This window comes from Onychostruthus taczanowskii, unplaced genomic scaffold (assembly GCF_017590055.1).
Source record: "Onychostruthus taczanowskii isolate IOZ18803 unplaced genomic scaffold, ASM1759005v1 scaffold1, whole genome shotgun sequence".
Taxonomy (NCBI): domain Eukaryota; kingdom Metazoa; phylum Chordata; class Aves; order Passeriformes; family Passeridae; genus Onychostruthus; species Onychostruthus taczanowskii.
Genome location: NW_024496525.1, coordinates 35,972,674 through 36,041,944, shown reverse-complemented (window position 1 = coordinate 36,041,944; position 69,271 = coordinate 35,972,674). Strand labels below are relative to the sequence as shown.

General features: G+C 47.2%; 4 protein-coding genes across 8 annotated transcripts in view; 2 read left to right on the top strand and 2 right to left on the bottom strand.

Annotated features, from left to right (window-relative positions):
- DAAM1 (dishevelled associated activator of morphogenesis 1) overlaps nt 1-17,316 on the top strand; it is a 91,240-nt gene extending 73,924 nt beyond the window's left edge. For all 3 annotated transcript variants that reach the window (XM_041398441.1, XM_041398462.1, XM_041398452.1), the window contains exons 18-26: nt 4,688-4,772; nt 5,563-5,669; nt 7,464-7,552; nt 7,787-7,955; nt 8,675-8,782; nt 11,378-11,438; nt 12,060-12,191; nt 13,699-13,869; nt 14,460-17,316. In XM_041398441.1, the coding sequence (XP_041254375.1) occupies nt 4,688-4,772; nt 5,563-5,669; nt 7,464-7,552; nt 7,787-7,955; nt 8,675-8,782; nt 11,378-11,438; nt 12,060-12,191; nt 13,699-13,869; nt 14,460-14,669 (1,132 nt within the window). In that variant the 3' untranslated portion in view covers nt 14,670-17,316. The remainder of the gene's footprint in view (nt 1-4,687; nt 4,773-5,562; nt 5,670-7,463; nt 7,553-7,786; nt 7,956-8,674; nt 8,783-11,377; nt 11,439-12,059; nt 12,192-13,698; nt 13,870-14,459) is intronic.
- A 10,923-nt stretch (nt 17,317-28,239) lies between these two features.
- On the bottom strand, nt 28,240-29,663 carry GPR135 (G protein-coupled receptor 135). The gene is made up of 2 exons (XM_041419854.1): nt 29,656-29,663; nt 28,240-29,489 (listed from the first exon to the last, which is right to left on the bottom strand). The coding sequence occupies exons 1-2, from the start codon at nt 29,661-29,663 to the stop codon at nt 28,289-28,291; spliced, it is 1,209 nt and encodes a 402-aa protein (XP_041275788.1). The 3' UTR covers nt 28,240-28,288.
- Nucleotides 29,664-30,987: 1,324 nt separating this feature from the next.
- On the bottom strand, nt 30,988-34,308 carry L3HYPDH (trans-L-3-hydroxyproline dehydratase). The gene is made up of 5 exons (XM_041398876.1): nt 33,754-34,308; nt 33,328-33,497; nt 32,915-33,037; nt 31,764-31,901; nt 30,988-31,465 (listed from the first exon to the last, which is right to left on the bottom strand). The coding sequence occupies exons 1-5, from the start codon at nt 34,304-34,306 to the stop codon at nt 31,340-31,342; spliced, it is 1,110 nt and encodes a 369-aa protein (XP_041254810.1). The 5' UTR covers nt 34,307-34,308; the 3' UTR covers nt 30,988-31,339.
- Nucleotides 34,309-34,485: 177 nt separating this feature from the next.
- Nucleotides 34,486-40,480, top strand: LOC121334652 (JNK1/MAPK8 associated membrane protein). Of its 3 annotated transcripts, XM_041401987.1 has the most exons (7): nt 34,486-34,600; nt 34,749-34,840; nt 35,387-35,541; nt 36,552-36,758; nt 38,663-38,844; nt 39,518-39,594; nt 39,899-40,480. In XM_041401987.1, exons 1-7 carry the CDS (start codon nt 34,588-34,590, stop codon nt 40,115-40,117), a joined length of 945 nt encoding a protein of 314 aa, XP_041257921.1. In that variant the 5' UTR covers nt 34,486-34,587; the 3' UTR covers nt 40,118-40,480. The 3 variants fall into 3 exon arrangements, with proteins under 3 accessions (XP_041257921.1, XP_041257930.1, XP_041257912.1); XM_041401996.1 differs by lacking the exon at nt 34,749-34,840 and having other exon boundaries at nt 34,509-34,600; XM_041401978.1 differs by lacking the exon at nt 34,486-34,600 and having other exon boundaries at nt 34,610-34,840.
- The last annotated feature ends 28,791 nt before the right edge of the window (nt 40,481-69,271 follow it).

The window sequence follows — 69,271 nt, the reverse complement described above, 5'->3', positions numbered from 1 at the left end:
GGGATGCTGCCCTCTTACAGCTGCCCTGCTGGTCTGACAGCCTCCCTCATACTCCTCGCCAGGCAGGCTCAGCACTGCTACCAGCAATTTAATCTGATCTCCAAACGGCTGCCAAAATTACAAAAAATTGTTTTGGCAAGATAAACGACACCAATAAGACTGAATTCACTGAGAAAAGGGAAACCAGGTTGTGGTGGTCAAGGAAAGGATGAGCCATCAGTGTAGCTACTTGTAAAAAACCAGCCAAAAACCAGCAGAAAATGCCACTTGTTTCTGACTCACCCAGCAAAAAATAAACCCACCATCAGTAAAATTTAAAAATATTCATTCTGCTGTCTGGAGGCACAGAAGCTTCTGTGCCACCCAGGACTGGCCAGGATGTAGCAGCATGGCTGGCAGGTTGGGTTTGCAGCAGAGTTTGGTATTTTCCCAGACTGTGGGTTCTGTCTGGTCCTTCCAAGTAGGAATGGGCAGCCCAGCTGATTTCCTTCCCTAGAAAGCTTGGAGAGGCTGATGTCTGCAAAAAAAAAACCCATCTGGGTGGGTAACTCAGCCCCTGGTGCTTTTCTCAGAGGTGGCTGACAGCCTGTGGGCAGTGAGACTGATGAGTGCCACAGCATTTGGGGGTAAAACTGCCCTGGTTTTGGCTGGCTACTCTGGGCTGCTTCTGGGGATTTTTGTGCTTCCTAGCAGTCCAAATAAAAAAGGGTGATGATGAAAGCAGAGTTTAAAGCAGCAGGCAAATGAGTATGTCTGTGGCAGGCAGCTATTAGCAAGTAAAACGATGGGATTTGGGGCACTGGCTGAGCTGCTCCTGGCATACGTAGGCTGAGTGTGGAGTGGGTTTAGGTGTGATTCAGCCAGAGGTTTAAGTGTATATTTGGAAATTAAGCACACAAGTAAGTCCTTCAGTGGGAAGGGGAGAGGCCCAAACACTCAACTTCAAAGGCATCTTGCACATCCTACTGAGTGAAGGTCTCAATTTCATCTCACCAGCAAACCTTTCTCTTCCAAGAAAGCAATGGCTAGAAATGAATTGCCAGGAACTAATCCCACAAAAAAGGCAGGATGGAGGTTGCTGCCTGCCTGCCTTTCCCTGTGGGCCAGTTCCTAAGGGAGAAGCAGGATCAGACTTGCCCTGCAAGGTGGTCCTCAGGCCTCTGTATGGCTTTTCCCAGGCCCATCCTCATGCAGGGATGAGTGGCTTTGAAGCTGCAGCGACTTGTCCCAGATGCTGCTTTGGAAGTGCTTTGGAGTTCATCCCATGGTACTCCCCAGACCACAATTGAGCTTCTCTCCCAAAAATCCCTTTGGGTGATTTGATGTCAAGTGTATCAGAGGTGGGTAGGGATAAAGCCCAAGCATCCTTTCAGTATTCTCAGGTCCAGCTCCTGCGTCTCCAGCAGACTCCGTGTGTCACTGGGCAAACCCTTTTGCAGCTGCCCATCTCAGAGCTGGCCAGAGCAGTGGGTCCCTGGTCCCAAGTGTTCCAAAGGGACAGTCTGGCAGCTGGGCTGCTGCTGTCCCACCTGGCTTGCATGGCCACCACGGGGCTGAGCAGACTTTCACATGCAAAAGGACCTGCAGGCTTGGCCCCTGGTTTAGCCCAGACATTTGTGAGCTCACCAGGCATTGTCTGGCTCGCAGCGTGGAAAGATTACGGCCAGTGAGATACTTTATCTCTCTCTGTAGATTTATTTTTCTGCCTGTTTCCCTTGCTTTGGGAGAAATTACTACGCAGTGAGATCACTGGATTTTCCTCCAGCTTGTAATGCAGCACAAGAATATTTTTAACACTTGCTTTTTCCTTCTGTATTTTGGAGAACGCTTTGCTGATGTCAGTGCCTCACCGTGTCTCCCTCTGTGAACCCACCACGTCCTTGCTTTTGCTCCCTGTGTATGGGTGTGTATTTTTAGTCCTGTTTTCTGCCAGATGCAAATCCACCCCTCTCTCCATCGTTTTCCGGCTGTGCTGGCAGTGAATGGCTCGTTTGATTCCTCTCTCCCAGCAAGGCGACATGAGGCATTTTTTTTCCCCTCAAATGAATGTGTCTTTTCAGGGAGGGCGCGTCCCTTTCCCGGCGGAATTTGTTTTTCCCCTTCACACTTATTCCGTCCTCCGCGGGGTGTGACAAAAGCCACGCCGAGCAGCCCGGGCTGGCGAGCTGTCACCTCGCATCGCCGGGCTGCTGCCTCTAAATCCCTGTGACAGCAAGTCCTGTGACCTCGTTCCTCTCAGACGGCTCGCGTTCGACAGCTGCTGCCAACAATGATAATTATTGTGGTTATAGATAAGCTTCTAGCTTTCACTGGCCCCTTTCCCATCAAATTGTCTGAGAAGCTGTTTTCTTCTGGCGCCCCGCGCTTGCTCTCTGCTGATGCAGGGGCAGGCTCTTGTTCTTGGCGCTGGCTTGTGATGATTCCTGAGAAAAGTTTTAGTTTTTTTTTTTCCCAACCTCTTTCTTTTTAAATGCATTTTTATTGTTGACTGTGCTTTCAATGAGTAAGGGCTTAAAAAAGTCACCTTCATCTTCCCCCATCCTCCTGGAGATGATCATGGTACTTTTCTGTGCTTTGGGTGTTTGCTGTGGATGAGGAGTAGCTGCCTGCCCCACCCTCTTCTCCCAGGAACAATTTTTGCCTCCCAGGAATCCCCAAATGCCCATATCTAGCCAATGTCTGCTTTATATCAGGCTGGAGACCGGTGTTGGTGGTCTGAGCATTCCTGTTCCTGCTTGGGTGTAAAAGGAGTTCTCATATCCCACCTCGGATCATGTCCCATCCTGGCCACTGCCATTGTAAGGGACAGGTAGGGTGACCCCAGGATGTGACTGCTTGTTACTGGAAGCAGCAGAGGGGATATTTTCTAAGGATTCTGGATTTCTTCCTTGTATGATGACCCCAGCAATTGTCTTGGCCTTTTGCTCAGTGCAATCTTGGAGCTTCCTCCCCTGGCTGAGGTAGATTTTAATTCGTTCCTTAATTAACAGACTCTCTCTAGGGTTCTCCCTTGAGGAGGAGGTCAGAGAGTGCAGGATGAGAAACATGGGCTCATAAGGAATGAAGATTTACTTACCAGGTCTGTGAGATGCACCTGTCTCAATAAAGCTAATCCTTCACTTCCAGTCTTGAGCAAAATATTCCAAGCTAAACCAAGCCCTCGCTACCCTGGCCTTAGAGACCAGAACCCTTCCTGTATCAGCTTTATCTTCCAAAAGCCAACTCCACAGTCTCAGTCTGCTCCCTGAAGAGATGTGGGGGTGAAAAACACCCTCCTTGTTTAATTACTCAAGAGTGATCAAGTCAGCTCCCAATCTTCTTCTTGATCTGCTGATCAGGTTGACTTCCAAGGTCTCACATCCTGCTGTAGGGTGTGTTTCTGGTTTCAGCTCATTCCTTTGAGCCACATCCAGTGTTTCAGCATCACTTGGCAGCACTGATCACTGATACTGGGGCCATGGGGTTCCTCAAACAGGTCTTTTCAACTCTGTGGTTTTTCCCTGCATGCAAGTACAGGGAATTACATTTTTTAAGCTGGATCTGTTGCAATGGCTTTAACCATGACTGCACGCCAGGAGAGAGAGAGGATGTGAATGGAGTTTCAGGAGTTTCTGGGCTTTCCCTTTATGTAATTTAGATTGTTTTATAGACCACAATGCAAAGAATAAGAAAAATACGTGTGGTTTTGCAATCAAAGTCCTTGCAGGGAGCGGTTCCTTGCAGTCAAATTAAAGTGTAATTAATGGCTGCTGTAGCCCAGGAGGAGCCAAGGGCGTCTTTCCATCTCTCTGTTGCCTCAGCTCAGTGTGGGCTGCTGGCAGAAAGATCCCTGCCAGGAAAGCCCAGCCTGGTGGTGCTCACTGTGACACAGTGGTCTGTGGTTTTGCAAATCTCCAATTTGAGGCTGCATCTTCAATTCCTGTTAAGTGAAGTAGAGGAAGAAGAAGGTGGAGAAGAGGCTGGTTTCCAGCATCTTACACTTCCAAGAGCATTGAATCCCCACCCTTCCAAAGAAAACCAAACTGATGCGTTTCCTGGGATGCTGAACATCCACTTATCCAAATTTGGATTTCTTTCTAATTTTTTCCTAGAGGAAGACTCCAGCCAAAGGTGATCAGGAAAAGTGGGAGAGACAGTGTTTGAATCCAAGAACAGCAGTGGAAATTTGCCAGATCTTCCTTAAGGGTTGTGGCAGTGGGTTCAGGGGCAGTGCTGAGCTGCACTCCTGAGGCTGGGCTGGGCTCTGTTGCCAGTGGGAATGTAACCTCACTGGCCCTGTAGCCTTTGGGGCTGCTGGAACTGCAGGAGCAGCATTGCTATGGGCAAGAGTTACATCTGAAAGTTGGATATCTAATGTACTGCTTCCAATCCTTACATAAAGTACTGTTAAACAGGGAAATAGGGAATGGCAGCTGCAGTGTGGGGAGAGGGAATTGGTTTGGGGTGATTTGACCCCCTATTTGCAGCAGGGCCAGGGCTGCTCTGTGCTGTGCTGAGCCTTGGCAGAGCACAGTCCTACCTCATTTCTCACACATCCTCCTTCATAACATGCTGGATAGCACTGTTTGTGATGCTGCTGCTGCCTGGGGGTTCAGCTGTTCGTGTTGCACAGGTGTGTAAGGAAACTCTGCTGAGCCTTCCCTGACTGCTGGGTTGGGAATAACTCTCCTTTCCCTCCACCTCCCAGGCTGAAACTCTCAAATGACGAGATCAAACGAGCGATTTTGACGATGGACGAGCAGGAGGACCTCCCAAAAGACATGCTGGAACAGGTGGGCAACGTGTCTCGTGCTCCTTTGTGGCTGCCTCATGCTGAGACAATGCTGTGCAAAGTGCTGGGGACCAAAAGTGCAGCTTTGAGTGTGCTGGGCCCCAAATTACTTACCAGCCCCATGTGGAAAAACCACCCAGGTGGGCTGGAGCAGCAGGAAAGCAGCTTGGTTGTGGCATCAGTGCTGGGAGCAGCATGGCCCCCATGTGCCATTCCTGTACCTGGGTCTGCCCTAAACCCCGAGGTGGGGTCATTTTTTCTTTTTGTGGCTGCAGCTTGAAGTTTATGCTCAGAAGTGGTTTATTTTTGAAAGGTTTGACAGTGTTTTTGCAGTCCTCGAAAGGGGAATCCCATTTTCACCCCCTATGAATCCCTTTGGAGGCATATTATTCACCTGTCCTTAAAGCTGAGCTGGTAATTGCACTTTGAGCAGAGATGTGGGAGGATTCATTTCACAAAATTTCCATCTGCTAATAAGTAGAGTTGCAGCAAATGGGAGTCCCTGACAGACATCTCCTCTGGCAGAGCTGATGTTGAAACCTCCTTGGAGCAGACTTAATTCATTTGTTGTAAAAGCTGAGTGATGGCAGGGCAGAGGCAGGAGACACTGACGTGATGGAGTAATGTGAGGAAGGTCACAGGGACAGCAATAACACTTATTTCACAGGTGCCTTGGGGTCACTGTCTGTACATGGTGAAAACGTGTTAGACTCCAGGAAATAAATCACTCTTTAGCTCCTGAAAAACTGTGCATGGATCTCATGCCCACTGCTGTGCTTTTTCCTGTTCAGCTCCTGAAGTTTGTTCCTGAAAAGGGAGACATTGACCTACTGGAAGAGCATAAGCACGAGCTGGACCGCATGGCCAAGGCTGACCGCTTCCTCTTCGAAATGAGCAGGTTGGTGCCTCAGGGGACACATTTTGGCCAGTGGCTGCATGGGCTGGTCAGGAGGTGGCTGTTCTATGGAGCCTGCTTGGGAAATAAGCCCTTCTTACTGTTTTTCACATCAAGAAATGAGTGGGCCAAGCAGACAGGAGGGCAAGCAAGGTGCTCCAAATAACAAAGATAATTTGTGATGTTCTGGTCCTAAAATCAGGGTTGTGCTCCCATACAAGCAGCAACTGGACAGAGCAGGGGAGAGGGATGGGGAGATGGATTTTGTAGTGGTTCTGGGTTGATGGTTAGACTAGATGATCCTGAAGGTCTCTTCTGACCTTGATGATTCTGAGATTCTGTCATCTAACCTGGTCAGGTGGAAAATGTCCCAACAGGGCAGAGATGTTGCAACTAAATGATCTTTCAACCCAAACCATCCTATGATTCACTGTGGCTGGTGGGATTCATTCATGGCCCAGGTGGGAAGTGCTGTTAGAATGATAACACAAAGCTCCTTTTCCTTTCATCCTAATGAATATTCAAGCCTGATGTATGTACATTTTGCCCTGCTGTGTAGATAAGTCCCACTTCTCACCTCAGGACTGACTCATCTCCAGGGCTCCGGAGACTATGTGAGACTAAAAGGAAATGTAATTTCTTCCTGCTCCTGGTAGCAATCATTTAAGACTTAGGAGTCTTCAGGGATGAATAACCTTATCTATTGTATGCACATCCTCTTGAGGTGCCGGGTTAAAATCTTATTTGAAGCTCCTTATTTGAATTGCACTGAGCATTGAGCTCTTAGAATTTCTTAGCTGAACTTCAAGCCAGTCACTTGTTGGCAAGGTCAGCGAGTTTTACAATTGGAGATTGCACTGGGAGATCAAAAATAGAAATGCTGCTGTCCTCCCTGAGCAATGCACTGATGAGCATCACAGTGATGGGCTGTGTGCTCACTGAGTGTCAGAGGCAGGCAGGATGGAGCTGTGGAGCTCAGACCTGAGCCCTCGGGGCTCAGTGATGCTCAGAATTAGCTTTTCTATCACAGGTCACCTTTCTTCTTCACATGCTCTCACCCAAGTGTTGCTCCCATGCCTTCATCCTTTGGAAAGGACAATGTGCTGATGCAAATGTTTTCCTTGATTTCCAGCACGGCTTTTTAATTTTGCCTTGTGGTCTGTAACTGAGTGTGATGTCTTTGTCACCTCTGATTAGTTCAACAGTGTAGCTCATGGCTCTGTGTGTGAGCATGTCTCCCGTGGGTCCTTGGTCCTAGTGACTCAAATCAGACTGCCATGTGCATACAAGTGAGATCTTGGTTAGCATAAACACAACTGACATGAGCAGAGCCATCACTGACTTGCCCAGGAAAGGGGCTTTCCAGCCCAGGCCATCAATCTGATGATCAGAAGGTCCAGTTTCATTAGTTCTGGTGATAGGTGAGCCTCTCTCCAGCTGCAGCTCATCACAAAGCCATAGGGAGCCCAGACCTCATCAGCACCTTTGGTTAGGAGTGGTTGTGAAAGAACTGTTTGTTCATATTAATGGGGTGTAAAGATCTACTTGTTGAACCTGCTGAGTTAAGGGGATAGGCTTAAGCATGTGTTTAAGAACCCACGGGGATCCACCCCAGGACAGCTGTAGCTTCAGTTGTCATTTTCTCCCATCCCAGCACAGTTTCGGGGAGAAAAGGGATCATTATTTTTTAATCACCTGGCTCAAGTGTGCTTTGTGAGCACAGCTGTGAGCAGTGGAGCAACAGAGCTCTGCCTGGAGCAAGCAAAGCTCAGCCTGCTCCTCCTCTTTGTTTTCCAGGATAAACCATTATCAGCAAAGGCTGCAGTCCCTCTACTTCAAGAAGAAGTTTGCAGAGAGAGTTGCAGAGGTCAAACCCAAAGTGGAAGGCAAGTGACAAGACCTGCTAAGGGACTTTGTGCCAGCACAGGGATCACTCCCAGGAAGAGCATCCTTTGTGTCAGGATGAGCCTGGAGAGGGAAGGGAAGGGAAGGGAAGGGAAGGGAAGGGAAGGGAAGGGAAGGGAAGGGAAGGGGTTAGTGGTCACTCTTTGGGGGTACTGAAGAGGTTGCTGGTGGGCTGTTGTGGCAGGGGGTAATGTCCTACCCGCCTCTGCTTTCAGCCATCCGTGCTGGCTCCAAGGCAGTGCTGCAGAGCAGCAGTCTCCAGCAGCTCCTGGAGGTGGTCCTGGCCTTTGGGAACTACATGAACAAGGGCCAGAGAGGCAACGCCTTTGGGTTTAAGATCTCCAGTCTCAACAAGATTGCAGACACCAAATCCAGCATTGACAAGTGAGCAGCCCCTGCCCTTATCCTTGGTAGCATCCACAGGCCCCAGGGGTGTTGGGGGGATGTAGGGGTCATTAGCATTACCTCTGGGACATGGGTAGGTGGGAGCAGTCCCCTCCTCCTGCTGCCCAATTTGGCACACCCAGTGATGTGAGTGTGCATTTTTTTGAGCAGGACAGCTTTCAAGGGAAGCCAAGCTGCAGATCAGCACAGTGATTGATGGGGCTTTTCCTTCCTGGGCTGGCTAAACTGCAGCCAAGGCTGATTAGGATGATCATCTTCCAAATGCTTTTTAACCCCTTTGGAGAACCCAAGAGCCACAGAAAAGATTTCCAGGGACTTTTCTCCACAAGAACTCCCTCTGCCACTTTCCCATGCTGATGCAGCCATTGCCTGGTTTGCTCTGCCCTGCTGAGCTCTGTTCACAGAGCAAGAGGATCTGGGTCAGGTCTCAAACCTGCCTGGTCTCATCCATCAGTAAAGACAGTGGAGGACAGGAGCAGTGATGCTCAAGTCACCTCCCCTGGGTTCCTCCTGTGGAGAACCCTTCCTTGCCCTGTAGCAGTGCATGGGACAGACCCCATGTCCCCAGAGAGGCATCAAGCAGCATCCTTGCAGAAATCCTCAAATAGGTCATTACTGTGGTTTTACCAAGGGTTTTGACTGAACAATGAGCCCCACCAAGATGCTGCCACACTGACCTCTCTGCTCCTCTCTCCTAGGAACATCACCCTGCTGCACTATCTCATCACTGTCGTGGAAAAGAAATATCCCAAAGTCCTCAGCCTGCACGAGGAGCTGCGAGACATCCCACAGGCAGCCAAAGTCAAGTAAGCAGAGGTTGAGGTGGCACTTAGGCAGCCCTGGGAGCGCCTCTCCCCTCATTTCAGCCTGCTTGTCCATGTCACTCACCCCAGCTCACCCTCCTGGCCAGATCCTGGCTGCTGGGCTGTATCCCATGCCATGGCCACGCTGGCCCAGAGCAGCCCAGGACTCAGAAGCAAACATCACCTGGCAGCTTTAAATCACAGCCCTCGCAGTGAAGGCTCTAAACTTCTGAGCTTGGGGGAGGAGAGCTGCTTGGAGCAGCCGCTTCCTGTTGTTATCTCACCGCAAAAGCATTTAATTAATTTCTAATGGTACATTAAGTAATCCGGGAGGAAGCGGTTGCGGTGTGGCTGCAGATAAAGGGCAGCTGTTTATCTTCATGTGCCAGGGAGGCTCTGCCTGCAGCACAGGCAGGACCAGGCAGCTGTGGGAGGGACTCACCTGCATCCAGGTCCTTGCTGCCTCTTGTTCTACCAACATGGAGTTTTTGGGGTTTGCAGCCAGCTTTTTAACCCTGCCCAGTGACCTGTTGGGAACAGGCTGCCCCAGTTCAGCAAAGCCCTTAAACAAACCTGAACCTTTAAGTTCAGGAGGAATCTGCTGTTGCCCTGCAAAGCTCTCAAGTATGTGCTGAAGTACCTCTGAAATCAGTGAGGCTCTGTTTTGGTTTTAAACTCCAGCTGGAGCTTATGGGCTTTGATGCTTCAGGGATGTGAGCAGCAAAGATCACAAATTTCTGCAGCCATTTGTGTTAGCTGTGGACATGAAAAGAGGCAGAAACTGCACCCCTTTAGAGAGGATGCAGCTAGAACAGGTTACCCAGAGAAGCTGTGGATGCCCCCTCCCTGGAAGTGTTCCAGGCCAGCTTGGATGGGGCTTGGAGCAACCTGGGATAGTGGAATGTGTCTCCTGACAGCAGGGTTGGAACTGGGTGGGCTTTGAGGTCCCTTCCAACCTAAACCATTCCATGATGCTGTGAAGTATACGTGGAGTTTACAGTGCCTTAAGGGTCTTCCAAGCTTCAAAGCTGTCTTGTAGCAGTGGTGGGGGGAAGATGTGTACTGGACAAAACAAGGATCCTCACGTATAAAATGTAAAATAATCACTAGCCATTGGGGTTGAGCACAGTGACAGGACAAATCTTGGGGTGCAGGGAAGAGTATTCTTCTGCCAGAGGGTGGTTGGGCACTGGAACAGGCTCCCCCAGGGCAGTGGACACAGCACCAAACCTGACAGAGCTCCAGAAACATTTGGACAATGCTCTCAGGCACAGGGTGGGATTCTTGGGGCTGTCCTGTGCAGGACCAGGAGCTGGACTTGGAGATCCTTGTCAGTCCCTTCCTACTCAGGATATTCCATGGTTCTGTGGGTGTGTGGTGCTCAGTTTGTAGACATCAGCTGAGGGCAGGGCTGAGCAGGACATGCTCCATGCTGGTGCAGACTCTGGCTTTCCCATGCTCCTGACCTGCAGCTGTTGCACAGACACGCGTATGCGAAAGAAAACGCCTACACAGAGGGCTTCTTTACCCGCCTAAACTTTTATCATTTCGCTCTAAACTGGACACCATATGTAACATTTGGGTTTGGTCCAATCTATGGCGAAACCAAAAAGTTTCTAAGCTCTGGAAAACCCTGAATTCCCCCCAGTCCTGCAGCTGTGAAGCAGAAATTGCTGCCTCTGTCAATCCCACCACTAGTAATGAACTGCCGGAGCACAGGGCTCCCAAAACTGCATTTTCCCAGACTAAACCTGCCAGGAATGCTTGCCCCATGACCCAGCATCAGCATTTCCAGGGACCCCAGCCCTCGCACAGACACCCCTGGAAAGGCATCAAGCCTGTGGTCACCGAGGCTTTGTGAGAAAGCTTCCCCTGACATAGTAGTGGTAGAAACCCATAAGCACTTGAATTTGAAGCTCATCAGGGGCTTGAGCCTTGTGTAAACAAAGGCAGCGCCAGATGTGGTGATTTATTTTTATTTCTCTATATTTGGGCTGTCTCCCTTTGTGAAAGCCTCACTGCTCCTCAGAAGGATGCTTTGCCTGGTGTTCACCCTGCCGTGGTACCCTGAATAACTCTCCTCTGTGCACTGGGACAATGATCCCATCTACTCCTGGACCTGAAGAGAAATCTATGCCCAGCAAGGCTCTCTCCTGAGCCATCCTTTCACTTGGAGAGGGCTGGAGGCTGCTGAGCTTGCTAAACCTGCACAGTCCCCTTGATGAAAAATACAGAAAAGCACTTTGCTTTGAAACAAGCAGCTGCAGCCACTTTGAGATAGTCCTAGCAAAGAGGCTGTCAGCCTGATTTGCTGCTCGAGACACGCTGATCTGCAAAAAGGAGGCAATGTGGGCAGGGTTGGGGTCTTTTCAAATGAAAAATACAGAAAAGCACTTTGCTTTGAAACAAGCAGCTGCAGCCACTTTGAGATAGTCCTAGCAAAGAGGCTGTCAGCCTGATTTGCTGCTCGTGACACGCTGATCTGCAAAAAGGGCAGGGTTGGGGTCTTTTCAGTGGGAAAACCATGGTCAAGTTGGTCAGAGAATTGGAGATTTTGCTGGGAAAAGCTGAAAATTAACATCCTGCTATTTCCAACAGCATGACTGAGCTGGAGAAAGAAATCAACACTCTGAGAAGCGGCCTGAGAGCAGTGGAGACTGTAAGTATTATTTAAATCAAAAATGGTCCAGCCTGGCTCTGAGCAGCACTGCATCCCTCCTTGGGGAGGCAGGCCAGGGAGCTCTCAGTGAAGCTGCTTTTATCTCACATCCTGGAGATCTGTTTGTCTTTCCTTCCTGTCCTGCACATGTGCCTGTCCTCTCAGGGCTGTTTTGGCTCTGAAGTTACCATGTGTGATTAGGCACACTCATGGTTTATGTCTAACACATCAAAGGAGGCTGAGTAAGCCTAGTGATGATGCCCAAGGAGGACCTGTGACGTGCAGAGGAGTCTCCCTTTGGCTGTAAAAACACTGAGGGTTGGGGAGCACTTCTGCAGCATAGCTGGAGTGGTGATGAAATGGTGGAGGTATCCCAAAGGACTCACTGTCTTGCTGAATTATCCTGCTTCCATAAACTTTCCTGCAGGATTTGGCTTAAAAGCTTACTCCAGGCAGTGTAGTCCAGGATGTCATGCATGGCAGGGGGAGCAGCAGTGGTGGTGCCAGCAGAACCCCTGGCACTGATTCAGGCACACTCCCAATGACACTACCAGAGGCCAATGGTATTTGTGTCCCTCATCAGCCAGGGCCTGACTAGATTTACCTTTTCTCCCTGCAAAGGAATTGGACTTCCAGAAGTCTCAGGTTCAGCAGGCTGGTGACAAGTTTGTGTCTGTGGTCAGCCAGTTCATCACATTGGCCAGCTTCAGCTTCTCGGATGTCGAAGATCTCCTGACAGAAGCAAAAGAGCTGGTAAGGCCACCAATGTCCCTGAGATCTGAGCAGCTTTTCAGCCTCACCTCCTTCTCCCTGGCTGTACCCATTGTCCAGCTGGCACTGTCCTTCTGACCCATGCTTGGGCATTATCATGGACCTCCCTGAGGCCATGGCTAGCCAGGCCACCCCTGTGGCCTGCTGATGGTAACCTGGCAGAGATATTGTCTGCAGTGAGTTAGCACTGGTGACAAATGCTCTGCAAACTGCATCATCTTCTGCTGACTTGGCTGGATCTGGAGGAGAAGGTCTGGTTGTGGTCCCCAGCATCTGTGGAAGTCCACTCTGAAGCAATTTTCCATGGTTGTTGGAAGGGCTATGTGGAGTGCTCCAGCTCTTTGCTTTTTAAACGCATGTCCAGATTGAAGTTGTTGTTCTTGTTTTCTCTTCGGAAAGCAGAAACATCCCTGGTTTATAAACTTTATATCACATGAGGAGAGCATTTTCAGCCTTCCCTCCCCCACCAGAATCTCATGTAACATGGCAGAGAATTGTAATATCTTGATTAAAATCACCAAGATTAACCTCAATTATATTGACTTATATAGTGGCACTTCTCAGATTCCTCCCTGCATCTTGAAGTGTTAAGTCTCTTAAGTAAACAAAGAAATAAAAATGCACTAAATGTCTTTTGAAGAGCCAGGGGCACCCCTGCAAATAAAACTAAATCATACAGGCAGGCTTTAAAAATGTTCCTCTTGGTCTACCCTGCAATATCAAAGCAACTAATAAATCTGTTGATGCTTTGATTTTGTTTTTCTTTTCTTGTAAGCATGCTTATCTCCAGAATGTGCCTTCGCAGTTTTAACAAACTTGCTCTGCACAAAGAGTCTCCTTCAGACTGGAAGTGAGAACAAAGAGTGTCAGTCCCAAGGACAGCTCGGGGGCTGCTTGGGGACTGGGACATGTTGGCAGATTGTGGATGTCCTGTCCTGACCTCTGCTACGGCCTCATTCGACTCCCTCACATTAATGGTGTGCAAACAGCACAAGAGGCAGGAAAACTCCCTGTTTCCCTGCCCAGGGCTGTGCCTGAGCCTGGGCAGAAATCTCTTTTAGAAGTTTCACCAACACATTTGGTTTCAATAGCAGAGCATGTGGCAATGATAAATAATACCCCAAAAATACTTCAAAGAAAAACTTAAAAGTGCAAGTTTCCCTTCCCCTGCCGTGTTTACTATTAGTTTTATGTCTTCAGTCCCACAATATTTTGCTTCCTTGTTTTTATTGCTGCTTAGTTAATAAAGTGGAGCTGAGGCAGGGGAGGCTCAGCAGAGCCAGAGGCAAGATGGGGAGAGGGGGCTTGATAGTGATCCTGGTCTTGCAGGGCAACAGGTAACTCAGCTTTAGATCAAGGCTTGATGATGCAAAGCCCTGCTGTGTGCTATGGTTCCTGGAAGTGTTTCACTCTGCTCCATCAGGTTGAAAGTTTCACCAGTCCAGTGGATTTATCCAACACTGGTGCCCCTCTGTCTTCTCTCTTCCAGTTTTCCAAGGCCGTGAAGCACTTTGGAGAAGACACAGACAAAATGCAGCCTGACGAATTCTTTGGCATCTTTGACCAATTCCTTCAAGCTGTGACCGAGGCCAAGCAGGAGAACGAGAACATGAGGAAGAGGAAGGAGGAGGAGGAGCGCCGGGCACGCATGGAAGCACAGGTGAGCACACACCAGCAAGTCTGGCAGCACCTCCAGAGCATCTGGGAGTGGCAGCCATGTCGTGGTGTCCCTGTGGTGGTCAGGGTGGCATGGGCAGCACTGAAGACTGGAAAGGGAACTTCTGTGGTCTTAGACCCAATTGCTTTTCACTTTTGATTACTTGGTTAATGACCTTGGTTTGGGGAGATCTTGCAGCTGAAACGTGCAGCAGAGCTGGTGCTGTCTGTTGGCTGCTGTGACCCACGAGCAGCAGCCACAGGACTGTGACCCTCAGCCTATGGGTTTTATCCCAGAATCTCAGAATCATAGAATGGTTTGGACTGGAAGTGACCTAGTTCTACTTCCAACCCCCTCACTGTGGGCTTGGACACCTTCCCCTAGACAAGGTTGCTCCAAGCCCTGTCCATCCTGGCCTTGGAGCACTTCCAGGGTTGTGGTCTTTCAGTAACCCTTACCAGCTCTCACGTGCTAAGCACTGTGGTGGGTAACAACCCCTATTCCATGAGTTTGGGGATCACCATGCATGTGTTGGGCACAACCACCTGTGTGAGACTGAGATGCCTTCTCTCCCCCGGCACCGCGACGTGCAGCTGAAGGAGCAGCGGGAGCGGGAGCGCAAGGCGAGGAAGGCGAAGGAGACCGGGGAGGAGAGCGGCGAGTTCGACGACCTGGTGTCGGCCCTGCGCTCGGGCGAGGTGTTCGACAAGGACCTCACCAAGCTGAAGCGCAACCGCAAGCGCATCACCAACCAGCTGGCGGAGAGCGGCCGCGAGAGGCCCGTCACCAAGCTCAACTTCTGAGAAACAAACTGACAGCAAAGCCCAGCAAAAGACACGTGGGTCAGTCTTTCTGAAGTGGCTATGGTTTTTTGTTTGGTTTTTTATTTTTATTTGTTTCCATGACACTGCCTTGCGATTCCAAGCGGAACAGTGGCACGCTCTCTGTCCCCGCGGGCGAGTGTGTGTTTGTAGATACTGTGTATATAGTCGGGTCGGGGGGTGTGGAGGGAGGTGCGTGGGCAGCTCAGTGCCAGCAATGCCTCCTCCCCACTCCAAAAAGTAGTTCTCCCCATGCACAAGCACAATGCCGCGTCCGTGGAGCAAGAGAGGACTCAACCCCAAGCCGCCGGTTGTCCCCATGGTCCCAAAGCCAACGGGGAAGCTGCCTCCTGCTGCTCTCCTGCTCAGAACCCTCCCCGGGGCCATTTGCAGGGGACCCCTTGCACACAAGCCGAGCGGTTTAAAGAAGAAAAGGAAAAAAAAAAAAAGCAAAGTTGACTGAACTTTAATCCATTGTTTGTTTGTTTGTTTTTTCTCATTGTTGTGATTATTCTGAGAAACTCGCAGATCTGTGCGTTCGCGCTGGTTCCCGAGCTCGGCGCCGCGGGTGCTCCCGGCGATGCTCTTCCCGTCATCCTTGGGAAATGCTCTTTTTCCTCCTGCTGCCACCTTGCTAAAGGACAAACTTTACCCCAAAGTGCTTCTCGCTGTAACGCCACACTGATGTATTTATACTTTTGCAACGTTTTCTGGCCCAAGACGGTGGGAAAGGTTCGGTTCTCGGAGGAGACGAAGAGCATAAACTTTTGCGTTGTAACTTTTGTTCTTGCTTTCTGTTCAATGGGACAAACTGTATCCTCTGTCAAGGTGGGTCAGGACCAAAGGTCTCTGAAATACAAAGGGGTTGGGGTAAAACCCAGCAGCTTTCACCTGCCTTCTTTTCCTTTTTCTTTCTCGGACACACAGAAGCAGCAATGCCAAGAAACACTCGTCTCTTAGCCAGGTCCTTTTTTGACTGGTTTGCTGTTCATTGTCATTGCAAATTTGTAAGCAGAACTACCTGTCAAATGTCAGTCCAAAAAAAAAGAAAAGACAAAAAAAACCAATAATAAAAGTAATTCAGAGCTCTCAGGGAGTAATAATTTAAGGGTTTAGAAAATTAAGAATTGGAGAATAAAAAATAACCACCATTAACATATTAACATTTCTATTCTTAAATTATGCTGAGTATATAGAGGACTGTTACTTTTTACTTTTATTTATTTGTGGTATGTTTTATAAGAAAGCAAAACAAAACCTTTTTATACCACCAATACTTTTGTGATCTTTTTTTTTGTTTGTTTGTTCTTTTTCCTGTGGAGAGATGAGTTTGTCCCTGTTGCACTAGATATTAACACTATTTGAAATAAGGTTGGTCGTTCTTTTTTTTTTTTTTGTCAGATAATCGGTATTACTGGTGGGTATGGGATGTCAGTTAACTATATGTACTGTATAGCAAAAGTGCTGTTTAAACTAATTTGTATAAAAAAAATATGGTTCTAAGCACCTGAAGGCCACAGGGTCTGTGTGCTGAGTGAAAGCTGTGAAATCTCTCTCGAAGCAGAGTTGTCAAGAGCTGTGGTTTTACCATTTTGTTCTTTTCTTCATTGCGATGTTTAACGCACTGTAGATTTAAAAAAAAAAAAAAAAGAAAAAAAGAAAAAAATACTTTCTGAGTAGCATTTAAAGCAGTAATAAATAAAGCAGGTAAGCGCAAAAACAAGGTCCAGCACCTCATAGCCAAGCAGCTGCAAAACCTGCAGATTATGTTCAAAGGTGGAGTTAAGCACTTTGCTTTAAGAAGGAGGGGGAAATAAAGACAAAAGGTAATGATAATACTATTCCTTAACTAAAGTGCCTCTATTTATATTTTTTATTTATGGCTGATAAAAATGGGGCTGATACAATTGAGGGAATGGACTATGGGGGGAATTGAAAATATATAAAATAAGAAGGAAAAAAAAAAAAGGTTAAAAAGTTTGGCTTCTGATGGTTTAAGGAATGGTTGGTCACACGTGTTTAATTGGGCAGGTGGTGGGGTCAGAAAGGGCAGTCTCCTCCTGGGGTCCCTGGGTGCCAGCACCCACCCCAGCTCCTGCCTCTGCAACCCCAGTGCCACATCAGGACCTTTCCTGACAGATTTCCTCTTGCCCTTCCAAACCTCTTGGGTTGTTTGTTTTTTTTTTTTTTTTAATTGTTTTACAACAGCCTGATTATCAGGCTGACTTTGCTATGTCTTTGTTTTCTTTCAAAAAAAAAATAGAAAAAGGAAAAAAATATTATATCTCTATAAATAAATACAAAGGCTGTGTGCAGGTAATTCCATGTGCCATTGTTGAAAACTACTTTTAGATTGGTGCTGGTGTAAGTAGCCACTCTTTTCTCTTGGGTGTGTATTTTAAAGATGATTTTTTTTTTTAATAATGCCAAAAACAAAACAACAAAAAAAATCCATAATAATTTGTAAAAGAAAGTTTATGTCTTGGACCTTATTAGCTTCGTAGTGACTAAGGTAGTCTGTTAGGTGCAAGGATGTTAGTAGTTCTAGCTAGTGGGAAATGCTGTGTAATGTTATGAGACTGTACATTTTCTAAGATGGCAATATGCAATAAAGCAAAACGATTTCAGTGAGTGTACACGGCAGAGGCGTGAGTTATTTTTAGGGGGAAAAAATCGGATAATTAGGAATTGAGGCAGGTGTTGAAAAAGAGGCTCTCTGAGGGTTGCTGGTTTTTGGGTGTGTTTGCAGGCATTTCTGGGGTCAGGTGATAACCCCTTCACCCTTTCCCTGAGTGCTGGGTTTTAGGAGGCTGGGGTTTTTCCACCCTGCTGGGTTTAAGGCCGTTGGGTTTTTCCACCCTCCAGGATTGCAGCATCCTCATTGTCACCCACATGTGGGTTCTGAAATGCCTCCCAGCTGGTGAACCGGTTCGGTTCTCCTTGTTTTGTTGTTGCTGATAACTGTTCCCACCTTGGTGGGAATTTTTGCAAAAGCCCACTGGGGCTTTTCCAGCATCCTGCGTTGAGGCAGCAGCTAGTTTTGTATCATGGGATTGGATTCTGTCTCTTTTTCCAGGAGATGTGCTGGCTGGGCTGGCCACTGTGCCTCTAGCTAGCCTATCTAGTAATGTTTCCTTGGCAGTAGCCCAAACCCCTCCTGGCTTATTCCTGCTCACCTTTTCCTTTCCCACACACCTTTCCATCCAGGCTGTGTTACTTTCTTTTTCCAACACTCTTGAGTGATTTTTGCAGCACTAAGAGACACCCCCAGACCCCACTGCCCATTCCAGTGGGAGCATCTGCATTGTGCTCTGACCCGTGGGCTTCCCATTTTGGGTTGGGGCTGGCAGGGAGCACAGATTCCATCACCACCCCTGGCAGCCGTGGGCTGGTGATGCCATGGGAAAGCAGCCCAGTGCTGGGTGATGATAGGACCCAAGGAAAACAGGAATAGCTTCAACTTCTCTTCCCATCATAAATCTCTGTGTCCCCAGCGTAGGGCTGGTTGGGGTTTGTCCATAAATAGATGTGAACAAGCTGGCCAAACCCCACAAACCGATGAGGACCTGAAATTCTAGTTTGTGATTGCAGATTGCAGGTTTCCTGGGTCATGCCATTGTGTGACACAGGATGGTCTCCAGGATGGGAGCAGGGGGGCTGTGGGAGATGTGAGCAAGGTCAGGACACAGCTTTTTATTCAACCAAGATACTTGATGGGAAAAGATATCCTAGTAACGTTCAAGCTTCCCCGCCTTCAAACCCTTCCACGTGGCTGGATTAGCAGCATCTATTGTTTAAGAATACAAATTTCAGGTACAATGTTTGTCATCCCAGGGGAAAGAGGGCCAGGGTAGGCACTGTGCTGGACTGGCACACCTGTGCTGTGTGAGTCCATGCCCACTGATGTCCTGCCTGGCTGGGCTTTCACCTGAAAAAAGGCTCCTGTTCCCCAAATCCTGGCTGTTCCTCCTCTTACAGCCATGAGCCAGCACACCCTTGTGTGCTGGATGGTCCAAACCTGCCCAGACCCACTGGTGCCAGGGAAGCTGCCGGGTGCGGCGCTCCTGGAGGAATTGTCCCATGGGGCCACCCGGCTTGGTGGCACCGAACCTGCTGAGCCAGCCCTGGCTGTGCTCCGCTCCAGCCCGGCAGCTTTCCCTGCTGCCCAAGGCTGGGGCGACAGGAGTGTCAGGTGTCACCTCCCGCACCCAGCCTGTTATCCCTGGCATCGCCCCCAGCTGGGAAAAGATGAGTCAAGGGCTTGTGGCAATGCCTGGTGCAGGCACGGCAGCACTGCAGCATTGCATGCAAAGCTCAGCTCAGCAAGTAGGGCAGGCACGGCCACATGGGGAGACACACCCGGCTCCATCCCGCTGGCAGGAGCTGCTGGACTTCTGGACTATTTATTAAATCCCAAAAAAAGGGGACTGTGGACCCAATGGAGCTGTCAGACTTTGATAACCCTGCTGGAGGCCCTCGGGAAAGGGTAAGCAAAGCAGGGATGTTGCCAGTTCTGCTCCCAGCTGTGCTGTGGGACCCATCCCCACTGTCACTGCCCCTGTGTCACACCTCAAGCAGATGCTCTGGGGTAAAATTACACTTTGCCATCTTCACTATCACACAGCCTGATCAAACCTGCAGTCCTTGTGCAGGGCTGGCACTGCTGGATTGCCACAGGAACAGGCACAAGTCTGATGAGGAGCAACTGGGAGAGCTGGGGGGTGCTCAGCCTGGAGAAAAGGAGGCTCAGGGGGGACTTTCTTACTCTCTATAACTCCCTCACAGGAGGGTGGAGGCAGTGGGGGTGGATCTCTTCTCCCAGGTAACAAAGAACAGGACAAAAGAAAGCCTCAAGTTATGCCAGGGCAGGTTTAGATTGGCTATTAGAGAATAGTTCTTCATCCAAAGAGTTACCAAACATTGGAACAGGCTGCTCAGGGCAATGGTGGAGTCACCATCCCTGGAGGTATCTAAAAGCCATGTAGATGTTGCACTTGGGGACATGGTTAATGGTAAGACTGGCAGTACTGGGGGAATGGTTGGATTCAATGATCTTAGAAATCTTTTTCAATCTAAATGATTCTGTGATTCCAAATAATTCTATGATTCTGTGGTTCTCAGCTCCTGTAAAAGCTGGTTATTTTATCAGCCTGTGCTTTGGGTGAAAACATTCTTCGAGCTTTGCTTCTGGAGGAGACAGGAAAGGCCAAGAAGACACAAAGGTGATGGATGCAGGAGGGAGGGGATGAGCCCCATCTCCACTCCATCTCCTGCAGCAAATCCTGCAGACATCTCTCCTGTGAGCTCTCTCCCTGGCATTGCTCAGGGTCCTCCAACAGATACATGTGAAAAGGAAAGTTCTCCGTTTGCATCAGGAGTGCTCTGATCTGAAATTTCTGAGCATTTTGTGCCATTTTTAGCCTTGAACCAGGCTTGCTGAGAGTGTGCAGGTAAGGCAGGGAGAAATCCCGTGCTGCCGGGCCCCGCCGGAGCCTCAGCAAAGGCAGAGCAAAGTGCCATCTGCTGGCACTTTCCACATTCAGCATCTTAGAGCTGTCAAGTACAAAATCAATTCCGCTTCTTGTTCTCCTCTGCGATCTCTACTGTGGTCTGAAAAGTTCTCATGCTAAATTTTCTATGGAAGTTTCCCCCAGCATGGTTTAGGAGGGTTAATTTTAATTCTGTTTATTGTAATTCCAGTCAAACAGCCAAAGGTCACAGCCTGTGGCTTCTCTGTGACTTTTGGCAATGCCCGACCTTCAGGTGGATGCACAGGGTGTGCACATGCAGGCACCGAAAATGCACATGTGTGTAAGATAAAGTAACTCAGAACAGTTTCATGGGTCACCTGAACTTATTTCCATGGCTTTTGAAATTCCACAGAATGCCCCACTCCGCTACAGTGTCCCCAGGGCTCGCCCCAGCGCCAGGGTTTGAGTTGGGAGCCTGTTCCTACCCAGCTTTCCTTACACTTTGTATGCACTCTGTTGTCACTCTGCAAAGAGCTTGAAATTAAGCTGGAGTTCCCCAGTTCTCAGAGCAATTCTGTGAAGGTAAGTCATTGAAATTGCCATTTTTCCATTCCTTTCTTTACTGGCCCACAGTCCAGTATTTGCTCATGTGCTCCCAGCTCAGGGGTGGCTCTGCAGGAGGGGCAGGATGAACTCTGGTTTTGGGCAACAGCAAGCAGAGCCGCTCTAAGCCAGGATTATCCTGGACACCAGCACAGCAAATCTGCAGGACACAGCTTTGTTCCTGCTGCCTAACCCACACCTTTGGCCTGCCAGGACACTGCTGTAAGCTGGGCTGGGACAGTGCCCCTGGCTTTACCTGGGCTTTGGGTGCTGAGGGGTGCCAGCAGCTTTTCCATCTGCTTGAATTTGTGCCTGTGTGCTTTGACATGGCTTTACTTTGCCAGGCTCTGTGCAGAGCATCCCCTGGGCTCAAGAGAAAGTAAGAAAGTCCCAGTTTTGTGCTTCACCCAGTTCCTGATCATTGCCTAAACCCCTTTTTGCTGTGAAATCAGTGAGAAGCACTCAGGCAAGGCCTGGTTTCTATGGCAAATCTTTCCAATTTAATAGCAGGATGCAATCACCATTTGAGTTACATTTTCTGTAAAGACTCCACAATTCAGATGCTGTATTCAGAACTTGACATGACCTCAGGGATGCTATATTACCAAATGTTCTGTAAAATGCACCAGACTGAGCACAGAAGCCACAGGCACAGATGAGGCACAAGTGCTGCAGCACATTAGATTCCACTGGAAAAAATAAGTGACCTGGTTACTCAGAGCATTTTTTATCCCTGATGCTGAGATTAGTTCAGAGTATGTTGCTAAATCAGGTAAGCAAATTACATTTATGGGGTCGTGAGGGAATTGCTGGGAGGGCGAGATGAATTTCAGAGAAATTTATTTTGCTGGTTTTGCCCAGATCTACCCTGAGGGTAGATGAGCCTGGGGGCTCATCTACCCTCAGGGTAGATGAGGTAGGGGGGTCTGTTAATTTGTAGGGCCCATCCAGAGGGGTTTTGAAGCACCAGCATCCTCCCAGCTGCTCTCCAATGGGAGTGGGGAGGGCTGGGCTGGCCTGGTGTTTTCCATAATCTCACATAGGAGCCAGCCTTTTGTCCATGTGCAGCCCCAACATGGGAAAATTTTCTCCTGCTCTGAGTGTGAATCCCTCAGTGAATGTCTCTGGCCAAGCCTCCAAGCACTGCCTAAAGTGTTTAAGCCTCTGCATCAGAGCTGCTGGCAGAAGGAGGAGGATATATCCCTCTGCTGCCTTCAGCCAGAGTAGCTCTGGCCCCTGGGAGAAACATGGATGTTCCTCCAGATGTGGAAGGCTGATCAGCACTATTTCCACTCCCAATCTCCATCCCAGAAACTGAGGAATATCATTTTCCTAAGTGATTTTCCCAAAGTCATCACAGCTGCATCTTTCCACTTTTCTTTATGGTGGCAAGGAGAAGAGGTGTTCCTATGTCTGAAGGGAAAGCAAATGTGTGGAGCACCAGGGTTTGCAAACACCTTTAACTCTTCAGTGCACACAATAAAAGGCCCCTGAGGAAAGACACAACCTTCTGGTCTAAACAAAGCTTTCAAAAAAACTTAGTTATCTTTATGATTACCTTTTGATGTTCCCTTAGCTTCTGAACTGACTGTGCAAGAGATAATATTAGAAATAAAGGTGAGAATAATGGATGTTTAAAATTAAGGATCCCAAGTACTCAGAAATTGCTCCCTGGTTGGTTTTGTGGTCTTCTAGCAGTTCTTGCCTTTGTGAAACCAGCTGAACCTGGAGGAGCTCAGTGCCAGTCAAGAAATAACACAAATAACAAGTAGTTCCTCTCAGGGTGAATTCACTTCCTCTGCTGAATCACAGCTGGATCCTACTCATCTCTTATATCTCCAATGAGCCTGTGGGCACATTGGTGTGCTCTGCCACCCAGTACAAACAGCCCCAGCACACAGCCCCCCTTGTTAAATTTCCTTCTGTCACAGCTTCCTGGGGTCTTCATGGCTGAGTTCATCCATAACTCCCCAGACAGATTAGTGCAGGTCTCGGTGTTGTGCCCTGGGGTTTCTGCTGCTTTCACTTTGATTTCCCCTGTGACTCATCCATTTCATGCCACTGAGAGGGATTCACAGTCTGTCTCTCCTCACGTCACTTTTCCTCCTGCTTCTTGCAGAGGTGATTTCCTGGGGAAAAAAAAAATATCTAGAAATGCTGAGCTGCTGCCCAAGCACTTTGGCTGTGGTAACGTGGACACTTCAGCACTCAGGTAGGGCCTGCCAGCAGCATGGCACTGAAAACCCATCACTCCTCTGCAAACTGGGGACAGCAGGAGGGCTGGCCATGCTATAGGAGGGAGGGTTGTCCTTGTCCTCCCACATTCAGCCCAGTGAAGCCACTGGCACTCAGCCCACTGGTCACCCCGAGGCTTGCAGCAGCAAAGCAGCACTGTGCAGTTGGGCATGAGGTCCCCCAAGACTGGATGTTATTATGGGTTATTCCTCCTGGAGGACTTGAGATCTTTTCTTTCTAGCACTCACTTTGTGGCTCTGTAATGCTTTGCAAGCAGATCTAGATGTGCACCCATTTATTATTAATAGTCAGAGTCATCATGTGAAAACACAAAAGCATCCAGAGCACAGAGGCAGCTGTGCTGCTGAGCAAAGTGCACTGCCAGCACTGGGACTGACCTCACCAGCCCTCCAGGATGCAGCTTTGCAGCCCTGGCCTGCATGCACAAAATCCCACTTTTCTGATGTGCTTTCCAAATGATTCATTTCAGCCTGTACAACAAACTTCCCAACCAGCAGCACGTGCTGAATCTGCCTTTCAAATTAGATTTTGGTGAGGTGCTCTTTGGGCTTCAGTCACAGCCCCTACCCTGTGCTCGTATTTGGGAAGCAGCAGTTCTGAGTGCTGATCTCATTAACAGAAAGGCTTTTCTCGGAATCAGTGCTGGGACAGCTCTGCTGGCTGCTGAGGTCTCTGCTGGCATCTGCTGGATACAGGAATTAACACCAGTGCTGCAAGAGAGGCAGCAATGGGGTGTTTCATACTCCTGAGTTCTCCCCATTCTGCTGATTGATGGCAGCTATTACAGCCCATCTGGCTGTCACTTGTAAATACTGCTAATTGGACTGCTAATTGTTCACAGCTCCTAAGTTATGCACACAGCATTTGCTTTGAACGGAGACTTCATCCACACATTAGGAAGGGAGTGGAAAATAACTACTTGAATGAATCTGATGATTAAATCAGCAGGAAAACTACCACTGCATACAGTTGGAGCAATACATTCTAAAATGTTTGTCATTCATCAAGATTTAATGTTTTCCTTCTAAGACATAATGCATTAGTTCAGTCAGTGGCATGTTATCATTGCCAAATAGTAAGGTACTCTTAAACTGAAGGTTTACATATGCTGGAAAGTCAACAAGAGATTGAAGAGCTCAAAGACTCATTTTTAATTTGCCTCTGACTGCAGTTGTCTCTGGTATCCAGGGCTGAACTGGCCTTCAAATCACTTGAACTCCTCTTTCTCCTATGCTGAATATCCTGCACAGAATAATCCACAGAATAATGATTTTTGGTATGCTAAAATATGTCCCAATATCCTTGAGCAAATAAGATTTGTGCAATTTGCTTTGTCCAGGCTCATCTCAAGGGAGGAAAAAGAAAAGAAGCTGGAGGGTTGGAGCCTCAGAGCCAGTTTTGTAATGTTTAAAAATCAGTGTCTTCCTGCCTTCAGAAAAAGGAGATCTCTAAGTGGGGTGACACCAGCACAGGGAGATGTGGGGGTGATGTCCCATAGTGGCTTGGCCAGAAGCCACATGCTGCAATGTTTTATCACCCAAGAACCAGCAGCTGCAGCCACAGAGTGCAGAGGTTTCAGAGCCAGAGTAAAACAGTGGCTTAATCCACTGGTTTCTTTCTCCCAGATGAACACAAGGAGCCCCACTGTGAGGTGCAGGGACAGATCTCACCCACTGTGGTGCTGGGTGAGAAGCAGCAACCTTCAGCAGAGCCGGGACACAGCAGCATTTCAAGGACTGTTTTGGCAGGCAGCCTTTAGCCTTTGGTGTGGTTTGCACTGTTTGTGGTTTAGTTAAGACCATGTGGTTGTATTTTTTAAAACATGCTTTTAAAAATGTGGCTGTAGAGACCTATGTACCTGACTTGTTCAACAGTGCTGTGATGTGAGGAGTGGCTGAGGAAGTGTTCAGCCAGGAGAAAAGGAGGTTTGGGAGGGACCTCCCTACAACTACCTGAAGGGAGGTTGTAACCAGGTCTCTTCTCCCAGGTAACAAATAACAGGACCAGACAAAAATGCCTCAGGTCGCACCAGAAGAGTTTTAAATTGGATATTAGGGAAAATACCTTCACAGAAAATGTTGCCAAACACCGGTACAGGCTGCCCAAGCAAGTGGTAAAAAGTCACAATCCCTGGAGGCATTTAAAAGACATGTAGGTGTGGCACCTGGGGACATGGGTTAGTGGTAGACTTGGCAGTGCTGGGACTTGACAACTTAAGAGGCTTTTTTCAACTGAAATGATTCTATGATTCTGTGATTATGAGGAGCACAGGCCAGGCACAGCTTTGAAACACAAGCTGGCTCTCTACTGAAGCTGCAGCAGGTCCATGTCAAAAAGAATCAGGTCAAGAATCTCCCCCTGCTACAGGCCAAGTTAGCTTTTCACAGAAAAGTGCCAATTTGTGATGCCTCCAAGACCACAGGCAGCTGCCCTTGTTCAATTCCTCACACACAAGACTAACATGCACCAGCCTGAGCTTGTAAAAAATATGTTGAAACCCGTGTTAGAGCAGCTTCACTACCACTTTCCTAGAAAGCTGTGATACTTCCACTCCCAGTGCAGTTCCTGACATCCCCAGTCCTTCCCTTGCCATAACTGACTGCCACAGAGGGGCTTCCCTGGCCTGTGGTACATCAAATCAGAAGAAAAGGAAACCATATGAAAAAGTGGGAATCAGTGGTTGTTCAGTGCCTGAGTCAGCTGGGGTGGCAGGGACAGAAGGGACAGGGAAGGTGGCCAGAGCCAGGCACTGAGGGGAGCAGCACTGTCAGAATGCAGGATGTCCCTCTGGGTGCCCTGGATGGCTCAAGATCCTGGCAGGGGCTTGGAGATCCTGGCAGGAAGCCAAAGACATTTGGGAATTCAATCTCAACCCATGGAGCAAATTACCAACTTTGTATGAAGAATTACAAGTCACAAAAGTTTAAGTAACATGATAGTAGTTGTCACAGGGTGAAAGGTGGAATTTTGAAGATTTTTTACTACAAGGGTCTAGGAGGCAAGATGGAGAGAATTGGGTGTTGTCCTATGCTTCTTCCTTCTTCCTAGCCTTCATCTTCTTGGTGATGGTGGCACATTTAGATTGGCCTAAAGTAGAAGTAGACAGTCTAACACAGATGAGAGGTATTGGAAAATAACTGTAAATAAAGTACACGTAGTTTTTAATATAGAGAGACAGCACTGCCTCAGGGCAGTGCAGTGTGCCCTTGACAGACCTGCAGATCAGACCTCTGTGGGTCTGAGAGAAAATATTTTGGATAACAGATAATAAACAACCTTGTGATCACGAGCCAAAGAATCCCAACTCTTTCTTTGGCCAGCGGGTTGGGAAAAAGGGACTCTAGGGTCATCCTGAAAGCAGAAAACCTGAGACAGCACCACCCTTTCCAGGGAATTCCAGCAATTTGGGAAAAAGGGACTCTCGGGTCATCCTGAAAGCAGAAAACCCGAGACAGCACCACCCTTTCCAGGGACTTCCAGCAACTGATCAGCTCTGCATGATCAATTATCCCTCACCTATGTCCTTGTTACCACCTGCAGCTACCCAGGTAAGAGTTCAATCCAGTCTCATCGTTCACAACCATCCCTTTCCATTCACACTTAGCCAGGCATTGCTGTGCCAGGAATTCCTCTCCTGCCCTTCCAACAAGCCACCCGTGGTCACTTGCTGTCAAACAGCTCCTGTGAAGAGCTGTGGGCTTTCTGCACAGCTTCTTTCTGAAACACAGCAAGAAAACACTGCTCAACCTGCAAAATCCAGTAGCTGCAGGGCAAATCAGCAGTGCTGAGTAGTCAAGGGTCAGATCTTTCCCTCATGGGCTTCAGGAGCATCAGAGAAGAAAGTTACAGTAATGCTTACGGCATGGAAACCGCTGCATTAAAATTTCACAAACAATTAGGTCTCTCTGCTATCATTCATCTGGCAATTTTTTACAGGAGTTCCCTTCCCAAGGCTGGCCTGAGAATGATGCCAGGCTGAGACACTTTCATTTCCTGCATAAAAGACAATTTATTTCTTCACTTACAAAATAATAACAGAGCATTCACTTGTGTCACAAACAGATGAAAAATGAGGTAAAACCAAAACACTATTTTTAAAGCCTGTACAAAACAAAATACTGTCTCACACTAAACTCTGGCAAAGACAAACAAAGCCAAATCTTAATTTCAAATTCAAAATACTAATTTAAGGCTTTGGTCTCTTGAACAAAAAGATTACACTGATAAATTCGTTCAAATTTATGCTGCGCAATCGCATTTCCATGGTGTTATTTTCCTTTTTTTTTATTTCAACAACAAACAGCTGGCTTTTAAATATTGTATTCCGATGGATTGCTGCCATCAATACAACAATATCTGTTCTGTGCATATACACATTTTCACAAGCTGCAGAGCACACAGAGAACACATGGTATTGCTTTGCCTCTCCTTTCAGACACTCCTCTCACACAGCTCCTCTAATTATGGTAAAACCCTTGGAGATGAGAGACACTTCGGATGAGCTCAAAAAGAAAACATACATCTTGTGCACACCACAGTTTACGCCCACACCCTTTTCAGACTGTCTGAGGAACTCCTGTCTCTCATATTCATAGTATCTTAAGTTGACTGTACCTGCAAAAAAAGAGAAAAGGCTGCTGAAATTCTGACACCTGAGGTATTACCTTCGTTTCCTTCCCTCCCAGTATCATACATCTTTCATAATTACTTTTCTTGTTATGCTTCAGAGTTTAAATTAAAAAAAAAATACATATAAATAGATCACTTTTTCAGCCCGTCCTACAGTCTGTGACTTTATGACTGTTGGCACTTCCACATATAAGGGATAAAAGCAACATTTTCCTGCCATGATGCGGTTTTTCACAGTGTGGTGTTTTCAGAGTGGCTTCCAGCTGCCAGTGCTCAGCTCTCAGTTGCTTTTTTGGCACTTAACAAACAGCTCACACAGTCAGTTTGGCCTGCTTTGGTGTGTCAGCCCCTGGAGCTTCACAGTGGCACTTTCTGCAGGTCTGGAGCAAAAACACTGTCCTGTTCTTGCAGCTGAGCTCTTGCTGGCCTCGGTGGCTGTCACTGATGCCTGCTGAAAAGGAAGGGGGATTTCCCTTCCCTGTGGAGCTCCTGCTGCCCGCAGATGGGGTCACCAAAGCAGAGCTCACACAGTGGAGAAGAAACACAGTCCCAGCACAGTTTCCTGGTAATCCGGCTGCAAAGGGCTGCAAGCAGCAGGACTTTCTCCAGGGGCCAGATGCCTCCATCCCGGCCCCCGTCCCTTCAGAGGCTGGTGTCGATGGCGCCCGCTTTGGCCTTCAGGGTGGCCTCAGAGACAGTGTCCGGCTGCCCATCCCGGCAGAAGAGCACAGCGGGAGTCTTGCAGGCCCACATGGCCACCTCTCCCCCGCTGGCCGGGCTGGAGGAGGACATGGCGCTGCCCGGGGGGCCGCTGTGCCGATTGATGTAGCGTTCCCGGACCCGCTCAGCCCGGCTCCGCGGCTCCGGCTGGCGGCCCGGCACCGACAGGTAGGCCACCATGTTGTTCCTAGTCCTGTAGCCACCCTCCCGGCTGCGCCGCAGCAGCACCGAGATGTTGGGGTTACGGGCGGCGTAGATGAGCGGGTTGATGGCGCCGTTGGCCCAGGCCATGCCGCTGGCCACGGCGTCCATGGTGGGCGAGAAGGGCAGGCGGCCGGCGGCGGCGGCCAGCCCCAGGATGCAGTAGGGCCCCCAGCAGCAGATGATGGAGACGATCATGATGAGGACGGTGGTGGCCGTGCGCATCTCCCCGTAGGCGCGCAGCAGGTGCCCGTAGGTGGTGAGCGGCCGCACGCGGCTCTCGGCCAGCCGCACCGCCCGGCAGATGTTGAAGTGGCAGAAGCACATGACGGCGAAGGGCAGGAGGTAGCAGAGCACGATGAGGGCAGCGCCGTAGGGCGGCCCGAGCCGCGAGGAGCCCCAGGGCAGCACGTAGACGCAGCGGTAGGCGCCGGGACGGGCTTCGCGACGCCCCTCGCCCGCCAGCCCGTACCAGGGCCCGGCCAGCGCCAGCGCGGCCAGCCAGACCGCGGCCAGCAGCTGCGCGGCGCGGCGCCGGCCCATCTTGTGCCGGGGCTGGCGGACGATGGCACAGTAGCGGTCGAAGGAGAGCAGGGCCATGGTGAGCGTGGCGGCGATGCCCAGCCCGGCGTGGAGGGCGGCGCTGGCCAGGCACAGGCGCTGCCCGAAGAGCCAAGCGCCGGGCGGGCGGCTGAGCAGGCTGAGGAAGGCCAGCGGCAGGCAGAGCAGGGCGCCCAGCAGCTCCGACAGCGACAGCGACAGCACGAAGGCGTTGGTGACCGTGCGGAGCTGCCGGTGCCGGGCGATCACCAGCACCACCGCCCCGTTGCCCAGCGCCGAGAGGGCGAAGATGAGCAGCAGCGCGGCCGCTTGCGAGGCCAGCGCCGCCGCCGACCACCCTGCCGCCGCCGCCGCCCCGCCGCTCGCGGCGGCGGGGCCCCCGCCGCTCCCGGCCCCCCCGGCCGCTGACGTCGCTCGGCCGCCGTTGCCCGGGGAACCGGCCCGGCCCGGCCCGGCCCAGCTGAACCCGGCGGCGGCGGAGCGGAGCCCCCACACACGAGCAGCGGGGCCGGGGAGCCGCAGCCCACAGCGGCATCATCCTCCCGTGGGTGCCCACAGATGTGCTCCTCTGGCAGCCCCGGTCAGATCCTCTCCCGCACAGCCCCGCAGACCATCACGGAGGACCAGCTACCCCCGGACTCTCAGGTGGAGGCCAGGACCATCACCAGGATGGGGCTTGAGGGATCATCAGGGATTCCCACATGGGCAGCAGGACCCTTTCCCCCCACTCTCATCCGTGCTACAGCTGCCTGCCCCTACCTGAAAATTTCCTTAAGGATGGGGGTACAGAATAGGTAATGAAGGATGCATCCCAATTAATGCCTGAAGAACCTCCAAACATCCAATGCTGGGCTTTGTGACTTGCTGTCCCAGCTCATTCCAAGGAGCCAGGCTTGGGGGCTGATCAGAAGGAGATGCCCAGAAGATGAAAACACATGGTAGAGTGTGCTCCTGCAAGCACGGAGGATTTGGGTGTCACTTCTTGTTCTTCTGTACCAGAGGCTGTATGGAATTTACAAGGGAGTTACAGGAAAGCTGGGAGCAGGAGCCCCAGACACCATCCTAAAAAACCTCTATTGGCAGCTCAGCAGTTGCATAAATCAGGGGATTTTTGTTTCCTCCTGCTACAAAGTTGTTTTCAAGCTGACAGAAGAAATTCCTCCCAGGCTTTTCTGTGCCAACCTTATCTAAGTTCACCAGTATGCACCCTTCTGCTGCATGAGCTTCCATGAGATGATCATTCTCATTTTCATCTCTCATTTTAACAAGGGCCAGTTCCTCCCATGAGTGTCTTCATTTAACAAGCACCATTTTATCCAGAGACACAGTGGAAGTGACAGGCCACCAGAGGTCTGAAGGTCTGATCCTGCCACTGCAAATGGTTTTTCCCTGGAGGGACTCTGGCAAAGCAAGCACTGACTGCACTCTGCTGCACAAGCTGCCCCTGGACTGGGACAAAATCAGTAAATCATTAGCAGTCAAAGGTCGTAATGGCTCAGACTTTCAAACACAGCTGCTCCTGTTGAAAGCTAACCACAGGGTATTTGAAGCCAGTGGTCCAAGATAAGAAAGAGAGGAAGGCTTAGGGAAGCAGCACAGCATGGGCGCTCAGCAGGAACACAGGAAATTCTGATCACATACCTGCATCCAGCCTCAGGATGCAGGAGAGCCCCGGTGGGGTGAAATGAGTGAGGAAGGGGTTGTCTGGACAGGCTGAGCAGGGAAGCTGGGGCATGAGACAGAGCACCACAGCTGGCTGAGCAGGAGACAACAAGAGCTAGCAATTCAAACCCACAGTCATGACATACCCAGCAGAATCCTGCAAATGAGCTCTGGGAGTGAAAACAAGGAAAATGGCAGAGTCTTCAGCTGGCATTTAATAGAAATCTAATTTTGAAATTAAAAATTTGCAGACATAGAGAAGGCACATAAATTTGAAGGCAGCTCTCCAAGATCCGCTCCGTTTTCTGTGAATTATGGGGAAGAAAAAAAAAGGAAGAAAAATACTGCAGCTTCTCAGAGCAGCTTGTATATGCTAATCACAGTGCACCTAATATGCTAATCACAACAGGGGAACAAGCCTGTTACCCTGAAATGTGACAAATGTGACAAGGCTGTTCCTGTTGCAACGTGTGGAGAGGCAAAACAGAAATTCACGGGCAGGAGAAGCACAGCACCAGCAGTGAGGCTCTGCCACCACCGTGGCTCGGGTCACTTGAAGAAGAAGCCGTGTTTCAGTGGGTCCTCCTCTTCCACAGTGAAGGTGGCTGTGCCAGTGTAAAAGGCTTCTCCTGAGACTTCCACAATGACAGCGTTGTAGTTCCCAAACTTGGCCTCCTGCAGAGAGATCAGGATGAGGATAGAGGCAACAGAAAGTTCTCCCAACCCCACAGAATTCCAGTGATACTTGATATTTATGCAGACACCCTCGCCCTGGTTCATCCCAAAGCAGCCACACAACACAACAAGATCCTAAAATCCTTTTAGTGCCAGGTTTGTGGGAGAGCAAGACCCACAGGCACCTCGCTCCTTCCCTACACCCTTCCCTGGGCACAGAAAGGCTTTTCTGCTCCCCCGCTGAGCACATTTCCAGCAGCCCTTGAGACAGGGGGAAAGTCCAGCACAAGCCACTTGCCTTCACTGCTTTCCCAGTGAACAAGGAGCCCGTGGTGCTGCTCCGGAAGGTTCTGCTCTGGTCCAGCTGGATGAGTCCCTTATGGTACTGCAAGGCAACGCGAGCTGTCACCCCCGAGCCTGTCGGACTTCGGTCAACCTACAGCAGAAGAGATGAACCAGCTCTAGATTTTGGGGTTTAATACAAAATGAGATTGCTCCCCTCAGTTCTCTCTGCCACCTTTACACTGCACTCAGGGGAAACCCCCTCAATCCAGGGGGTTTCCCCTGAGTACAGCAGAAGAGATGAACCAGCTCTAGATTTTGGGGTTTAATACAAAATGAGATTGCTCCCCTCAGTTCTCTCTGCCACCTTTACACTGCACTCAGGGGAAACCCCCTCAATCCAGGGTTTTGTAGAGAATCCAGATACATCACAGCTGAGAAGGAAAAAAGAAGCAGGTTTAGGGTACTTCTGGACTGTGGTTGGCTTTGGCACAGTTAGGGATGGATGATCTAACAAACACTGAGGCTATTTAGGAGCACTGAAATCTTCCCAGCATCATCTCAAAAGGACTGAGAGGGGCTGAGGTCACCTGCCCCATTCTCACACCTCAAGGCAAAATTGGCTCTCCTTACACTGAGGGGGCTCCTGGCCAGCCTGGTTTTTAAAATCTCCAAAAACAGTGTTGGCCAGCTTCTGAGGTGACCTGTCCCAGTGCTCCACATGCCTCACTGCTGGGAAGTCCAACCAAAACTTCCCCTGCCATTTATGTGATACCTTATGCACTGCAGACAAGAACAGAATTTTAACACCCCATTTCTCTCCTGTTGTTTATCCCCAGCAGATGTTCCCTGGTTTAGGACTTTAGGGACATGTACTATGCTGGGATCCTGTCTCAGCTCCTGAACTCCTGGAAAATACCAATCAACAGGTTTTGGGTATGAACCTTTTTAAAATGCCACCATTTAAGGTGTGCAGAAGTATTTCTGCTATTAGGAGCAAAACCAGAATGTGTGCATCAACACTCAGCTCTCCAGAGACATAACAACAGCACAAGCAATCACTGCCCACACTAAGAACCAGAACAGTCTCTCTTCTTTGCAGTGGATCTAAGGGACAAAGGGACAACTGTGGTGCCTCTTGTGCCTGAGAAGAGCCTGTTTCTGTACCTGTTCATCTGCAAACACACAGATGTTGGTGGTAGGCTCCTCACTAAAGGCATCTTTCCCATCTGTCAGTATGGTGCCGTAGAGGAAAGCCAGGTCTTCGCTCTCAGGGTGATGAAGCTTGAACTGGGAACAGCACAGAGAGGGTCACAAATACACACAACAGCAGCAATGTGTGCAGTGCAGCTTCTGTGAGAGACCAGAGGAGGGGACAAGGCCACTTGGCTGCATTTCCACCTCTGTTTCACAGGTAGCAGAGACAGAGAGAAGCAGGAAAGCTCCTTCTCCTGTCCTTGTAAGGACTCTGAAATTCAACATGGGGCCGGAAGGATGGGACTCTCCCACCATCCTGAGCATCTGTCTGGTGCAGTCACCCCAGAGGGAACATGCTGGGATTCCACAGTGCTCATCCATACCTGCTTCTTCACCGCTTCTGTCACTGCACTCGCTGCACTGACCAGGTCTCTGGTCTTTGAAGAGCACACATCAAGGCCCAGCTGCTCGGCGCTGAGGAAGGCGTAGAAGGTGCCACCATAGCCGATGTCAACCACCACCTTCCCATGGCCAGGGACATCAATGGCCAAGTCTGAGCAGAGAAAGGGAGGCAGGTGAGGAGGCAAAACTGCTGAGCCACAGGCTTGCAGAGAGTGAAGGGATGCAGACACATGCAAGGCCAGTGGACAGGGATGACACCTTGAGTACTCCTATGGCACCTTACAGCATCCTTGACGACCTCTGAAGAACACTGGGACTAGGGAGATAATTACCAGACACACCACCAGCCTCCAACACCGGCACGGCCACCACCACCACCCCCCGCGACAACACCCAGCGGTCCCCACCGGTGGCGGCAGCGAAGGCGGGCACGCTGTGGAAGCGCACGGGGTTGCCGCTGCGGTGGCCGTCCCAGGGCACGAAGGCGGTGACGGGCCCGCAGGGGCAGCGCAGGCGGACGGCGGTCTCGGGGCGGGCGGGCGCCGGCACCAGCCCGTAGTCGAGGGCGAAGCGGCCGAGCGCCATCACGGCGTGGCCGCACATGGCGCTGTAGCCGGCGCAGTGCAGGAACAGCGCCGCCAGGTGCGCTCCGTCCGCCGCCGCCCCGCCGCGCACCACCACGGCCCCGTACATGCCGGCGTGGCCCCGCGGCTCGTGCATCAGCGCCCGCCGCACGTGGTCGTGCCTGGCCGCCACCTCCCGCCGCAGCGACAGCAGCGACAGCCCCGCCGCCGCCGCCTGCTCCGCCGCCTCCAGCCGCGGGATGATGCGCAGCGGCTCGCCGCCCGTGTGCATCTCCACCGTCTGCAGCACCGCGCCCGAGGGCGAGTGCGGCGGCAGCGCCCGTCCCGCTCCGCCACCGGCGCTGTCACCGCTGTCACCGCCGCCCCGTGCCGCCATCGCGCCACACGCCACACCCCGAGAGGCCACGCCCACCAACTGGAGACCACGCCCCGCTCGGGCTTCCCCTGCCTGAGGCCTCGCCCACGTCACGCCCACCCAATTGAAGCCCCGCCTATGTCCCCGCCCATGGCAGTAACCACGCCCCAAGTCAGGCCACGCCCTCCCAAGTTCCCGCCCCTTCGCGTCCCCGCGCCCGCGCTCCCGGGAGGAGCTGACCCGCGGCGGAAGCGGAAGTGCCGCGGCGGAAGTACCGGGGCCGCGGTTGCTGGGTTACCGCGATGTTCCGCGCCGGTAGGACGGGCCGGGATGGGGTACCGGGACGGGGCTGGGAATGCGGCCGGGGGCGCGGGTGGGGTTGAGGGGGTTGTCAGCGGCTGGAGCGGGCCGGGACTGGCGTTCGGTGCCTTTCCCGGTAACGCGGCCCGCGCTCTCCCCGCAGCTGTGGACATCCAGCCCGCCTGCCTCGGGCTGTACTGCGGCAGGACCGTGCTGTCGGTGAACGGCTCCGTGGAGACCTACGGGGACTGCGGGGTGAGTGCGAGGCCCGGCCCCCGCGGGTAACGGGGGCTGCCGGGGCAGAAGGGCGCCGTGACCGAAACAGGAGCTGCGCCCTGCCTCCCTTCCCCAGGGAGCTGCCGGAGGCTCGGTCTGCCCCCGAGCTGAGTGCAGGGACTGGAAAAGCTGGAACAGAGCGGGATGGTGTGGAGAGCTGTGCTGAAATGAGTCACTGCGCCGGTTTTACTGGGGTGCTGAGGGAGAGCGAGGCCCGGGAAGGGTGGGATGAGACTGGAGAACAGAGATTGTGAGCAGCCTGGTGAGGGAGCTGGGATGAAAGGGAGCGGTGTGACAGCAGCAGAGGAAAGTGGAGGCTTGCTTGAAGGCTTTTAATCATGCTTCACCCTGTTTATATTAAAAAACAAGAGCCAGAGAGAGCAAGTGTAAGCTGAGAAATTACTGGGGTTATTGTTTGACCTCTTTAAAAATCTGGTCTGTGTCTTGCCCCAAGCTGGCTTTGCATTAACTGCAGTGGTTTGCTGTTGGTGGTGGGATTCTAAGTCCAACCTGTGCCTTCTGCAGGTGTGTCCCAGAGGCCAAAGAACCGATGACAACAAAATCTGCCGGGAGTGTTTGGGATCTCCAGACCGCTATGACTGGCTGTACCTCGGCTTCATGGCCATGCTGCCCCTGGTTTTACACTGGTTCTTTATTGAGTGGTATTCTGGAAAGAAGAGGTTTGTGTACCCTTTCTCTAGATGAGTTGTTCAAAATTGGAAATCTTTTATCCATGAGTGATCTATCTGAGATGCTGAACTGAACTGTCCAGCAGTTCTTGGAATCCTAAACTGGTGTGGGTTGGGTGGGAGCCTTAAGGATCATCCAGTTCCAGTTCTCTCATGGGCAGGGACACCTTCCAGCACACCAGGTTGCTCAGAGCCCCATCCACCCTTGTTGTTGATTGAGCTGATATGGTTGCACAGAAGTTTAGAGCAGCTGTAGGAGGGTTTATTTACAAATGTAAGTGTCCTGCAGGGCACCCTCTCCAGTCACTGCCCTCAGGGCATGGTCTGCACCTCTTTAATGTGGCAGTGCACAGTCCATCTGGCAGTCTGGGCTGGATTTGGTTTCCCAGCAGACAGAAGCAGCAGGTTGTATCATTTCCCCTGGGTCAGTATCAGCAGGGCTGCACAAGTGCAATGAGAGGATGGGTTTGAGTTTTCTCTTTAGGAATATGTATTCTGGGTTGGGGTCTTGATAGCAGAGCTGCTGTGGCCTTTACATCAGAGAAGTTCTGTAAAAAAGAGGTTTAGATCCACAGCTGCATGTGGCCATTAGGTGTTAGACTGGAGTTTTTAAGGAGTGGCTCTGGAGTTTATTGAACTGTCCCTGTCCCTGGCAGGGGGTTGGAACTGGATAGTCTTTAAAGTCCCTAATAACCCAAATTGTTCTGTGGGGACAGGGGACTGGGAGTGTTTCATGTATGAATATTTACCACCTTCAGTGAGGACCTGCAGCTTTGGCAATTCTGCTTGTATCACGAGCAGCAACGTCACGTTTTCTAAGACGTGCTGTGTGTTACCCTCACCGCTCTTTTCTTTTCCACGCTAAAATCTTACACCTGACACTGTCAGAGAGCTTCCACGCTGAGCGGGTTGTAACTCTGCACAAGGCTCTGTGGGATTCCAGGGCTGCTGGGATTTGCAGGAGCCGGCAGCATGGCAGTGACAGTGGTGTTGTCCCGCAGCTCCAGCGCGCTGCTGCAGCACCTGACGGCGCTGCTGGAGTGCAGCGTGGCGGCCGTGGTGACGCTGCTGCTCAGCGACCCCGTGGGCTCCCTGCGCATCCGCTCCTGCCCCGTCAAGAAGCTCTCGGACTGGTACACCATGCTCTACAACCCCAGCCCCGACTACATCACCACCGTGCACTGCACCCACGAGGCCGTGTACCCCCTGTGAGTGTGTGCCTGTCAGTGTGTGCCCCCCTGTCAGTGCGCCCCCCTGTCAGTGCGCCCCCCTGTCAGTGCGCCCCCCTGTCAGTGCGCCCCCCTGTCAGTGCGCCCCCCTGTCAGTGCGCCCCCCTGTCAGTGCGCCCCCCTGTCAGTGCGCCCCCCTGTCAGTGCGCCCCCCTGTCAGTGCGCCCCCCTGTCAGTGCGCCCCCCTGTCAGTGCGCCCCCCTGTCAGTGCGCCCCCCTGTCAGTGCGCCCCCCTGTCAGTGCGCCCCCCTGTCAGTGCGCCCCCCTGTCAGTGCGCCCCCCTGTCAGTGCGCCCCCCTGTCAGTGCGCCCCCCTGTCAGTGCGCCCCCCTGTCAGTGCGCCCCCCTGTCAGTGCGCCCCCCTGTCAGTGCGCCCCCCTGTCAGTGCGCCCCCCTGTCAGTGCGCCCCCCTGTCAGTGCGCCCCCCTGTCAGTGCGCCCCCCTGTCAGTGCGCCCCCCTGTCAGTGCGCCCCCCTGTCAGTGCGCCCCCCTGTCAGTGCGCCCCCCTGTCAGTGCGCCCCCCTGTCAGTGCGCCCCCCTGTCAGTGCGCCCCCCTGTCAGTGCGCCCCCCTGTCAGTGCGCCCCCCTGTCAGTGCGCCCCCCTGTCAGTGCGCCCCCCTGTCAGTGCGCCCCCCTGTCAGTGCGCCCCCCTGTCAGTGCGCCCCCCTGTCAGTGCGCCCCCCTGTCAGTGCGCCCCCCTGTCAGTGCGCCCCCCTGTCAGTGCGCCCCCCTGTCAGTGCGCCCCCCTGTCAGTGCGCCCCCCTGTCAGTGCGCCCCCCTGTCAGTGCGCCCCCCTGTCAGTGCGCCCCCCTGTCAGTGCGCCCCCCTGTCAGTGCGCCCCCCTGTCAGTGCGCCCCCCTGTCAGTGCGCCCCCCTGTCAGTGCGCCCCCCTGTCAGTGCGCCCCCCTGTCAGTGCGCCCCCCTGTCAGTGCGCCCCCCTGTCAGTGCGCCCCCCTGTCAGTGCGCCCCCCTGTCAGTGCGCCCCCCTGTCAGTGCGCCCCCCTGTCAGTGCGCCCCCCTGTCAGTGCGCCCCCCTGTCAGTGCGCCCCCCTGTCAGTGCGCCCCCCTGTCAGTGCGCCCCCCTGTCAGTGCGCCCCCCTGTCAGTGCGCCCCCCTGTCAGTGCGCCCCCCTGTCAGTGCGCCCCCCTGTCAGTGCGCCCCCCTGTCAGTGCGCCCCCCTGTCAGTGCGCCCCCCTGTCAGTGCGCCCCCCTGTCAGTGCGCCCCCCTGTCAGTGCGCCCCCCTGTCAGTGCGCCCCCCTGTCAGTGTGTGCCCCCCTGCTTCTCCTCCAAGCTGCCAGAAGTGTTCAGGTAGAGCTGGGATCAATGTCAATCAATCCCCTGAGTCTTTGGTGCATAGAGCTGTTTTACATAGATTTAGCAACACTTAATGACTTTCTGAGTAATCAAAGGAAGTGGCATAGCCCAGACTATCACAATCAATTTAGTTGGAAAAGACCTGGGATGATTGAGTCCAGCCTATGGCCCAACACCACCATGGCACTGAGAGCCAATTCCAGTCTTTCCTTAAACATCTCTAGGGATGGTGACTCCATCACCTCCCTGGACAGCCCATTCCAGTGTCCGGTCACCCTTTCTGTGAAGAAATTCCTCCTCATGTCCAGCCTGAGCCTCCCCATGTGCAGCTTGAGACTGTGTCCTCTCTGTCACTATGTAGCTTAAAACTTCTTTATTTTTGTTTTCTTTTCCTTGCAAAGGAAACATCTTGACTGTTTCCCCTCAGGAAAAGTGAGCCCATCATTCTGTGTTTAAGCCTTTTACCCATAAAGTCTTTAGAGTTCACTGACTAACCCCAAATTCCTTGGTTGTGACCTGAATCTCTATGAGAAAACTGCACATTTTAAGGAATTTTTCTTTTTCTCCAGGTACACCATTGTGTTTATCTATTATGCCTTCTGTCTCGTGTTGATGATGCTGCTGAGGCCTCTCCTGGTGAAGAAGATTGCCTGTGGTTTGGGGAGGTCTGACAGATTTAAAAGCATTTATGCAGCACTCTACTTCTTCCCCATCCTCACCGTGCTGCAGGCCGTGGGAGGAGGCCTCCTCTGTGAGTTCCCTCCTAAAAACACTCCTGAACACACCTATCAATGCACTAAGAAAGGACTTAAGGGACAGAAGGAAGGGACACTTCCTGCTTTGGGAATAAGGATATTGTTTAGGGTTATTTTCAAGAGTTTCACCCGAAAAGATTGCTCATTAGGAGCTCTGTCCTCACCAGGCTCCTGAGCAACACTGCTTTGCCTCAGCCAGTGCTGCTAGACACTGTCCCTTCCCCAAAAAAGGAGGAGAGGGGGTGGGAGAGGAAAGTAATTCAGAGTGAGCTAGTTCCACTTTTTGCTAAGGCAGAGTTTGTCTGATTTCAGAGATGGGTTTTAGTGTAAATTTGGGGAGATTGGCTATTTTTGGTTTAGCTTCCAGCGTTCTTGTCACATTTGGAGTGATGCCACAAAATCCCCACTCAGCCTGACTACTTTTCTCATTATCATTTTTCAATTTGTGGTATAAGTGTTGAGTAACTCCACTGAGAAACAGCAGAAAACCCCAGAGGGAGCAGCTGTGCAGGCTGTGCTTGGCTGACCCTCAGTGCTGTGCTTGTGTGGTGCCATGCTAAGAGGCAGCTAGAGCAGCTCAGTTTGCTTCACACCTGTGGAAAAAATTCTCTGCTGAAGGATAAGCTGTGCCATTTTTTGCCTGCTAACGTGTTGCATGTTTGTCTTTAGATTATGCCTTCCCATACATCATCCTGGTGCTCTCTTTGGTTACACTGGCTGTGTACATGTCTGCTTCTGAAGTGGAGGTGGGTAAACGTGTTTTCTGTGTTAAAAGAGTAAAAAAGACTTGAATGAGCAGAGACCACTTTGTCTCTTGCCTTTTCTCAGTGGTGTATTTTACTTTTAAGCCTCTTCCTTTATCCCTTCCCTTCTGGGCTGGAGGAATCTCATGTGAGGATTTCCTCACATTAGGGAAGCTGGGTGTGTGCTGGAAGGGCTCAAACCCAGGAGGCTTCACATGGTTTTTGTGCTCTACCTGTCACACCTCTTAAATGTCAGGTGCTGGCTAACAGGCTGAATGCTAACAGGATATTGTGTTTATTTTGCAAGTTTTTCAAGGATCTGCTTGTGAGGAAGAAAAGGCTCGTTGTCCTCTTCAGCCACTGGTTACTCCATGCCTATGGAATCATCTCCATTTCCAAACTGGATAAGCTTGAGCAGGACCTGCCTTTGCTTGCCTTGGTACCTGCCCCTGCCCTCTTCTACCTGATGACAGCAAAGTACACAGAGCCCTCACGGATCCTCTCTGAAGGTGGGAATGGACATTGAAAGGAGCCTGTGCCAACAACTCTGTCCCAGTGATCTGGATGAAGCAATTTTAGTGCTTGTCACGCTTTGGAAACTTCTGTTTTCAAAAAGAAGTTGTTTGTGTGCCAGACTTTTTGGTGAAACACCTCTGGGTGAGACTGTATAATATTAAAAAGTTGCACTTTGTATTCTTCCTGAGTATCTGGTATAGATGAAAAGCAGTGTCTTTTTGTCTGTTTATCACTGTGAATCTGTGTAAAAAGCTTGTGACACATCCTAGTACAATGGTTTGCTTGTGTATTGTTCACTTCCTAACATGATGTTTGAATAAAACAATAGAGCCTGGTTTTCAGTAGACTTTAATAAAAAAAAATAGAGCTTGAATATACCAGAGAACTTCATTTTGTCATCACATACTCTAGCTTTTATCCCCCATCAGTGGAAACAGACTGTCTTCTTCCTTCCATCAAAAGATAAAACATGTGCATGATTCCTCATGATGTTTGAGTCTGACTGCTGGAGAAGAAATGCACTGTAAAAGAAGAAGAAGAAATGCAGTGTAAAATTCTCTGTAAGGCAGAGTTTATGCTCTGTGTGCTTCATATATGGAGACCTTCCTGGAGAGCATTAAATGCATCAAAGATTTTCTTTTCTTGGTAGTTGGATTAGTATTGGTCACCAAAACTTGATGCTGCAGAGAGTCTAGAGGAAGGTGCAAAGCAGTGCTGAAGGGCCAAAACCAGAACCACAAGTAAGAAGATCCTCTCAAATTAAACTCTTTCCCATTGTATGGATCACTGGCTGTATCAGTGCATATTTCTATATGTCAGTGACAATAATGCTTTTTTCATTCTGTCACCTGCCAGCACTGCTCAGGACAGAGTCTGCCAGGAACTCAGAGGCTTTGAAAGGTGTCACCTCAGCCAGGCTGCCTCAAGCTATCACTCTCCTCCATGGAAGGTTTGGTTTTGTTACATCTGATATGCCTTTCCTCATAGCTTTATGTGTTTTTTTTATTTTCATGTGAAATGCCACTTGACAGGTTCACTGCGCCTATAAACTGTGTGCAAACAAACTCACTCTTGCATGCAGAAGTGAGGTTTGATTTAGGGATTGAGGAAGTAATTGATCTTAAATACTGTCTATACTGCTTTGTACAATGTTTAATTTGCAGACGCAGTGATCTAGAGGAGAGTTCTAAAAGTATGGGATTAAAATTAATGTTAAAATACCACATCTAAGGTCTTTACTCCATCTGTATTTCTGTGTGGACTATGTGCATTGGGTTTAAATGTTATGCTAGATCTTGTTTTTAAAAAGAAAACTAACAAGTCCCAGGTAAAAGAGTACATATTTTGCTAGGTCTGCTAAACAGTGTGTTGATTTTGAAAGAAGAATGAGGGATTCTATTAAAAGCAAAGCTTATAGGAGGGCACTGCACCCCGTGGACCTTGCCTGGCACCTCAACCACTGACCTTTCTGCTGGACTCCAGTGCTTTAGCCTTCAGCAAAACCTGGAATGTGAAATACAAATTAATGAAGTCTTTTATCATCTTCTCTCAGTAGCATTAAAATTATTTTATATATCTGTATAATATTGGCAGCCACAGAAACAGCGGTACATATTGCTCACACGAAAATTTTGAAGAACATGAACATTAATTAACCACAGTCCTGCAGTGATAACCAGCCAGCCACAAGCTGCAGGAGATGAAGTCTGATAGTTTTATTTATCCTTTGAGGAAAAGCAAACACACAGTTCTGGGAAGATCAGTGATCAGCTCAGACTATTTTACAACCCCCTCATTGCTATTACCACAGCTCTTCAGGAAGTGGAAGTTAAGGATGATGAAGGAAGTTACGGAATGCCTTAAGGCATTTCTGGTTCTTCACAGAATTCACAGAATTACAGAATCACTGGTTTGGAAGAGACCTTCAGGATCATCGAGTCCAACCCAGCCCCAACAGCTCAACTCAACCCTGGCCCCCAGTGCCACATCCAGGCTTTGTTCAACACACCCAGGGATGGTGACTGCACCACCTCCCTGGGCAGCCATTCCAGAACTTTATCACCCTTTCTGTAAAAAACCTTTTCCTGATATCCAACCTGAATTTCCCTTGGTGCAGCTGGAGACTGTGTCTCTGGTTCTGTCGGTGCTGCCTGGAGAAAGAGACCAATAAATGGTCTCAATGTGCAGCAGAAAGATTGGACACAGTGCTTGTGTTTTACAGATTCAGAGAATCACAGAATAGTTTGGATTGAAAGGGACTAAAAAAACATCCAGTCCCCACCCCCTGCCATGGCAGGGACACCTTCCACCATCCCAGGTTGCTCCAAGGCCTATCCAAGCTGGCCTGGAGCACTTCCAGGGATCCAGGGGCAGCCACAGCTTCTCTGGGCACGCTGTGCCAGGGCCTGCCCACCCTCACAGGGAAGAATTCTTTCCTAACCTTAATCCAGTCTAAACCTCTTCTCTTTCAGTTTGAAGCTGTTCCCCCTTGTTCCATCACTACAGTACCTGATGAAACCAGCTAAGAATTAATATATTCTGGGATCTAGAAGGAAAAAAGAAGTGTGTAAAAATAAAAAAGTTCAGTAACAAAAATCAAAAAGTTCAGTATCAAAAATAAAAAAAGTTACAGTGATCACCCATTCAGGATTTTTTGACATCCAGAGTATCCAGTCCTTCCAGCTTGTGTTGTTGGCTGCTATAAAAACCACTGATCTTTTCCTCTCATTGCTGAATTGTTGCTAGAGCTGCCACTGTGTTCAGTATCTCCCACTCACTTTCCAGAAATTCGTGTAGTGACACTGAGTACAATTTATTTTTTTCTTAAAATGAAAAAGCTCCTCACAAAATGTTAAGAAACTTGTTTTGTTTATCTTGTTTTCCCACAGCTTGACTGGCAACCAGACCTGTAGCTCTGCAGGAACCTTTTCAAGTACCCAATCCTTGCATAAAAAAACCCAAAGTTTGCTTTTCTGACAAGATAAGTGGTGAAAAAACTTACTTGATTGTTTATTTGAATTTCTGTTACAAATTAAAGCCACACCCAACTGGAAAAATATTACAAGGCCGATGAGCTGAATGAGAACAGCAAGAACATTATGAGGTACAGATTTAAGGAAAGCTTGAGTATCAAATCAACAAAGGAAATAATATCAGGAAAAATTGTTTTATAGCCAAGATTTTATACATTGCTGGAAAACACAGATTTAATAATTTCCCTCATATGGCTTCAAAGACAGTAGTGCCTTATTTGCAAAATGCAATTTTGTTTTTTTACATGGTAAGTGAAATAGATTTATGCAAATCAGTATGCCAGAAAATTTAAATTCATCTTTTGAATAAAGATCTCCTCTGTCCATCCCTTGAGAAGATTTACACCATAGTTAAGAGTTAAAATGGGGTAGGTTGCTGTGCCAAAAAAAATAAAGGACTGAAAGATTTTCTTTATGTCATCTTAAAAAGAAAAAAGTCTTCTTTTTTTTTTGTTTTGAAGTAGTTATTAACATGTAACCATGAAGCACTGTCAGGTCATTCAGGTTTTTGCCTATTCCTGGCTTGAGTTCACTGCAAAAAATATCTTCTTTTATTATTGCTCTGTGAAAAAAATAATTACAACTGAATATTACCACAGTTTTCTAAATATTTTCCAAAGAATTTCACTGTTTCTAGCAAGATCAGGAAGAATAAAATGAGTTTTTGCTTATGGAAATACAAAGGTCAATGTATTCCTCTGACATTAAAAAGAGAGTTTTTTTCAACAACATTATCCATTTCACCCCGTTGAACAAATTTTAGGAGTTTCCAAAACCAACACAAACCACTCGTGTCTATGGCACCAAATAAAATGGGTGAGACCAGCCAGAGCAGCACAGGTCATGCCCAAGCAGGGAAACTTTTCCTCCTTTGCTCCCACAAAATCATGTTGACTCAATAATGTTGGATCGGCTCTACCAGCACCCAGACATTTCATCTTGTTTCCAGACAGATATGATCAGACAGAGCTGATAGCCAAGGGCCTGAAAGATGTACAGAATAATTTCAAAGCACAAATTCCACACTTCACAGCCTGTTCCATGCCTCAGCTGCATCCCAGGCCTTTTCCTACAATCCCTGGCTGAAAGCACCAGACACAGGATATTGATTATGCCTCAGGCAGGTGCCTTGCCCTTGGATACTCCTCTTTGTTTCCTTCCAAACTTCATCTCTCTTTTCTGCAAGGCAGATAAAGGGTTTTTAGCCAGTGCCATGACTGAACATTAGACTTAGGTGCTGTGAATAAAAGCAGGGTCTGTCAGTAACTGATTGCCTTAACCAGTCTCCTTTTTTTTTTTTTTTGTTTGGGTTTTTTTGTTTTGTTTGTTTGTTTGGTTGGTTTTGTTTTTTGCTTTTTGGGTTTTGGGTTTTGGTTTTTTAAATTTTGTGTACTTCTCTTTTGTTTCTCTCTTGGTTTTTCCAAGGTTAGCCTGCTTAGTTTAATTCTCCTTCTTTTTACAGTAGAAGAAAGAATACTGAAAGTAATCTCAAAAGGTCATCCTGGTGCATCTCTGCTGTACAGCAGGATCAATTAGACCTAAGAACCCCTGACAGATGTTTGATTTGTCCTTAAAAACCCTGGTGGCAGAAATACTCTGTCTCTGCAAAACTCAGACAACTGATTCCAGTTTGATTCCAGGGCCTCCCTCTGTGTGCTGTCAGTGCTTTCCAAGGGCCTTCTTCTTCTGTTAAATCTGTTCTGTTTCCAGTTATTTGTCTGAAAAAGCAGGCAAAGAGAAAAGCTTACTGTATAGCTAGGAATTTTTATTTATTTGATAATTCCTGCCATGCCGTCTCTTAGATTTACCTGTTTCAAATGGAAAAGTTGCACATTTCTTCAACTTTTTTTTTCATCATCTTTACTGAATTCCTCTTCAATTTCAAAATAATCTTCATCCTCCTTTAAACTCCAGGTCTGTCCTATACCAAAGCTACAGGTGAGAACATAAACCTTGAACTTTGCCAGGCCACCTTTTCACACACACTGTTCTGACTGTTGCCTTTTTCATTGCTGCAAATCTTTGTTATGTTCAACTTTTCAGCTTTAATTCTGTTTATCTCTGCTTAAATACCTCCCTCATGATGGATTTGCACAAACAACTGTTTCTACCTAAATGCAAGAACACAGGTTTTTAAAAATTATTATGAACGTTTTTTCCCCTTAAATTATTTTTCTGGTTTGCTAAAATAATTCTTAATTCTAGTTCTGCCCTGCAGAGGGTGCTCCCACTCTTATCATGTTTGTCATCTGCAGATTTGATAAGCATTTGTTCTGTCCTATCACCTGAGTCCTCCAGGAAAAAAACAGATTAATTCCAGTATGAGGCCAGACCTCCTGCAAACTAACAGGAATCATTATTCTACTCAGTCAGTAAAGCATGGATAACAATTATCCAGGGTGATTTTTCCAACTGTTTTTGCTCAGCCTGAAAAAGAGGCAGTTGAAGGGACATAGATTAAAGATGTGTAAAAATCACACACACCTTTGCTGGAGCAGTTGAGGAGCTGAATTTCTGTTTCTCATAACACAAGAACTGCAGGATGCCAATAAACTTTTGAAACAGCAGGTTTAAAACAGGAGAAATCTTGTCCTTACTAAATAAATTATGTAAGTTATTAGGGAGGATAAATGTATATGTGAGCTAAAAGAATCAATCAGTGATAGGAGAACATTGCAGTGAAGATCCAGCATAGCATAAAATTACATCAGAAGCTATTAAAATGCAGATATCATCCTCATCCAGAGAAGTTCCTGACACTCCATTTGTCATGGGGATTATACAGAAGAAGGGTCATTCTATATTTGACTGTTCTTGCATTACTTCTCCAAGGAGGACTATTGATCACTGCAGAAGACAGGATCCTGGTAGGACTAGCTCTGAGCCTTACCCAGCATGGCTATTTTGGGAAATGAAGCTGATTTGAACTTCACTCACCTATTCCTGATGAGCACTTAAATATAATCACGAGCAGCTCTGGCCAAAAAAAAGTCTAATTTGATGTATGTGCATCTCTCAGCACAGTGGAGTCTCATCCTGGTTAAGGCCAAAGGAACACAAGTCACAAGTTAAATGACTTTTCAGTGGAAAAATACATCCCTTCTGTTTTGCTGCAGTAGGTAAAGCACAGAAAGGGAGGACAGGGACAATCTATGCAGGCTGGGAGACTTGGGATGATGAGAGACAAGAGGATACCCAGGAAATAAAGCCAAACAAAGGAATGAAACTGGGCCCAGGATGTGAAGCAACACAAGACTCTGAACTCACTTCTGTGCAGGACTTCAATGTCAAGTGCTGCACTACCTGTTTTTGTTCCCTCTGAGACTCTGAACTTGGGAAAACCTGTCATACCCACTCCTGTGATCAAAGGCTAGAAACATCAGATAAACTCAAAGTGTAGATGTTTGGATATTCGCACAAGCTTTAATTTTTTTTTTTTTTTTAATAAAAGACTGTAGCAGAAAAATCAGCATAAAAAATGGAAAAAAATAATAAAATATGGAGAACAGAGGAAATGGCTCCCTTGGTAGAAACAGGTGTGTGAGGAAGGCAGAGAAAGGTGAGCTGAGTCTCATTTCTGTGAACTACTTTGATATTTTGCGTTACTGTAATGCTCCAAACAGAGAAGAATGAGCTTGATCTGACACAGTTCCTACAAAGGAATTTATTCCCTTCACACACATCACCTCCATAACACAGCATGCAGACTGAGGCATTTTGCAGATTAAAATAGTGGAGGGCAAGTGCAAGAAATACTGAAAGCCTCGAAAGAAAAATGGAGGAGAAAAGGAAGCAACTTCAGTTGTTTCATCAAAATAGGATGAAATAAAGCAAAGTAGGAAAAGTTTAAAAAGGAGAAAGCGTTACAAGTGTGGCACTGAGTGAAAATAAACAGTTACAAATGCTTTTTATACCTAATTCTGTTCAGGACACAAAAGAAAGAGCAATCCTCTCATAACAATCTCATTTAGAATGGATCTTATTAAGGGAAAGACAGAGTAGAAAAGTATCAAGGTGTATTTGGCATCTCTTTTGTATGTCCTGCTTAGCTCAGCTGCCAGAAGGAGCATGAGAATGAATCCAGCACCATGGTTTACTCAGCAGTGACAGCCTCAGCCCTGGTTTTTAGGGAGGCTTGAGGAATTACAGGACCATGGCTGTCCTTGGTGATGTGGGAGCACAACCTCTCCACCAGCAGAATGAGAACAAGGCCGGCTGTAAATCCACCTTTCTAAGGTCAGACATGCAAAGAGGGTCTTTCCTGCACTCCTGGCATCTGATTTATCCTGCCTCAGGTCAGGCTGGTGACAGGAGTCAGACAATTCCCCTGGGGACAGCGCAGCTGCTGCAGACCGAGGGAGCTCTTGGAACCTTGCAAAGTTGCACAGTTCCCACTCAGCATTTCAGCGCCCTACTTTCCTTGGGAAGGAAGCTCCTCATTGTTCTTAGGAGCAGTGACAGTCAGTAGCCTTGGGGGATGTCTTGACCACCATCACTCACTCCAACAGATTTGCTACAATAATTCAGAGAAAACTTTGACCAGTGCCTAAAATGGAGAAGGCTTGACAATGAAGGATGGGATGGTAGGCATGCAATATCAGTGGAGGCAATGTCCTGGTTTGAACAGACAGGTGTCTGCTAAGGAAGGCAGGAGCCTCCCCTGAAATGGAAAATGTAAACCCCCTCCCTCCAAATTGTTATAATTTTGAAATTAAGGGGCTCTCAGGCAAAGATATGGGAGCAGGAATAACAGTTCTTTATTAGGGAAGAAAATAAAAATAAAATAACTAATGCAGTAATACCAAACAACCCTGGCAGAGTCAGAGCAGGAGCTGAGCCCTGTGTGTCAGGGTGGTGGCACAGTCCCATCCCATGGGGGCTCAGCCCTCCTGCAGTGCCAGCTGTGCTTCTGCTGGAGCAGGGATCCTGCACAAGGCTGGAGTTTTCCTCTGGAGCTCCAGGGCTGCTGGAGATGGGCCTGCTCTTCCTCTGGGAATGCAGTGGGCAAAGGCTGCTGTGCTGTTCCAGGCTCAGATTGTATCCAGGTAGGAATGCTTGGCTCCTGCCCTGGGCGGAGCATCTCCCATGGGATGCTGGAATTTGATCAGCCCTGCAGGGACACTCACTGGCCATGGACAGCAGAGATCTCCTGGAGGGAGGATTGGCTGTGGGAGAGATAAAAAACTGCCCAGTGAATAGAAGAGAACTGCCCCAGCTCTGACAGATGATAATTGAATACACACCCCCACCCACATCTGGAAACCCAGGACAGGCAGGTAAGTGCAGGAGAATGAAAGAGACACAGGAAATAGGAAATGGGTGATTTGGGTCACTGAGAGTGCTGCAGAAGAGCAGGTGGAGTGGCCATGGGATGGGGAGAATGGCTCCCAGCTCGTGCTGCCTGGTCCAGCACGGCAGAGTTTTCAATGGCCCAGCCTCTTGTTTGCTGTGTACACTTCTGGAGGAGGGGATGTGGACACAGCTGGGAGAGCCCCCGTGGACAGATGAGTGTAGAGCCCCCACCAGATTTACATTTCCCCCCCAACACAGTGAAAGTCAATAATAACACCAAAAAAGCATGGAGCAAGTCAGCCAGGATGACTGAAATCTGCACTCAACTTTCCAGACCAGGAACCTGACCTCACCCCTGCTGACAAACCTCCCCACAGTCCTCCCACATCCATCTGTCTGCCCCATGCTCTTTCTGCACATTTAGTCCCTCCCAAATCAGCATCCTAACCTCATCACCCTCTGTTTCCTTGCATCCCAGCACACAAAACCTCTCCTCCAAGCTCATCAGACCTCTCAATACCTCTCAAGTCTTTCAACACCAGCCCATGTAGTAAAAGCTCTGAGCCAGGATAAATATATCTCTCTTACCTTTCCAGGTTCCTTATTGAAATCCTTCTTTTCCTGGGCAATTTTTGATTGCAAAAGCACTAACTCAGAATCAAGCTGAATCCTAAGAGACAAAACCAAGGTAGACATATTTAGGAGGTTGTTAGAAAAAAATATTAAGAAAAAATCATGTATTCTAATTTTCAGGTCTCTCATGTGAATATAAGATGTGTCTACATGCTTTTGAGCTCTATTTCATTCCATCTTTATTCATTAATTCCCTCTGATATATCTGATGAGAGTAAAACTGGCAAAGAGGGCAAGGACATACAGAACTAGTAGGATTTCTACTCCAAGGTCTTAAATTACAAGCCAAGGCAGTCTTGTGGGGAAAGGAAGTATTTTCCACAGAAAAAGTACACAGGGAGAAAAGAGATGCTTTCGGGTAGGTAAAGGATAAAAGCCTGAGCACAGATTTATACTTCTCTCTTGGGTGAACATTGTGCATTTGTGTGTTTTACAGGGTGTACTTAGAACCAGGGATAATTGTTTCCTTTTTTAATTTCCTATACAAAACAGGAGTTGTGCAAGAACCATGAGCCTATCTAAAGAAGTGTTTGAGGAAAGAAATCTCATACAGAGGAAGAAAGGATAAACCAAAGGGGGAAAAAGAGGAATAAGAAACACCAGCACCCGTATAGCAAACAAATACAGAACCTGAAATCCATCTTGACCAGGCTTGGGGCGCATGTGACAAAAATATGAAGGAAAAAATGCATTGATGAGATATTTTCTTTAACTCAACTCAACTCAGCAGCTGTAAAAAATGCAGCATAAAGGAAAAAAAAAAAAAAAAACAAGAAAAAGAAAAAAAGAAACAAAAAAAAGGCCAGTGCTTCTGTTCCACTCAGGCTGTGAAATTCCTGGGCTGCAGCTCTCTGGTCATCATCAGAGCACGACTCCCTGGATCCTCAAACAACTTGGTCAACTTCCCCAGCAAAAAATATTTCTACTGAAGTTAATGCTCAGAAGAGTAAAGATAAGACATTTATAACTGCCTACAAGACCAGGCCAGGGCTGGATGCTGGCTGCAGCTCATTTTTTACAGTAATTACATCGTTAATTAATGGCAACATTCATTTCATGAGGACATTAATGAAATAGTTCTGCCACCAAGAAAAATAGGAGAATTCTGAGCAATGGTTTTACACAAGTTTCCAGGAACTCATATTTTCTTCTCTGTAGGGATTCTGAGCTCACATTGTACAGGGAAGGGGGTTCAAAAGCAGGATTTGGTCCATCAGGAAGAGTCTCACCTTTTCCCCCTTTACTTTTGTCCTACAACCCTTCAAAAGGCAGATCAGGAGAGAAGCAATTAATATGGAATAAAAATAATAATTAAATTATTAAGATATAAAATTATATTGATATATAGATTTATATGTTATATAAATACATGTTATATATAATATATAACATATAATATCTTTTAATAATTTATATAATATACAATATAAAATAATAACAAATATAAAATTATTATTATAGTGCTAAATTGAGGATCTGCACGTTGAGTTCCATAAATGTAACATGGATAAGTTCACAGAATATTTAGATTCTTTTGCTTGCTCACACCTTTTGCAATGCCTTGCAATTCAGGTGACATTCAGAAGGAGAAACCTCTATGCCACAGATTCTCTTTTCTGAGAATGCCAAAATATCTGTCTCTTTAAATTCCATTTTTTTCCAGTTGCTTTTTTTTTTCAGTTTTGCTATGAGAATTAAATATAGCCTATAAAAATAAAACTGAATATGTCAAAACAAATGAATTTTCCAAAACAGCAGATAATGAATCCCTATACTGCCACTGGTAGGGTTTTTTAAAAGTTTTCATAATATCTGCATGAGTATCTACTATTTTCTAACCCCTCTGAGATTTCACAGTTAGAATTTCAACAGCCTGCAAAAAAAGAATACTGAAGGAGCAGTGGTTAAGGCTGTACTTTCTGTATTTAATTGCATTTAGTCACAGAAAGAGTTTAAAAAATAACCAATGAAGCTTGGTAATGAAAAGAAACATTAAAATTTTAACCTGTGAAATCTACTATTTGAGGGACCCTTACTGCAGGATTTACTCAGGTTAAAATTCTGGAGCAGTACAAACTCTTTCATAATGTCTGAACAGTCTTATTTTCTAAATTTCTTCCTATTTCACATCATAGTTTGCATCCACTAAATATCTGTTATTTTAATTTCTCCTTTTCAGCTGGTCCTCCAGAGGTGTGGGAGGGACTGGGATCCAAATCAGCCTCTCACTGACTCTTTTCAATATTCCTTATAAAAATGTCCTGATAAATTGACCAGAAGAGTAGCAAACTCTCCCATGAATCTGGTAAAAACTGTCTGTACAGACCCTGTGCTTCTGAAAGTGATTTTATAACCAAGAAATTAACAGTTAACAAGGTCAGACATCAAAAAAAGCTCATTTTTTCTTAAGAGGTAGGGACTGCATTTCTCTATAAATGCCCCTCACTTTGACCAGTTATGAAATTGAATTTTGACATTTGCACTGATGGACCCAAAGAATTTTGTGTATAATGTACCATTGAATTCAGATTTATCAAATGCTATAGGTCCAAAAATTTTATACTTGTGTTTTTAAAATCAACCTTTTTCTTGGAAGATTTTCTTGGAAGATGAGCATCATGGTTTTTTTTTCCTTTTAATTTATTTCTTCCATATTAAAAATAATGCAATTAACTGAGCAATGTACTGTGCAATGTTTAACACTTTAAAATAAAACATCTGAAGCCTTCCATAATTAAATGAGTACAAAACTTAGCCTAGAAGAAAATGATTTTCTGCAAAAACCACAGCTATGTGCCAAATGACTAAACTCTGTAAAAGAAAAAAACTATGACTAATTAATATATCATGCAAATTAGGACCTGATCAAATTTAGTGTAATCTCATTTCAGTGTAGGAACCTGATTATACCAGATTTAGTAAAAAAATCTAAATAATTTTTAATATGGTAATCTGTTTTTATTTTATCATTCAGAAAGGATATCAAATACACACAACAGAAAGTAGGACAGAACATAAAAAACCAGTAAAACCTTATCTCACAGCTTGCTGGGAAATGCAGGTACCTTCATTTTAAGCATTTTGCCTGGAGGGAATGAATTCCAAGTGTGTGTTTGTTTGTCTCACAGTCTGTAAGGGGCATCAATACAGATGTGACATTCTGAGAGGTTCTGATACAGAAAAAAAAAATCACATTCCATGTCTGTGAGTACATTTATATATACCACACACACAGAAACCCAAACTGCACAGGGGCACCCAAGGGAGTCACTTTTCTGCCTGTGCCACTGTGGAGACACATATGAGAAGGCAAAATTCAACATCTGAGATAATTTCTAAGGTAATTTCATTTTTGGAACTATATCACTATCTGCAGAGCTGGGAGTAGGTTTCAAAGCCTTTACCTTTCTATCACACTCACAGAAGCACAGAATGGTTTGGGTTGGAAGGGTTTGAAGGTGATCTCCTTCCAGGGTTCCCTGCCCCTGGCAGGGGGGTTGGAACAAAATGGTCTTGAAGGTCCCTTCCAACCCAAAACATTTTGTCATTCTACCATTCTGTGTTTGCTGAAATGAACCCTTGCTTATCCACACATGAACAAAATGAATACACACACAACACAGCATGGCATGACCAGTAGCTGTGATAAGACCATCCAAGACTCTTTGCTCCAATGAAAAATCCCAGTTATTTGTGTCTTAACTTCCAGAAACTTATGCTTTTTCTGGTGCAGTTGTTTTCCACCAGTTTAATGAAAATTGGAAGGGCTGCTTGCCAGCACTGGAAGAACAAGAAAAGCAGGAAGAGGCTTCCCCAAAGAAGGGGCATTGTGATTTATTTTTGAACAGCTCTAGCAGCGTGGCAGAAGGTGGCAGTGACACGAAATCTGCCAGGGAGAAAACAAATATCTCCCAAATCTCTGTTGGAGCAACTCTCGAAGAAGAAGATGGATCTCTAGCACAGTTACTGATTCAGAATCCTTTTCCTGTTCTTTTTTTTTTTTTTTTTTTTTTTTTTTTTTTAGCTGAAAACTGTGATTTTTGATAAGGGAACAGCCTCAGGTTGTGCCAGGGAAGGGTTAGATTGGATGTTAGGAAAAATGTAGTCACTGAAAGGGTGACCAGGCACAGGTTGCCCAGGGATGTGCTGCAGTCACCATCCCTGGAGGGTTTAAAAAATGTTAGGGCTATGTTTTAATGATGGGCTTAGCAGTGCTGGACTAATGGTTGGACCCCATGATCTTAGAGGGATTTTCCATCCTTAATGATTCTGTTCTGTGATTTTTGTCTGCAGCAGCTCCCTAACATTAATTGTTAAACCTCCAGTTTTCCCTCGGCGAGCTCACCAGGGTTGTAGAAGGCAGGCAGCAGCAGGCAGGCTCTGCTGTTCCAGAAAAAAGAGATCTTAAAAACCTCCTGCAGCAGAGAGTTGCTCAGGAACATCAGCAGTAAGCTGCAGGGGTGAGAGCCAAGCACTGCTCACCATGTTTTGAAAATATTTCTATTCTCAGTAATCTCAGTGCAATTTTCCACGCGTGCAATTTTCCACGCATGCCTTGGTGCAGCCCTGTCTCTTTCCAGAGAGTTTCTTTGCCTCTCATGCAGGAATTCAGTTCCATCAGCACAGCAAGCTGCAGCTGATGTGTCTGAGCAGCACTGGATTCATGTGCAGCAGTAACAAGGGCTAAAAAATAAGTGCAAAACACGTGGAAGCCTCTTAGGTATAAAAAGCTATTTAGATAAATAGGATAATGTATTAAGGGATTGATTTATAATTGTCAGTTCTCTACTCTTAATGCTGTCAGCTGGTAGAGGATAGCTGTGATTTTAACATCCCAGAAATCACATAATTTGCATTTACTCCAGTAGTTTAGTCCCACCACTTTTTCCCTGAGTCATCTGCATTTATCAGTGAGAAGCCTGCTGTGTTCTCACACAACAACTGATCTTTTTCATGCTGTTTATCTAAGAAACTCACTAGATGTATAGTGAACTGATAAAAATTACTCCTTTCCTCCCCAAAAAATCTTCTGCACAATGAGCTCTGGCAGCCCAGGATAAGGAGTGGGATCACCTGGCTTGAAATTGAGTATTTTTCTCCCAGAAGAGCCACTGCTGTGTGAAAGGGAAGAGCATGGAGGCACTGGGGATGGAGCTCCTCTGTGCAGGGGTGTTGTACTACAGCATCTCTTCAGCTTCAGAGATAAGAAACACATCACCCCTACAAAAAAAAAACCACTTAGGGAGTGCAGGATGGGAGCAAAAAATGCAAACAACCTTCTGGCTGCAAAGGAGACACATGCTGTGGGCAGAGAGAGGTGAGGCAGGGAACTGGCTATAAAAGAAAGTAAACAATAAACATCAAACACAGCTGTGGGCGGAAAGAAAGAAAAAAGAGAAATAAAGAAAAGGCCTGGTTGCTGTTTCTTGATGAATTTAAAGCTGATCTAATTTGGTAGTATTCATAAAAAGCCAGTCCTGCTCTCTGTGTGGCTGCCCTGCCAGGCCATCCACTAACAGTCATGCAGCCTCCATGGTTATCTGGATAAAGAACTGCAACTCCCTTGCTTCTCCCAAGAAAAGGAAACCTTGATTTTCATCTCTATCAGCCCCCTGAATGATTTGTTTTGTGACCACACTGCAGGGAGAAGGGTGGTAGCAGAATATGCCTTGGGCACCCTACAAGCGAAGCCATACCTAAAGGAAAGAAAGAGAAATAGAGCTCAGACTTTATTTCATGTGGATTTCTAAACTGGAGCTGAAGCTTTAGCCTCCTGTCATAGCCAAGGAGAGAAAGAGGAACTTCCAGCTTGTGATGAGCTCCAGCTCCAGCCTGGAGAAGAGGAGGCTCAGAGGGAATTTTCTGACTTTCTGCAGCTCCCAGACAGGAGGGTGGAGCAGCCAGGGGGGCTCAGGCTCTGCTCCCAGGGAAGCAGGGACAGGACAAGAGGAGATGGCCTCAAGTTGTGCCAGGGAAGGTTTGGATTGGGTATTAGAGGAAAAATCTGTTCACTGAAAGGGTTGCACTGACACCAGCTGCCCAGGACAGTGGCAGAGTCACCATGCTTGGAGGGATTTCAGAAATGTGTGAATGTGGCACTTGGGGACATGGGTTAGGGGTGGCCTTGGCAGTGCTGGCAGAGTGGTTGGACTTGATGATCTTGGAGGCCTTTTCCAACCTAAATGAGTCTGTGATTCTGACTTGCTTTAAACAGCTCTTCCAGGATGTCTGAAAATGTCTCTTACCCTTTGCTGTCTAAAAGGGACAGGTGACAAACATTTGGACAGGTCAACCCCACCCAGAAGAAATGTCACATCTGATTAAGTATCATTATCCCTACCTCACACAGAGGGAAGCTGCAGCACAGAGCTGGGATCAGAAGGAAATCAGGATCAGAAGGAAGTGCTGCAGTTCTCCAGTCATTCCTCTAGTGCTTGTGCAGGGTCTTCAGTAAAGATTCCTCTCATTTAGACTCTTATTACAGTATCACCCATCAGCAAACACCCGTCTTCTTCCATTAATAACTTATTATTATTATTAATAATAATTTTTACCAGTAAGATTTATTTTATAGAATACTTTAAATTGTTTAAATGCTTATACAATTCAATTCTCTCATTGGAATATTTTTTGGGGGGTTGTTTTTTTCAGGGCTGGTTAAGTCAAGACTACCTGTCATCTCTGCAATAATCTCTCCTGGAAAATTCTGCATTCTGAAGCAAAGATTGCTGCTATTTATAGTCTCTTCTAGACATTCACGTGTATGCCTTCAAATTTCTTTCTGACAATTAAAAAAACCCACAAGTGACAATGAAGTAACACAACTGATGAAAAAGCACTTTCTCCTTACGATTTTAAAAAAATTAATTATTTGATACTGGATATTTTCCATGTCTAGGTAAATCATTCTGCTTGCTCACCTTGCCCAACAGGCTGCCCACAGAAGCTGTGGCTGCCCCATCCCTGGCAGTGCTCCAGGCCAGCTTGGATGGGCCTTGGAGCAACCTGGGATAGTGGAAAGTGTCCCTACCCATGGCAGAGGACTTGGAAAAAGATTGTCTTTAAGGCATCACAATTTATGCATAAATCCAGTTCAATCTTTCTCCTTCTGGAAGTTACAATCACCTGCTGAGGCACTGTGGAAAGAAATTATCTTGTTGGACTTTGTTGTCTGCAGAGCCAGCTCTGCACGCATGCATACAAATTACTCTCCTTTCCTTGGCAAGGTGAAATATTCAGAGGTGTAAAATAAATGTGTAAAAGGTTTTACTTTTCCTGTGAGTTACATCCTCAATTAGCTGAAGTGGTGAAAAAGAAAGCAGCTTTATGATTTCAGCATCTTGCACAAAACACTCATCTGACAGACTAATGTAGAGCTGGCCTGAAACAGGTGATTTAGAGACACACCGAAGGAGAAAGGGAAGTTTTAGAAGTTTCACACCTGCATAGATAAACACATTATGGATATGCTTTTAAAACACCTCCTGTTTGAAACCATTCTGGCTTTTATGGGCTTCAGAGGTCTTACAGCAGTTACCTGTGAGCAGCCATCCCCAGCTCATAATCTCGCCAGGTCTTTTACTATCAAGCAGTCACTGTTCAAGAGGTGTGGACAGCACTCTCAAAACCACAGTGGAATTTCTGGGGATGCCCCGTGGAGGGGTTGGACTTGATGATCCTTGTGGTTCCCTTTTAACTCAAGGCATTCTATGAATCTATGCAAAAGTTTCAAGTAAAGATTTTTTTTTTTTAAATCACTTTTTTTTTTAAATCACCCAATGCAGAGAGTCCCTGACACAGGGAATGACTGACATCTGACTACATTGATTCAGAATGCTGAATGCTTTATTAAAATTATACTATATTACATTAATACTATATTATAACTATACTAAAGAAATACTATACTATACAAAAGATACTAAAGAAAAACCCATGACTGAGACAGTCAGGACACAACTTGGACCTAACAGGCCAAGGAAACAAAAAAATCCTCAGCAGAATCCAACTGACAAATCACTTCAGGTAAAAAAATCTTCCTAACACATTCCACATGTGCAAAAACAACAGGAGCAGCAAGTAGAGATAAGAATTGTTTTCTCTTCTTCCCTCTGCGCTTCTCCACGAAAAATCCTGGGAGAGAAAATTACGTCTCTCTCTGCTCAGAGAATGTGAATGGCACAACTCTGCACCCAGGCATGGGGCAAAGCATCCTCCTGCTGAGCTCTGAGCACCTGCAGAAGCCACTGCCAGCAGCGGGTGCATCCTCACGGCAGCCCTGAGGGAGGGGAGCAGCGTTTCCCTGCCTTGCACTGACGGTGTTGGTGTCTCTGCACATCCACAGTGGTGTGCTGAGATCCCACAGTGTTGATGTCTTTGTGATGTAAAAAGCCCTACACAAGCAGACCTTTGCCTCCATGTGATTTTCACGGTGCTCCTGCTGGGTCAGTGCAGATTCAGAGCCTGCACGTGCGTGGGATTCGCATTCTCCGAACAGAGAGAGACAATTCCCTCTCTCAGGTTTTTTCCTGGAGAAGCAGAGAGGGAAAACAATTCTTACCTCGTTTGCTGCTCCTGTTGTTTTTGTGAACATGTGGAATGTGTTGGAAGATTATTTACCTGAAGGAATTTGGTAAGTGGATTCTGGTGTGAGTGTTTTCTTTTCTTGACCAGTCTCTGCAAGCTGTGTCCTGACGGTCGGTCGGTCTGGAGGCAGTCACTAGATTTTGTTCAGCTTCAGTTTAGATGTAGTGTAACATAGTAGAGAATAATACAGCATAATGAAGTAATTAATTAGCCTTCTGAATCAGTGGAGTCAGATGCATCATTCCTCCCAGACGATGGGGTTGCCTTGCTAACCCGATGCGCGTGCCCACAACCAAACAATGAAATCAACAATTTCAGAGGAGAACTTCACCCCGAGTCACAATTTACTTCACTGACCACAAGACCCTCCCTCTTTTTACTTTGACAGAAGTGTAGGCACACATCAAATTTCCCCAGCCCCTATAATGTACAAATCACATCTTCTGCTCCCCATCAAAACCCCTCCAGTGAGCCAAGGCCTGGATCAGCTGTGCCATCTTCCCTTGTCAGACTGGTTTTTTCTGTGACATCCAAACCTCTGCAGGCAGCAAAATGCAGGCAAACACCTCCCCTGTCACCCCAAAATGCCTTTCTCTCTCTCTCTTAATTCACACAAGAGAACACTTCTAATAGTACAACTGTGACAGATTAATTCCATGGTTACCAAGTAATTTATTCCCATATGTTTGAGACTAAATATTAAATTTCCTGTGCCAATTTCTTAATAGCAGCATTAGTACCTTCAAGACACTGCAGAATTTCCCCACTGAATGCAGAGCCTTCATTTTCCAAGTGTTTTCCTAAATGAAAAACACAATGAAATTAGAAAGTATGGTTTCTGAGTGTCAAATATTGCTCTATTGTTCTGCAAGAACAGATTTTTGAAAGAGAAAGAGAAGGATTTTTGTTAAATTATTTGCTAAAGCTGTTTTCCCTTGTTCTAAAGTAGGTCAGCATCTTTCACACTCCTCCTCCTGGTGCACAGAAGAGGCAGATGCACAAGCAGTGTTGGAAGTCCACAGGACCTGCTCAAATTTTCAGTGACAAAATGCTTCCAACCCCAATTCTGCTGAGTTAATATTTTAAAATAGTCATTCAGAGAAGTTTACAGAGGTTATTAAACTGAATTAAGAGCTGTGGATCAAAATAATTTTCCCTTAAGCAGGGTGTAGCTAATCTTTAGAATTTTTCCAGGCACTCATGACTTCATTATGTCTTTTTCCAACCAAAAATACTAATCCGGATTCGTCAAAGCCTGAAGTGAGATTTACATTAGTCCAGAAGCTACTCTTTGTGTTGTAAATTTTAATTTAGCTTGAGCTGGAGTAATAACTGCAGGGATTTGAATTCATCCAAAATATTATTGTACCTGTTAGAGTGGTGTGAAATTTTTTTTTATATCCTGATTTTGTAACAGAGCCTAAATCCTCATAGGAGGGGGAAAAAGAAAATTTGTAATCCATGAATAAATGAATTTGTAGTGAAGATGAGGCACTCAGCCAGCTGAGAGCTCTGATTTTAATTTGATCTACCAACTTGTTGGAAAACCAGCAGCTGCCCCATGACCACGGGGTCTATCCACAGCTGGTGGGAACAGAGGCCAGGAGAAGCTCCTGCCTCAGCCTCACCTGCCCATCTTCATCCCTCATGGTCACCAGCCACTGGCATGGCATTTTCTGTGAAATATCAGCAGGAGAAATGCTGGAAAACAAGTCCACATATGCTGGGAACAGCAAAGTGGGTGTTCTGGAAGGGCAGAATTTGCCCCAGCTTCACCAATTCGTAGCAATTCCAGGCAATTCTTTCTAACAATAGCAGCCTGAAATCACAATTATTTTTTTTTGCCACCTTCAGATCAATAGAGCTATGAGTTCTTTTCCCCAGAAACATCAGCAAATTTAAGGCATATTGTGCATAAATTAAGATAGATGATAAAATCTAACTCAAGTGCTGCCTTCTGTCAGTGGGAAGCCTCTGCTCCTGGTTCTGACCCTCCAGGCCCTTGTACACAGCCCCTCTGCAGGATTCTGGAGTCCTCTTCCAGGACTAAAGGGCACTAAAATGTCTCTTTCACTTGCTTTCTCCAACTATCTGTTTCCTAGATTAAACATCTCATTCAGGAAAAAAAAAAAAATCGAGATAAAGCATTTAGATATTTTCAATTTCCTTCTAATGCCTGTTTCTAAACCAAAAATAAATGCCAGCCATAAACTGACATTAGTGAAGTAAAGCTTTCTCAAATATAAGGGTTTTATTAAGGAAAAAGATTCCTCTGGAAAGTCTTGCCATTTTTTCCTACATGCTTCTCCAAAATCCAGCCAGCCTTTTATCCCAACCTATTCTTACTGAAGTTTTTCTCCTAATCAAACCTTTAAGTCTTTTAAAAGAGGCTTAAACAAAAAAAGTCAGCTGGGCCTTTTCCATCCATCCCTCCTGGACTCTCTCACTCATTGCCACAGGCACAAACTTCTGGTTTCAGAACAGCACCAGCTCAGCAGAGCACTGCTTGCACACCGTGTTCCTGAAAACCATGGAATTATCTTGGTTGGAAAAGACCTTTAAGATCATCAAGTCCAGCAGCTCCCCCAGCACTGCCAAGGCCACCACTAACCCATGTCCCCGAGTGCCACATCCACATGGCTTTTGGATCCCTGCAGGGATTTTGACTCCATCCCTTCCCTGTTCCCATGGACACGGCAGAGTCGCTGCTCTGCCCCACTTGGAATCCCTCCTCACCCCCCTGGCACCTTTGGGCAAGGGATGGAGAGCAGCCTGACAGTGGCCAGGAGGGCAGAGAGTGCTGAGGTCATGCACAGTTACTGGTGAAGCATTTCCAGACCATCCCACAGCTCATGAATCAGCTCACGTCACCCCAAGGCATTTGTCTGATCTGTGAATGCCTTTTTTTGACCTCCTTGTTAAAAGCTCTTCAAGGGACATTATCAGTGTGCAGCATTTGAAACCAAATTGCCCTGAAACTCATCCCAAAGGCAACAGGGCAGCTCAGGCCCCATCCCATCCTGTCCTTATTCTGACAGCTGAGGCCTGCAGAGTGAATATTTTGTGCTGTACATGTTATAAGCACAAGCTGTGCCAAATCCTCACTATTTATAAGAAGCCAGTTTTGTTAGACAGGAATATCTTTCCATTACAGTTGGACAGATTTGACAACGATGGAAAGTTGTGAATGTTGTGAAATTGGACAATTTGGAGTGATAACCAGAGGCAGTGTGGAATCCATCCCTGGAGATTGCTCAGCCACATCTGCCCCTACATCTCAAAGAGGGGCATTTTAGAGACAGATAAAACTTGTTTGAAACGTGTCTCCTGGTACTTAGTTTATTTGGTGCTTTTTTCTCTGGGCAGCTTTATTACTCATAGTGCAATTTCCTTGCTTGCACTTGAAGCAATCCTTCTCCTGCATGATGATTAATTTTGCCTTCTGAAACAAATTTATTCTGTTTTTAGCCATTACTTCATCTCTTTCAGGAAGGCCTTCACACCGAGATGCTGATTGCTGAATTGCTCCAGTTTTGCATCCCTGTAATCCATCCAGGTACCCTGACAGCAGGCTGTATTTCTTACAGCACTCATCATGATAAATGGCACTCAATAGGTCACATTTATCTTCCAAGAAAGCCCAACAGCTCCATAACCAGGTTCTTGTCTGATATGGCACAAGGGAAAAAAATTAACATTCGAGACAGTTCAAGAGCTTCTAACCTCTCAAGACCTGAAAGGAATGAATTTGTGCTCTGAGCGTATTTTAAATTTCCTTCTGCCTTCAGATCTCAGGCCACCTGATCACTTCAGAGGCCGAGGGGACAAGGAGCATCTGTCTCTCACCACCTGCCACGGCTGCACCGTGCAAGGAGCAGTCACTTCGTGTGCCACCAGACTTGTCAGTGAAGGAGGATTTTCCCAAGGCTGCCCTGCAACATCAACACTGCTGACAGCCAGGTTTGTGTGACAGGTAGAGACTGCATCTCTCTGGGTTTTTTTTTGAGCAGGGTTTCCAGAAATAAGATGTAGTAGAAAGGCTCCAAGAGGAAAAACCCCAGACATCTTCATGTACGTGCTTGCCAAAAAGTCTTGGGAGTCCCACAGAGGAACCAGATGGCCCCATATGTGAGAGTAAAACCAAAAAGACAAGGAGGAAATGCATTAATAACCATGGCAGCCCCCTCATCTAGAAACACATGGCTTTCACATGGCCCTTCCCCACCAAACACTTGCTGTGACTCTTCCCTTTGGATTTGATGTCTTTTACATTACCCCAGAAAACAGGAGAAGACAGTCCATGGCCACTGCAGCCATGGGGGTAACAACATAGGGATAACTATATTTTCTTGGGCAGATCTTTAAGCAAAAAAAAAAAAAAAAATAAAAAAATCATGAGTTAAAATGAGACCCATTTTCCCTATTAATCCTTGGCTCCAAATATTCCCACATGAGAAAACATGCACAATACAAAGAGAAGGTCACTTCACAAAACACACTGCATACAACACCTCTAGCAGTTAAAATAAATAATTTCTGGCCTGGGAGACTATCCCAAACTTTCAAAACACAAAAATTTAAAAAATATTAGTAATAAACCTCACATGTTTTATTTTTCCTTCCAAGCCTGCACATTGCAGTTGAGCTGCATTTTGGGGCTTTCCCATGGATGTGTTTAAATGCAGCCATCTGTGTTTTACAGTTATCACAGGGGGATCTAAGTACAAATATCCTCAATTCAGAACTGAAGATGGAGTAGTGATTGTATGAGGGAATACCAGGTGGCATTGCTGATCATTTCTGTGAGAAACAGGCAGGAAACAAAGAAAACAGAAGAAACAAAGAACCAGCAGGACAGCCTCACCTCTTTCCAATTATCTAAAAAAGTCTAATAAAAAGTGCTGCAACTTTCCTCTGGAGACAATCAGCCTGGTAGGAGATGGCCCCTTTCTCTCCATCATTATTTACAGCTGCTGCCACCTTGCCAGGCTGCTCCTGGAGACCTTCCCCACTCCAAATCAGCACCAATTTATGGCTCAGCAAGGGACCATCAGTAAAGCTGGGGCCATCCTTCACCTCCAGCACCCCGAGAAATTGCCTTGGAAATTGAACTGTGCCAAGGACAGCCAGGTGTTAAATGATCTGTGTGTCAGGCACCTGCACAGGACCTGATCCCATCGTCCCATCCCTGCTCCTGATGTTTGTAAGGCATGGGGGAAATCAGTGCACCCCACCTTGTGGACTGGAGCACTGCTCTCCTGTGGTTTGCATGGGCAAAGTGTCTCCACCCCCAAAATAGATGGGTCCATGTCTTCACTGCCCTGCAAGCAAAATATCATTATCTGGATGAACACAGTTATCCCTGGAATAGCAGAAGACCTATTTTACCTGGCTTTATGGGAGGGGGAAAAAGAGTCATCTGCTCATTAGATGACAGCCAATTGAATAATTAGCAATTAAACTTTGCTAGGAAGAAGAGGAGGTCCTCTTCTTGTGAATATCTTTTTAAATCCTAAACAGGACTCAGGCCTCAGTGAACTTGGCAGCTGCACTTTTGTACCTGACTGAAATTCAGGCAGCTCTGGGCCAAGTAAAAAAATGGATTTATTCTCACAGAATTGCTGAGGCTGGAAAAGACCTCTAAGAGTCCAACCTCATCGAGTCCAACCATTAACCCAGCACTATAATACCAAAGTACTCCATTCTCCTGGTGAGTTTAGCCCCTCAACTAGAAATTATTCTTGAGGAAGAATTATAGGTTGGTTCCTTTTCAAGCAATAAAATGATCCTAGGTAGAATATTTACCTATTCTTCACCTTTTTTTTTTTTTTTTTTTTGAATGTATTATGGTCCCACAGTTGTGGTGGCACAGCTTTGTACAAATACACCAGTGGAATTACAGATTTTAACGGAAAAATAATAGTAATGTACCTTTTTCTTGATGAGCTGTATAATATCTCTTTTTTTCCTGTAAAAACAGCCTCAAAGAACTTCTGATATGACATAGCCACTTATTTTTTCCAGCAGATATTTCAAGCCAGGGTTTCACAGCTCTGCAGAGTTGCACAGGAGTTTCAGACCTTTAACACCTAAAAGAAGATGTCTGGTGACTCCTACACCAAAGGTCCTCTCCTTCCCTAGAGAAATGCCTTTTCCATTGGCATCATGCTGCCCTCTGCATGTCAAATAAAACCTTATCTGCAGGTCTTGCTTTCAAATTCCTGTCAAAGACGAGGGTGCTAAATAAGTTACAGACACATAAAGTGCAAAAGCAAAGGATAAGTCCTGAATTAGGATTGTTTTACTGCTGCTGCAGGACATTTCAGCTCAGAAATACTCTGATTTCTAGCCCCAGACTTCTAAGGATTTATTGCTGCCCTGCACCTGAAATAAATTCAGCTACTGCAATGATCATCAAACGGGGAGAGAAAAATCCCTGCCCAGGCTGAAGGTGAGAGCAGCTGGGAAATGCAGCACCAGCCTACAGGAGCCCAGGGTGCTGGGCCTGAGCTAGCAGAGGTAATTTTGTGTAGGAGGATCTGCTCCCTCCTTCCTCACACTACAACTCTCAGTCTGAACAAATGCATGTTCACTGTGAATGGAAATTTCCATCTCCTAAATCACCTGCATGCTGTCAAGTTTATTAAAAACTAAGCAGGGAATTGTAGTAGATTTTTTTCCACTTCTGTTTACTTATACCAAACAGAAATCCCCCGTGGGTTTGTTTGCACTCATTTCTATTAACCTATCCATCACAACCTGAATCTAATCTGGTTACCCTTTTCCCCACCTGCAAAATTATGGCACAGCAAATCAGATTCACAGAGGAAACAAAAACCAATTTGTCTTTATAGCATCTTTCTAACTCCCAGGAAACAAGAGAAGTCATGAAGCACCATCTGCATTTGGAAGAAGTGAGAAGCTTTTAAAATTTTGTCACAAGCCTAACGATGGCCTCACCTGTGCCTGGATGAGTGCCTTCCTCTCTGAGCACCTCAGATGAGCCTGGAACATCTTTCTTGGGATCCAGACACTGCCAGTTAATAATAAATTACAACAGCAATCTTTTCTTCCCGAGGAGAATGGGCCAAATTTTGAGTTCATGTGATCTGGACAGAGCTTCTCTGACTTCAGCAGATCTGCTTGTTCATATCCACATCCACATAATATTCTCTTTCTGAGAGAATATTACATAAAAATAAACACAGGCACTCTCTGCTGGCTAAATTTCCTAGTGCAGTAATTGCTGGGTGGAAAAAATGTGTGTGGTTCCCTTTAATCCTCTGTAGTAAACTCACTTTTTGGGTGAATTCTCCTTTCACAAAGGAGAGCCACATGGGGAACTGACACCTGCACATGTTATCAACAAGACATTCTGCATTTTACATAACCTATTTCCCACCTTTAATGACTCAGACATTCACAGTGCTTCTTTCTAACTCCTGTTTGGGAGCCAGTGTGAATTTCCCTGACCAATAATACATTTGAATGTACAAACCATGGAATGCAATTTTTTTTCCCCTATATCATCATTCAGCACCTTAATTAAGCACCAGCTTGGACAGATTTTAGCTTTCCTGTGTTTATGCCCAGTGTACATGTAAAGAACAATTCTATTGCCCCTTCCCAGTCTCTGGTTTGTCAAAAGTAAAGCTGAACTCTTTGGACTCCAGTCCTGTAATTCCCTTGTACAACCCTAACAGCATTTTTCTGCCCCGCTGAGCATTTTCAAACAGTGTTTAACCAGAATCTTCCCATCAGTATTTGTTTCTAAGCAGCAGCTTTCTAGCCAACAAGGTAATTTTCTGTTATCAATCCAGGACAGAACTCTGCAATGCAGAATACAATCTGATTTTTACTGCTAATGGGTGTCAAGATTACCCCCCTCCTTCCCTATGGCATCCCCTCCTGACACTTCACCACTTTGTATCTTTAGCCAAGCTCAGTAGCTTTTTTTAATTTTCATTTTATGTTACCAATTCCCACTGCTCCTGGAGATTTCCTTAAAAATCTTGCATTAATCAAGGTTTTATCTGCTTTACTCATAATTTCTCTCATGACACCATCCCCATGACACCTTGATTCCAGGTACTTTACTCTAAAAGCTTCTCTGGCTGATCTTTCCTTTGCAAAATCTAGTTCTGAACCTCAGTTCATCCTGCATAACAGAGACAGTCCCATTTCTCCCTAAAAGGCTTGACTTACTCAGGTCTCTTGTGACTGTGGGAGTACCTCTGGCTAAATGGCAGTAGGAAAAAATGTTTTCTTTTAATTTGCACTGTTGGTATAGTATGTGAGTCAGAGACGTGTGACTGCTGTGGGGAAAGTGGGCGGGAGAACACACTTGAGATGAAGAGAGGTTCTTGATTACATGATGATGTCAGAATTAAAATTTAAGCTGATTTCCTGAAAGTCTGGTGTTCAAAAGAGACAGTAGTACTACCAGAATTTTACACTCCTTCAGGTTTTTTTTTAAGCTGGCACGTGAAAACTCACGGTATGGTTTTTGTGAGTTTTTCTCTCTGCAGTGCATCGTATTTCTATATTTCATCTGGAAAAAGTTGTAAATTGTATAGTTTTTGAGGTGAGAGAGGTGTGAAGAAGCTTTCCAGGACTTCAAGATTTCCAGCTAGAAGGAATACAAGAGGTGCTTCCCCAGGCAGGTTCTTCTAAGAAGGCTACAGCCCACCTCTTCCTAGCTAAGCACCTCTAATTTGCTGAATGCTGAGAAGTCAAGCTGATGTTCTGCTGCTAACTGTTCAGTAATTATGCTTAACTGTGCCAAAAGTGATACTTTTTCACTCACTGTAATGATTGTGTGGATGCTGGTTTCTCCAAGCAAGCATCTGCAGAATTAGGAGAAATTAAATTAGACCTCATGTCTAACTTGGCAAATGAGGAATATTTTGTGTAAAGACATCTGCTGTTGAAGTCACTCCACTGCCTGGATGTTACGTATATTTTTTTGTTGTTTCTGGCACATCTACAAAATATTATAAGAATTTTTGATGCTGCTGTAGATCACAGACCTGTTGAAGTGAGTCCAGAGCAGGCCACAGAGATGCTTTGAGGCCCAGAGCACCTCTGCTGTGAGGAAAGGCTGAGAGAGCTGGGGCTGTCCAGCTTGGAGAAGGCTCCACAGAGTCCTGAGAGCCCCTTCCAGAGCCTAAGGAAGCTGCAAGGGAGATGGAGAGGGACTTTGGAGAAGGGCACGGAATGACAGGACAAGAGGGAATGGCTTCCCACTGCCAGAGGGCAGAGTTAGGTGGGCTACTGAACAAGAATTCTTGGCTCTGAGGGTGCTGAGGCCCCTGGCCACAGAAGCTGTGGCTCCTCCATCCCTGAAAGTGTCCAAGGCCAGGCTGGATGGAGCTTGGAGCAGCCTGGGACAGTGGAAGGTGTCCCTGCCCATGGCAGGGTGCTGAAACTAGATAAGCTTTAAGGTTCCTTCCAGCACAAACCATTCTGGCATTCTATAATTCTGTCATTTTTAGACGAGTCTGGGGTACTTTATATCACTACATCTAAATTAGAGGGCTGTGAAAAAGCAGTAAAAACATAACTAAATCCTCTTTACAGCTCCCTCATAAAAAGGAAAGTGTGTGCAGGGGGACCTTGGTGTGAATGACAATTAGCTTTGCTGGACTGAATTATTTTTTCACAAAAACAAAGACTCATGAGGAGGCAGAAATTGCAGCCTTGAGGCTGAAACCTCTTTAATATTCAACGAACAAGGGAAATGAGTCTGACTTGCTGGTGGAGGGGCAGACAGGAGGGAAAAGGAATGAAATCATGTCACTATAGGTGTCCTTGGTCTTTTTGTTTTCTTAGACAGACTTCTGCAGCTCTTTCCATCCTCTAATCCTGCCCCTGGTGCCAGCAGCATCTCCCAGGCTTTGGATGGGGCAGCAGGAGTGAAATGGAGGAGGAGAATGGGGCAGTGCAGAGATGAGCCTGTCCCAGCTGTGGAGGGATTGCCAGACTGCTGAACAGAGGGGTAACTGCACAGGTGACTAACCTGCCCTGCACACACCTGCTGGTGCCCACAGGTTATCAGTCTGACATATTGTGGATTTAGAGCTCTTTCTAGGGGAGCTGCAGAAGTGGCAGCCAATTGGGTCACATGCTGACCAGAGGAGAGCTCCAGCACACAGTGGTCTGGCTCTTCCCCTGTGAGCAGACAGCAAAGACAAGGAAATGAGCAGTTCAGATAAGTGAGAGAAGCAGGTCAAGCCCATTTACCTGCTACAATCCACTCCCCTTTCCCTGTGCACCTGTGGAGAAGGCTCCCCACTCACCATACTTCCCCTGTTTTGTCAGAGAGCAGGGCTCTGCCACTCTCTCCTGCACAGGTGCTGAGCACCAAGGAAGCCTGGCAGGAATGAGCAGAGCCCACTCCTCCTTCTGCTCCAGGCACTGCAGCTTTTGACTCCTGTCAGTGGACATATCTCACCCTGACCCAAATGCCACATTTCCTGCAGTGCTGGGTGTACCAGCCAGGCTCCCTCGTGCCAGCAGCCTCACTCCCCTCATTCCTGGAGTCAGAGTCATCATTCCTTCCTTCGTCTGGGAACCCCACAAATACAAGACACACACTGATGGAGCAGCTTTTAATCCTGTGCATAAGAAAAGACTATATTAAGAGGAGTCAGGAAGAAATACATCACACTTGGTCCTCTCAAAGCTGCACTGGGCAAACACTGGGCTTGCCACATATTTCCCTGGGCTCATATGGAGAGGGAAAGGCTGGAAGCTCACAGCTGACTGGCTTGTAACCCACCAGGACGGGGATGGGAGCCAGCTGCCATCTGAAGCAAGCAGGGAGCCAGCAAAAGCTAAGGGGAGCAGACAGATTCTCTTTAAATGGATTAGCTGCTCACAGAATAACATTCTTATCTCCTCCCAGTTCCAGGGCTTTCCTGACACTCATGTGCCTTATGATCCTACTCTCACTAGATAAATATTAAAGAGCAGAAGGAGCATAAAAGAGATCAGTAACAGAGGCAAATACAATGTGTAGAGGAGTGGAATGCTGCTGAAGCACCAAGAACCAGGCAATCAAAACCAGTGACCTTAGAGAATATTCACGTTTCACATGAAATACCAGTGCAGTAATCATTTCAAGGTACAGGAACAGACATTTAAGTGACATAAAGCTCTGACAGAACTTTTAAATAATCATTGAGTCTCTACTTGACAGGCAGCAGTTTAGGAGCAGGGTTATAAAGTTTCTGCAAAATACAAGTGAAGCTATGGAAAAGATATTTTAAAGTCACAGAGGATGAGAAAAGACTCATGTAGATGTTCTGACAAAGTTTTGTCACTTGCCAGCATGGCACTCGTGATTTCATATCAGAGTTAAATTACTTTCAGTGCAAATTAGCCCAGTCATTTGGGCTGACTTTCAAAGCTCAGCCCAGCAGGTGGACTTGTTATCTTCCTTGAAGAGCAGCACCATGTTGAGCAGATCAAAAGTTTTATTTACATTACCCAGCCATGGAAAAGCCTGGTCTGTACCTGTCTCTGCCTCTAAATAGGCCTGTGACATTCACCCTGGAGAGCTCTCCGCTCCCTCTCCAGAAAGGGAACATCACAAACCACGCAGAGATGAGGAGGGAGGC

Excerpts from the sequence above, each read along its gene's own strand:
- L3HYPDH (XM_041398876.1), bottom strand. The coding sequence starts at position 34,306 with ATGGCGGCACGGGGCGGCGGTGACAGCGGTGACAGCGCCGGTGGCGGA. Across the intron at positions 33,498-33,753 it reads CGCCTTCGCTGCCGCCACCG|ACTTGGCCATTGATGTCCCT; the intron begins GTGGGGACCGCT and ends TTCTCTGCTCAG. Across the intron at positions 33,038-33,327 it reads CAGAAGCGGTGAAGAAGCAG|TTCAAGCTTCATCACCCTGA; the intron begins GTATGGATGAGC and ends TGCTGTTCCCAG.
- LOC121334652 (XM_041401978.1), top strand. The coding sequence starts at position 34,616 with ATGGGGTACCGGGACGGGGCTGGGAATGCGGCCGGGGGCGCGGGTGGG. Across the intron at positions 38,845-39,517 it reads CGTGGGAGGAGGCCTCCTCT|ATTATGCCTTCCCATACATC; the intron begins GTGAGTTCCCTC and ends GTTTGTCTTTAG. Across the intron at positions 39,595-39,898 it reads TGTCTGCTTCTGAAGTGGAG|TTTTTCAAGGATCTGCTTGT; the intron begins GTGGGTAAACGT and ends TTATTTTGCAAG.